This window comes from Haemaphysalis longicornis, unplaced genomic scaffold (genome assembly GCF_048455015.1).
Source record: "Haemaphysalis longicornis isolate Haplotype H1 unplaced genomic scaffold, Haemaphysalis longicornis Haplotype H1 scaffold_7, whole genome shotgun sequence".
Classification (NCBI taxonomy): Eukaryota; Metazoa; Arthropoda; class Arachnida; order Ixodida; family Ixodidae; genus Haemaphysalis; species Haemaphysalis longicornis.
Genome location: NW_027526422.1, coordinates 70434302 through 70505721, shown reverse-complemented (window position 1 = coordinate 70505721; position 71420 = coordinate 70434302). Strand labels below are relative to the sequence as shown.

Here is a 71420-nt window from a genome sequence, read left to right as displayed (position 1 = left end):
GTTTATTTTATTCGAAAGATTTCATGTTTTATAGTGCCCCCAGTGCTTGCACGGAAGCAAGTGATGCTTTGTTCGCTGCAAAATAATCAATTTAAGTTAAAATTTTGATTGTGAGTTTTAAAGACGTCTGCAACGACAACATAGGAGTGGGTCCTCAAGCTAAACTTGGTGTGAAGCGGAGACTTGCTTACTGTTAGTCAACCTAGATAGTGCCAGCATACCGTAGCGGGCCGTTTTCTGCCTTTGCTTTGCTTTTGACCATATTTGTACCTGGCTTGTTTTTGTTAAGGGAGAAAATAATCGTTCCGTGACACATGGTGCTCGCCCGACAAATATGGCCCGTAATACGCCGTTGCTTACACCAATCGGCCAATGTTGTCTGAGACAACCCCGAAGAGACGCAGTGCAGTGCAGCTAAAACAAGCACAGTGCGTGCAGTACACATCGGTACTTATACGTTTACATGTGCTTTCATAACTTCCACCGTTTATCCCACCATTCTTATTGCTATAAAAAGAATGTGCCCAAAATTTAAGCGCAAATAGCTTGTTCCCCAAACTTATAAGCTCTGCCTAATTTGTGTTTGCTTTTGCCGGCCTCAGCCAATCCCAGTGCTGGCGTGTATGACATCATGGGCTCTGCTGCGTGAAATGAGCTTGTGGGCCACACGCCCGTTCCCTTTTCTATAATTATATAGCTTATTTGAGTGACGTTTACGTTAAAAATCGTGTCAGTATGTATATAACGAGGCAACCTTTCGAGTGAACCAAACCTGCGTTTCTGCATAATGCACCCTTTAAGATTCCCGCTGATCCATGTCGCTGCCCGTGCAAGCATTGAGCCGCCGAATGCGCCAGCATGAAGGGCGTTGGCACAGAGAACACCCTGCACTGGACCACACCTCATTCGCGCATTTACCATGTACTACGCCGTCACCGCAATCACAAGCCGAATGTGGCAGTACGTCGAGCTCTACGCCCCGATGCACACAGTCATCTTCACCTCACTGTATTCGCCATATCACAGCACGGCATTAGTTCGTGTGGTGATCTCTGGCACATTGTTGCATGTTATTGCTGATGGCAACGCGACTTGTAGGAGAGGTGGTGGTGGTGGTGGCCCGAAAAATGGCGCATACCCACTTAGGGGGATTGGCCAAGAAGAGTTATGTTTTCATTACAATCAATCAAGGCAAAATAATGGAGCAGAAGAAAGAATTTGGTCTAGGTTAATGAGAGAGAGAAAACACGAGAAAAAAAAACAGAGAGAAGAATAGGAAATTTATAGTAAAAGTCAGCCTAATCGGGATGTTTTTAGCACTGCAGACGAGCTGTCTCCGAAATGAAGGAGTGGATGGCGTTGCACACGTCCCTATGGCATCGACCCAGCCTAGTCCCCCCAAACGACAAGAGCACCGGTACAGTTAAAGGCAGACCAAGACGTAGCAGGGGAATCTCCAGCAGCCTTCTCCGATGGTTAGCAAATCGGCGGCAAAGAAGAAAGAAATGCTCTACGGATTCAATTTCTTGGCAAAAGTGGCACAAAGGGGTGGTTATCAGATTTGCCCTGTATAAATACCAATTAAGGGGTGGCACACCACAACGAAAAGAAGTTATCAATACTTCGCACAAGCGAGTTTGGCATAAACTTCTCTCCCAGCGGTACCTGAGGTGTTCCAGTTCAGGAGAAGTGTTCAGACCATGGTCGGAGGCATCTTGATTAAACAGGTATTGGCGATAGCGTGCCAACAACACGCAAGAAAACGGGGGAAGAACCTCGACGATCGGTAAAGCCAAAGCTGTTTTAGCTAATATGTCAGCGGTTTCATTGAGGGTTAACCCACAGTGGCCGGGCAGCCAAACGAGCCGAATCTCCCACACATGAGTGGGGACGCAGGAATAAAAAGTTTTGGCAATAGGATGTAAGGTTTCTGAGGAGAGAGCCATGCACACGGACAAGGAGTCGGTGAGTAGCATCACGGAAGAATTCGCCGGATCAAGTTTCAGGATTGCAAGGAGTAGAGCAAGAAATTCTGCATGAAAAATGGGGATAAAATCTGGTAATCGCAATGAAAAAGACCAGTTCAACGTCGGAGAGAAAATGCCCACCCCAACCTTTTCGTCTTTTTTCGAAGCGTCAGTTGCAATGACCACGTGGGATGGGTATTCGGACTGGTGAGCCAGGAGAATGTTATTGAGTATGTTAGGCGGGAGAAGCTTAGCGTTTTTAGGGAAAATATAATCAAATGAAATCCTTACTACTGTGGATGGTGTCTGCAAGGCGGGAATTGAAAGGAGGGTGGTGTTTAATGGAGTAAGCAACGAATTGGCAAAAATGACCTGTGGGCGCCGGAGACGAGACCAATATATACCAAAAAAGGACCTTGCATGCTGAAGGAAAACAGCCTGTGGTCTGGCCAGCGGGGATTCAAAGAACTTTGCGAATGCATTAACGGTTAGGTATTTGAACCTGGAGTTCAGCGTTAGGACTCCGGCTTCTAAGTACAGCACTCTAATCGGGACGTAAGCGGGCAGGCCTAAGCAGCAGCGCAATGCTTGACGCTCGAGCTTCACCAAAGGCAGGAGCTTATAGGCAGCAGAGCCAGAGAACAAAACGCACCCAAATTCTAAGACTGGGCGAACATACATGCGGTAGATCATCAAGAGTGTATCTGCTCTCAGACCTGATCGCTTGTGGCTAAGGCCCCTCAAAAGAGCGACAGCGCGGGAGCCTTTCACTGCAATGTGCTCAATGTGGAGACGCCAAGTCAATTTACTGTCATATATAACTCCAAGGTATTTTAGTGAATCGACCTGCCGAATGGATTGGTGCCGATAGGATAACGAAATAGATATTGGGTCCGTAAGGGGGAACACGAGAATGGAAGTGCAGAAAGAGCGATGGCAAACTTCGTCCTCGATTCTTCAGGAGATGGATCGGTGTCGTCGTGGTCGCCGTTTCTCGTCGTCCGACGAGGGCTTGGCACGCCGGCTTCACCCGTGAGCTGGCTCAGGACAGCACGCAGCGTGAAGCCGAGCGTTAGCAGACAGTGTAGCAGACCGACGCTGCACTTGGGTTAAGTAACCGGCCACAACAACGTAACACGCGGATAGCATCCAAGTTGAGAGCGGAAGAATAACTCAAAGAAAAAGAAACTTGGCACACGGCACTGCATTCGGGCTCGAGGCGTGCGGACAATTTTAAAAGTTATCCGCGCGAGGCGTGCGGACAGTTTTGAAAATTATCCGCGCGAGGCGTGCGGACAGTTTTAAAAATTATCCGCGCGAGGCGTGCGGACAGTTTTAAAAATAATCCGCGCGAGGCGTGCGGATAGGGACAGCCCGTCGTCATGCCCGTCGTGAAGCGCGCCCGCCATACTCGAGTGCGCAACACCCCGCCCCTCGCCTCCGCAAGCAGGCCGCTGCCCCTGGAGTTGTCAAACAGTGTCTCCCGGCGAATGTCCTCCTTGTGGGTGCAGTACACCTCCAGAGACGGCTTCGCTGTCGCCAGCCCCTGCCACTCTGCCTTCTCGGACCGCTGCACCTGGGCCCGGACCACCTCCCTCGACGGGTTCACCGTGACGAGTGTCGCCGCTGGCAGTCCGAAGCGGTCCCGAAGTGCTCTGGTCCTCTTCGTCCACCTTGTTGGCTGGCTGGCGTAGAAGGTGTGCAGGAGTGTCTGACGAGCCACGTTTGTGACAGGCAAGCGAAGCAACCTGTTCTCGTAGCTCGCCTTCGCCACTGCTTCCCTCGCTGCGAAAGTGGACCACCCCATGTCCCCCTGCACCGCCTCCGTCGTACACTGCCCATGGGTGCCCAGTGCCAGTCGCCCCACCCATCGCTGGCACCGTTCCAGGAACTCGCGGGTGCCCGAGGACAGACAGAGCACGGCGTTCCCGTATGTGATGCCCGGCACGGCGACCAACTTCCATAGTGCCCTGGTCACCTCGTACCTGTTGAACGACCACAGGGACTGGCGGACCAGCATGCCCTTACTGCGGGATGCCCTTGCCTTGAGCTCGCTCTCATGCTCGGCGAGGTAGTAACTGGTCCCAGTGGTCAGCCTCACGCCCAGGTACTTCGCCGTTTGGACCAAGTGGATCGTGGCTCCCTGCAGGCGCCAGGTGGGGGCTGTCTGCTGTGCCCCCACACCCCAAGCCATCACGACACACTTGGCTGGGTTAAAGACAAGGTGGCGCTCGGTCATGCCCATGGCACAGGTGTCCAGCAGCTGTTGCATTTCCTGCGGGGAGCCAGCAAGGACCGCAAAATCGTCCGCGTACACGAGCGCCGGAATGTTCACCACCACTGTCTGGCCACCCTCCTTATGTTCCAGCCTGAAGCCCTGGCCGGATCCCTCGAGGCGTCCTAGCACCCCCCCAACATACAGCATGAAGAGGAGAGGCGACAGAGGACAGCCCTGTCTCAGCCCCTGCGTAACCTCAACCGGTGCTGCCGTGTGACCCTCCCAGACCACCTGCGCTGTTACATTTGCGTAGATGGCTCGAAGCAGGTCCACGTCCTTCTCCTCCAGGCCGTACCTATCCAGGATGGTCCACAGGAGCTCCTGGTCCACACTGTCATAGGCCTTGCTGATGTCGAGGAGAGCGACATAGAGGGGAAGGTTGGTGCGCTGCGCGATCTCCATGCACTGGGTGAGCACATATAGGCAGTCATCAATGCGCCAGCCTGCCCGGAAACCCATCTGCAGCTCTCCCAGCAGGCCCTTCCTCTCTGCCCACCCCTGCAGTCGCTCCCGCACCACCTGCATCGCCATCCTGTACAGCACGGGGGTCACCGCAATGGGCCTGTAATTCATTGGGTCTGTCTTGTCCCCAGCCCCCTTGTACAGTGGCCTTAACAGACTCCTTGACCATTCCTCAGGGATGGCAGCCTTCTCCAGAGTCTCAGTCAGGAACCTGCCCACTTGACTGCACATTAGGGGGCCCAAAACCTTCACCAAGCCCATTGGGACACCGTCACCGCCAGGTGCCGTTCCAGGGCTCACCTTCTTCACTGCCCGTTCCAGCTCCCTCTCTGTGGGAGGAAGACGGAGTGCCGCTTCACACTGGGACGACTCCTTGCCGCTGCAGTGGATCCACAGATCCGTGCACCCACTCTGCTGCTCCGGGGGGCCCCTGACTGCTTGCAGTGACTGTAGCCAATTGTTCCACACTGGCAAACAGTCCTTCCCCTCTACCGTGTTGCCCTCTGGTGCCCGCAGAGATGTGCCCGTTGCCGTCCGTGTGTCCCTCTTAATTTTCTGCCAGAAACGCTTAGGCGCCTGACGGCCCGCTGCCTTGAGCTCCTCCATGAACTGCTTGTTGGCCCCTCTGATGCTGGTCTGCACCAGCGCTGCTGCTGAGCGTTTGCAGTCCAGGAAAGTCTCCCATGCTCTGCGAGTAGCCTCAGGGTCCCCAGCCTTGTTCAGGTGTCGATGGAGGCGGCTGGCCTCCTTTCTCTGCTGTATTGCAGCAGCCACCTCGGCATTCCACCACGCCTTTGGGCAGTGTGACCGTGCTCTCACACGGTCTTCATTGATGCCATCTTGATACGACTGCCACTGGTACGACTTTGCCAGTTGGCAAAGAGAGGATATGGGAAGTTTTTGGCGCAAAAAACTACCTCACTTAAAACATCTCATGCTTTCTTTTCAGAATGCGCTTCTATAAAACAGGAATATTTTGGCAGGGCCAGGCCCTTGTTCTCCGGCTTTCCCCCGACGTCTGTTTACATTTTCGTTTGTTTACATGGTGGATGAATCCTTCGATGAAGGGATAGCATCCATGATAGTATGACGACCGTATGACCTGTGGTATGACCCTGAGTCGGGACTCGGGCTCGTCCACCGTTCCTGAACGTCAGGTTGTTCGGAGGCGTGTATTAACTCTAGGTTGAGTCTCCTGCCACGCGCGTGGCACGAGCTGCGCCCCCCTGGTAACGGCTGCTGCCACGCAGAAGTGACGTCAAGCTAAAGTAATCACGTGACTTCCTGTGACGTCACAAACCAAACGTCATATTTACGTTATTTGATCATGCCGCTTTTTTTTGTGTTAACGACGACGGCAGCCGGCTTTCACGTCTTGTGTCCCGATGTTCTCCGCCCGTGGTCCGAATGGCAGGCCTGACGCATCGTTACGTCCTTATCTCCCTGTACAGCGGCTGCCTCGGGGCGCCTTTTTCTTGTTGGGAGGTGTGCTTGTAATTATTTAGATTGGGTATTTTTTGTGAACTTGCTGTTGCACGTCTTGGTAAGCCTAACGCATTGTTTTCTGCACGCTGCTTCGCCCTGCTTTTTACATGCTCCTAGAACTGTAGTGTAGTCGATTAATATTTTGTAAGCTTCACGTTGTCTTGCAGTTCGCGTGCTATCGGCTTTAAGCGCCTGCATTCGTTGTCTACTTGTGCCTCGCTTCTTCCATGCCAAGCCTTGTGTTGTAATTCTAGAGTGGTGGCTCAATTATACAACGTGGGGATCAGTATTTTCCATCGCGTCGCGCCGTGTCTAACGAGGTAGCTGTCTTTGATGACATGCCAACGCGAGCGACGTAGTGTCAGCGTGTGCACGAATCGAGTGTCGTCAGGTAGCGCACGGCATCATCGAACGCAATCCGACCTCGCATGTAGCTTCTGCAATTTTTCCCCCGGGGCAGTAGTACTATCGCCGAGAAATGTATCCTGACTATTCCGCAGAAACGATCTGTGCATGCGGCGCTGCAGAATCCGTGCAGGGAGCGCAGCTTCACTTCCGTGGGTGGAGCCCAACTGCCCGTCCAAAGATATATCTACTCAAGATACCGCTGAAACCATTCGCTGACTGGCTGGCTTCTTGTGCAAGGAGGCTCAAGCTCCAACTGTGCAAGCATGGGAGAAGTGCAGCCGATAAGATCGCCGTGTGAGCCAAGTTTGGAACTTCTGCTAATAGTCCTTTAAAAGTCTGGTGTGCATAAGGTTATCAAGTGACAGTTCAGTTATTGTTCATCTATGCTCAGATTTTTTGCTTAGAGTACCATTGTGCTTTCAACTTAGGAAGGCTTAAAATTGCTGCTTGGCTTTTATTTCCCTTTCCTTCGCTCCAGTACCCTTCGCCTCCTCTAACGTGGTTAGGCAACAAAACTGCCTCCTGCATCTGCTTTGAGTATGTATTTTGATAGGCTCGTTCCCTCTTTACTCTTGTGTTTGGCTTGGTTGGAATTGAACATAACCAGCCACAATACTTCCATTCACTCTCAGCAGGATGGGCTAATGATGATGAGAGCTTATCTCGGAGGCTGGCAGTCTATGCACAAATTCCAAGTGGCTGTGACATCTATATGCCCATCCCAAGCACTCTGCGGAGTTCAACTTGACACTAATGCATACTTGTATTCGCAACTGATGAAGCGTGCTTAAGCGTCTACTGTCCAAGCCTTTGGGGTAGTGAACAGGAAGAGTTTCCAATTGTGAGGGGACGTTTCACATTCTATTGCTTTTTAACTCCGCACTGTGTAAACTGTTTTGTAAAATTGCTCAAGTGAATTTACTTAGTGGTAAGGGGCATTATAAAATGTCCCACATTTCGTTCACAATGATGCAAGTCTCGTCAGAAGCCAGCTGCTAGAAAACACATTCACGGGTTGTGTGTTGTGTGTCCATTAGCTGTTTCTTTTTCTTCCACAAAACGGGCACTTAAACAATCCTTTAAGCCAACAGGCTTAAAAGATAGTTTATCAAGTACAACTTCGGGGTAATGGTTGGTGTCGAGCGTGACATTGCCCACTACCGAGAGTACTTCTTAATACCTTGTACAAGAACTGGAGCCAAGGCCACGTGCGTGGATGTGAATGCCTGTCGGTGTTTGTGAAAGTTGCAGTACAGCTGGAAGGTGTATGGATCATGGGTGGCTTTAACAATAAAATGACTGCTGAACGTACTTTGGCTCTGGTATCAATGAGCAGCATGTGAGCATTGATAAGTGTTTCACTGTTGACATTTTTGTGATACAAAAGCAGGCCATGTTAAGGCCCCCTGGCAAATATTCATGAAAAACACTGGACCAAAAAGCTGCCAACACATAGAAACCATGTTGATCACGGCACCTTTCCTAGTACTTCAGTACCGCTTATCAGCGCTGCGTTTTTCCCCCCCAACTAGTAAACTATCCCAGCGTTGCACCTTAAGCCAGAAATCAAACACTTGCTTGTCAATGACAAGTGATCTGCCAAACTTCCGTGTCTATGCAAAAAGTGAGTAGCTCTACTTTCTGTGCACTGTTTGTGCTGTGAAGCTCCATTTCTAAACAAAATGCCAGTGTTCTTCTGGAGGATGCACAGCATTAAAACCTCGACAAAAAAGGAATAAGCAAGCGATACTCTCTTGCACTACACTAGAGTCCTGCGGGAAAGCCAAACCAGCAAGTGATCTTTTTCTACAAAGCGCTGCAGACGAGCCAAGAAAAAGATTCCTTTTTGCGGACACCAAAGCTACGCTGGAAAGCCAAAATGTGTGGTGTCTGTTACTGCAGATTAGCTGCAAGACAAGCATGTTCACGCAAAGATTTATAAACCAGGCTGGCGGGTAACAAAATCATTGAATGAGGTTACAACAAAATGTGTTATGAAAAATGATATAATACTGTTTGCTATAAATAGCAATTAAAGGTATAAAATGGTTTTGACACTAGTTAAGTGGCCTGTTGGAAATCATTGGCAAAGCCTAAAGAGCAACATTTCATACAGCTGCAAAAGTGAAATAGCAAAGCGTGGTTGGGGCCTGAATTCAGCAGGCATGCTCCAGCTGAGAATGTATAATTGCAGAGCAAAATAATTATAAAGGCCTAGGGTAAAGGTGAGCTTAGTTGAGTTACCACCAAGGTATTTGGTAGAGAGAATAGTTACAAAAATAAAGAAGCAACATGGGAAGCTTTATTTTCCCTGATTTAAGTTTATCAGCACTGAGCTTCATGTTCCATTGAAGAATGTTACACCTGCATGCACTCGGCACATCACATTTTACGGTATAACACAGTTTACTTCGAACATAGGTAAATAAGAGAATATTGCATAAGCAGTTCATTTATACGTGAAATAGAAACAGCAGGGTTTTTAAAACGAAGCCCGTAAGTGTGCAGAATAAAAGGGACCAATGATGAGTTTATGTTGTTACTACTAACAAATTTCAACGACCTTGTCTGAAACAAACCCCTTCTATGGAGGGACTGTGTGTAATCATAAGATTTTTTTTATAAAAGGTTGTAAATGCCTTGTAAATGTATGTCAAAAGGTATTTTAACGCCCTAGTCGTGGCCTGTGAATCATCGGTGCTTTTTTATGGTGTTTAGATGATCCAAGGGCTGTTGTACGGGATCCACCTTCTCTTCTCACTTTGGTCACCATCTTTCTTAGTCATTGCATTCATGTGCTTGGTCAGGGAGCTAGCAAGCGAGGACGACAGTCGGCACCAACTATCAGCCGAGTTCCTTCAGGCTGGGACAATTGCTGGAGAGGCTAAACAATGTTTTTAAAATCCCTAACTGAGAGCTTTCACTTCTTGTTTTGTTAAAGAACATTTAGGCAACCCTTCAAGAACTGTCCGAAATAACAAAAATGACTATTGTGCCCGTTAAATAGTTAATCTACGCACAGTGAACGATGGCATAAAATCTATCAATGTGAACCTACCCTTTGAACCTGCTTAATATTTAGCAGAGACACTCCGTTCATTAGCTGTTTTATGGCACTGTGTGGGTGGGCTATGGTTTCCACCTATGGAGCGTGTGGGCCGCGCTAGTTTCCAGTCGTCCTGTCAAATGTTTTTGGAGACTAGCACTACCCTGCAGTGTACGAGCCATGGATTCCTTGGGTTGGCCGTGTGAAATTCTAGTGAATCGTTACAGGCCACCAAAGAAAGTGAGCATTTGTTTATCGACCACTGTTTTGTGGCCACGAAAAGTTTCGTTCATTAAAAAGACTAACAAATGACATCAATTTTATTGCAAACTTCAAACAAATAACTGGTATTACAGAAAATGTGTAAAGCAGCTGGAGCTCCATAGCCACTTTCCAGCTATTTCTCCATGCCATCAGAGAATCTTGTTTGTGCGACTAAGATACCGACCTATTCCACTGCAAAGAAACATAACTGGGCGATTGTAGTGGGGCCTCTAGTTCCGTTTGATCATATCACTTGAGTGTTTACGTACAGTTAACATATTGATGACTGTGTTTATAGTGCATGCACATATAACATCAATGTAGTTTGAAATTGGTATCTTTTTCACCATTTCTTTTTGTTAAATTCGCCCCATGACAGCCTTGACGTTTGCCTATCAATTACATTTGCAGCATGCTCGCTGCTTACACCTGTTTACACAAACAATCCGCAGATGCTTTCACGTTCCAGGCACATCTTAAGATTCTCTTTGACGTTGCTTATTGAGCCTCTGCAGAACCCATAGGATTTCATAAGCTGGAGTGCATGTAGGTGTATTAACATGATGGCCGGCCAAGCGTACACCCTTCCTATTACCGTCTGTACAGCCTCTTCTCTGACCCTATCGTCTGGGTGTCCTGTATTAACTTCCTTTGCATGGGTCACTCAGTCAAGTCTGGCCAACATAGCGTACACCATGGTACAATGAGACGTGAAAGTTATACCAGTGCAGTGGCTATGAGATGAAGCGTCTAGCTAGTCTACCTTTTGAAGGTCGCAGGTCCTAAACTGTCGTAGAATCATGTATTCTACTACGAAATCTTTGGTTTCTACTAGGAAATCTTTTTAAGCGCTGAATATCACGCAATTATGATGCTTGTGGCGCATGCTCACAAGACTTTTCTGCTCATAAAACGTATCGTGGGTGTAAAACAAATTTTAAGCTACAATTTCGCCCACTAGAAAATAAGAACTTCCCGATTTTCGGAAGTTTTCCTTGCTAATATTTAAGAAGAGGAGATCTACTGTAGTGGTACGTACGTGGTACATGTGTGGGGACACCAAATATTACCTTTCCTATTCTTGACGCAATTGTCTGTAATTGTAATGCGCACATGTGCCTAGTAAAAAACAGTTGCCGCCACTACCCTTCGTTCTCGGCACTGTACATTCTGATTATCTTTTGGCGCTGCTAAGTTGTCTTCATTTCGAGAACACACACCGCGATTTCAGGTCGCCCATTTAAGCATTCTGAACTTGCCGTGGTGCAAACTGTTGATAGCAGATGCCGCCGCGCCGACATGCGTCGGAAGGTTCACAGAATTACGCTCGGACGATGTCTTTTCTTGTGTGGAACGTAGCTTGTTCGAACGGGGCCAGTCGGCTGTGCGATGTCGTCTCACGTACGCTGAAACTGTACGCAGGTACCATCGGCGTACACCAAGCATAACCAAGCGGTCACAGGTCAACATTACTCGAGAGCGGCTATTTTGCTGCGGTCTGGAAAGGCTGGCTGGGTCCCCACGCAATACATAATCACAAGCGACTTTCTCACGTTTTCAGATAGTGCTTCCAACAATATGAACTCCGGTTTATCTACGTTGTCGGCCCGAGAAAATCGGAGCTTCGTCCCGCTTTCGGATAGGCGACTCCATGTACGCGATACGGCAGCTGGCAGCAGCAGCAGCATCGCTGGCTGCTCCCGCAAGAACAAAAATTATTTGTTTAGAAAAGTTTTAGCAGTTCAATGGTGCGTTATTTTGTACTGCAAATAAAAAAATGTGTATTTCGGACTACACTACACAAAATAATGACAATTAATAATGTTATGACGTCATTATGACGTCACGCGTGGCAGCAGCCGTTGCCAGGGGGGCGTGGCTGGTGCCACGCGCGTGGCAGAAGACGCTGCCTATGGGAGGCGTACTGAGGCGCCGAGTAGCAGGTTTCGCTTCGGTACCGGTGATGTGGAAACTCGTTCTAAACAGAGAGAATATCGTATTTTTAGTAAGCTAGTATTTGCATTAACGACTGCACAATTTGGCTTGGTTTTCTTTCTTTCATGCCTTTCCACTCGACGGCGACTGGCTAGTTTCGGTTTCGAAATGTGGGGCGACCCTAGCGGCAGGGTGCTGCAGCGTGGCGTACCTTTCTCTTTTACTTACTGTATTTTTTGTTTCTTTCTATGCTTTTGCCATAGAGTTAATACTACTGACTCTAGAGGAAAAGCTGCCCGGCCAGCCCGTGCATTGAAACCGTGCTACACCCGGGCGCTGACATGATGCCACCCTCACAGCGTTGCCCGCTGCCTTTTTGCCTACTAGAGTTGGCGGCAGTAGCCGGTATTCACCTAGTAACCAACGCATTCCATCATGGCAGCCACCGTTGCTGTGAGTGCGCCGTGAAAACTTTGCTGTGCAAAACGTTGTGTGAAGTTTTTCCTGTGGTAGGTAGCGAACTTTTGTGCCATGCTGCCGCGTTAGATGCAGTTTTGCATTCTCCGCAACTGAGAAGGGTAGCGCGTACATTAGCGGGTACTTCGTACGCTCGGAGAGGTAGCTTTTGCGGGTGCGTCAGGAGTTCGGTCGTCGCTTCGGAGTTGAGCGGACGTATTTTTTCGTGCTCTTGTGCTACGGAGGGGCTTCATTTCGGCGGCCCGTTGCAAGCGCGGGCCGTTGGACGTCGCCCGGCTTTCGCTCTGCTGGTGTGGGCGGTCGAGTGCCTGCTCCCGCCCCCCCAGTACCCGTCTCCAAAGCGGTCGGGACCGCCGCAGACTTCGCTCTTCGTCGCACCATGCTCACCTCCGCGATTCACTGTTCCCTTCGAGGTTTCTCGTCTCCCGGACGCAGCATTACGCCAGCCAACAGTGTTCATGGTGTGTTGTGTGCGACGGAATCGACTACAGTGGAACTACTCATCTCTACTCTTTCCTCACCTTTCTAATCTTTACTTTTCTTTCTCCTATCCTATTTCCCCAACTATTCCCGCTTCCGGACTGTGTTAAATGCAGGTGAGCTCCCATGAGAGCTTAATAATATCCCCAGTCTATTTATTTTCCTGCTTCCTTTAAAAAGAAATCACTTCCCCCTGATTGCTTTTTTCCCCTGATTTTTTTCCTGGTGGCTTCCCCTGTATTCGCGCATGCGCTGTTTCTGTATATATCATTTTGTGTGCGCTAAAAGAGTTCGGTTGATATGCAGCGCTAGTCCTGTGTAGTCTTTTCTTTGTTGTCCCGTCTGTACAGGGCTATTTTAACATGTTTCACACGCCCCCCCCCCCCCCCCACACACACACACTGTATGCGTCAGCTGATTGTTTTCGCAATCTATTGAGGTGCTCTTTACAACTACTTGCTGTTCTAGCGAATGGAAGTTCAAACTGGACAACGCTTTCAAGAAATACATGTAAATGGAAATGGTATTTGTGACTGCACTTTATGCTAAACAAACATGCTTTCTGTGCCTGTTCCTGTGCCTGTCTGCGAGGCCCCTGCAGCACGAGTGTCAACTTTTTTCTCCAGTTGAAATGCTTTTAGGTAGTGGCCCTTGCATTAGCTTAGATTCAATAACCATGAAATACCCAAGCCTAATATTACTAAGTTATGTGCATCAAGAAACTCTCTCAAGAGATTTTCCGTTTTTCTAGGTACGCTTAGAAGATTTGTCATTGATTGTATGCTTGGGCACGTCACACAAGGTACATGATTAATGTTGTCAGGTTACATTAGGTCGCAATAATTCTATTTAATAGCAGCTTAAACAAAATCTCGACAAAAGCAAACCAGAGACTAGAAGATATCATGTAGAACGCGCATTTTCATTCTGGGTTTGTGGAACTATAGCTTTCAGTACTTCCAACTACAAAGAAAGTAGTGCAAGTGTTCATTAGTCGCTGCAGGGCTCTTTACCTTTTAAAATTCCATGCCCCCTCTCCCAGAATAAAGAAAGAGGAAAATTGTGTGAGGAACTAACTATTTCCAGCAAAGCTATGGCAGGTTTAAAGCCAATAAACAGACAGGGTGAAAAGTCAAAAAACCTTTTTGAAAAAAAAACAATTTCATGATAAAACACCTAAGCACTGGAAAAGAGGAGAAGAACGAAATAAACAAATACAAGCAGAGGCAGTATAAAAGAGCAAAAAATGAACAAAGCAAATGCGAGGCAGTTAGTCATGAAAGCTTCCACGAAAAAGCAGACACTTCAGGAGAAATTTTAAAAAATTAGAAATTATGTACCCTATTTACATTATGTACACAGAAAATCAGACATATTTCAGTGCTTTTAGACAAGATGGAGCTGAAGTAGCCAAATCAGTTCTTGCCTTGAAGAAGCAGATTGCAATTGAGAGAAAAACAGTCACAGGTGCTGTAGGGGTGTTACCAGCATGCAGCATCCTTCGTTTGCCCATTTTGTCATTTTGCCTGCTTCTTTTATGCCTTCTTTTTTTTCGCCCATGGTGCTGTCTTTGTACTGGCCATTTCCATGCCATGTTTTTTTTTCTCTATTAAAGTTTTTTTTTATCCTTTTTTATCATTTATTTTTTATCCTTTATTATTTTATCCTTTATTTTATGCCAGTCCTTTCCTTTCCTTTCAGGTTTCCTGTTCCCATTTTCACATGTAGCACAGCCAGCTGGACAGTTGTTCTTCTTTCCTTGGTTAACCTCCCTAGCTTTCTTCTACAGTTTCTTCCTTTCTTTGAAGCATGACCAACTTTACATATATTTGGTCGTGCTTTGAAGTCGCACATTAGGTCATCTTAGCCTTGCTCTTACCATCACAAACTTCCCTAGAGCTCTGGTGGTATTACTGGTGGTGAAATAAAATTTGTTGGATAAGAATTGCTTGTACATATGACCCTCTTGCTTTTTCTGTGTTTATTTTTGCTTCTGATACACGGACTGATGGCATTGCGATGGCCCATTATTTTTGATGAAAATAAGAATGTTGATGACCACAATCTGAATGAGCATTAGCCAGAACTTTCATAATCAGCTACAGCATTACTGGAACCCAGCTTCGGTAATGCAACTTCGTCATCATCCTTGTTGCTGTGAACACGCTGGAATGGAAGCGTGTAAATTCTACAAGGTCTGGTGTGGCACCTTTGTGGCCACCGGTTTGATGTTGGCATAAATGAGAAGGCTGTGCTACACATATCGAATTCCTTCGTTCTATCGCGTATCGCATCCGCATATCGCATTCCTTCCTTTTATCTAGTGTATACAGCTGAAGAACGTCTCCAGATGGCCCTGGCTGAACCGATACGGGCAGATGTAAAGGTCGCAAATAATAAAATTGAGAGTTCAATTTATTGTCGGCTTTCTTAATGACTGCCATATGCAATGCACATTAAGTGTCTGAATACTCTATATTAGCGATTGATAGTATCATGCTCTGCAGTCTGATTCACTTGCTATATTTATGTTTGGCAGCTGTTTCAAAATTAACCACTATGATTAAACTAATGAGCGGCAAAAACAATTTACAGGTGCACTCAAATTAATTTACTTTTCAAGGGAGACGTACATCCTTCGTCGACTTCGCCTTGCACAAAATACATGACGGTCCCATTGCGACCCAAGAAAGCGCATATGTGTGTTACCTCAACATGCTTCCTAGGCGGTTTCTGTTGACAGACAGATTTCCCACCGAACCCGCAGGCATTTCAGGCAAAACCGCCTGCAGGTGGGGTGGTCCTGATAATTGGGCGTGAACAGAAGTGGCCGTTTCCGTTCATTGGCGAAGGCACCCAAAGAAGGACAGCATAATTTTTCTTAACGCCCCACCACACGGGTGCCCATCTCAAATGAACGAAGTTTACTCCTCCTCCACCTCCTCTGTGCAGGTATATACATGGGCCATATGAGAGCAGAGGTGCAAGTATACGTAATAAAACAACGTCGCTGATCCGCCGAATTTAACAAATGTGTCATGCAAAGCATCAAATATATTCTCGAAAATTTCAGATTTCATGTTTCAGCGATCTAATTAAGGAGCATGCACCAATCGCACACACCCATACAGGAGATTTCTGCACCTACATTCGGGATTACCTTTCGGCTTGGCATTGTCCTCCTCAAGAAAACCACCTTATCGTGCAAATAAAGTTACCATTATTATTATTACTTGGCGGTTGTTTTAGCTCTGACTCAAGTAAAACACCGCTCAGTGAAAGTATAACAGCACCCGTAAACAAGAGCCTAGTTTACGCTAGGCATGGTAAAATGGTTCGTACATTTGTTTGTTTTTAATTTACGAATCATATACGATTAAAAGGAGCCGATGTGCCCAGACATATTTCGCGTAACATGATATGACCGGTTGACGGCGAGTTCAAATGGGCAGCAGCCACTAGCCACTATGGACATGTAGAGGTGTCCTTGAAGATAGTCGGCGGCGGCTTTATTCCGTATCGTCGGCAGCCTTCGCAAGCTTGTCTTCCCAAGCAACGAAGTGACACAGCAGACACTAAGGCGTGTTAGAGTGAACCTTTGTAAATTAGCCCCACACGACTGACGCTCCTCACAATATACCGAAACTGAATTTGGCGCCTCAGCCCGATGTCTTCTTTTTGCTTATAATTTCATTTATTTTTGTTTATCAAGCATGAATACTTCAAGAAAACTAATAAAAAGCATGCAAACTCCTAAAGAAACTCAGTTATTGCCATAAAAGTTGCCTAATTTTAGCTTAGGGCCCTAAATTTGTGCCTCATTTTCAAGAAACATTGTTAGCCATATCTTCAACTACTGATCTGGCAACTACAGCGTGGCATCATGGCGGCATCCGTGTTTAGACACATTTCTGCGCCAGCTTTACCCGCCTGGCTTTTGCGCCTCCTGACGCATGCGCAACAACGCAACAACTCATCGGCGCCATTTTTTTTTTTTTTTTTTTGTACGAGTGAGCAAGCATACCTAAACGTCTCCGCGGGCTGGCAGTTTCGGTGCTTTATAAAATATATTGCATTATCCTAAAAATGGCGCCGTGCAGGAAGGAGCATCACCAGTCCTGCGCAGCTCTGTGGTGCCGCAACACAGGGCGAAACAGTTCGGCCAAGTTTTTTGCGTTCCCCAAAGATAGCAGGTAAGGAAATTAGGTTTGTACGAGTTGTAATGAATTCAAAGAAGGTCGACCGGAGGCACTTTTCTGTTTTAAAATGTCTTGCGCATGTTACGTGATGTTAACGACACGTGCAAAAAAATCCCAGCTTGCAGGCGCGCGAAGTTTTCCAAAGTTTTATTCCATGAACTGCGAAGTGGATATATTGCCGGCAGCCGGCACTTTGGCCGGTAGTGATATTTTGCCGGCACTGTATTCTGATTGGCTGTTCAAGCTTACTTCATTGCCTCTTCCAGGCGCCTCTTCTGCCTCTTCCAGGCGCGGGATTAGCCGTGGTTACCGTGGCGAAGTGTGAACAAATACTTCGCACAGAGTATATAGTTTGCTCTATGAAGTGCACACGTTGCAGACACCCGATATGGAATGGCTACCTGTACTAGAAGAACTGTGTACGTTTGAAGTTTATTTTACGTTTTTCCGTCAGCCAAAGTTTGGCCGACGGTTTTTAAATCTATCCGTGACGTGTATTGTGTGCGAAAAAAGGTAATAAAGAAAAAAAAAAAGGTTACCGTGGCGAAGTGGTTGCGCCTCTGGTTTCTAATCGCGAACTCCCACGTTCGAACCCATTTCTGCCATATTTCGTTTTTGTTTTTTTAGTTTCTTGTGGTTTTCTCGGACTGATTCGCTGTGTTTATTTATTCGAAAACTCTGTTCTTTTGCGGCGTTCCTTCGTAATATTTATTCAAGACCTGCCTTTATGTGTTGTGTTGGGTTATGTTACGTTGGAGTAGGACCTGCCTTTACTGGTTGGGTTCGGTTGGGTTAGGTTAGGTGAGGCTAGGCTAGGCTTGTTTAGGTAGAATTGGGTAGGTAGATGTTTCCTTAAATTACACATGCGAATAAATCATGTACAAGAAAAATGCGCATGCACTTGAGATAATAAAATGCCGACTGCCGCAAAAAATGCCGGAATGATTATCACATTATCACGACCTGCCATTGGTAGCGCAAGATACCGTGGTTTTTGTCTTTTGAACACAATATACACCACAATATCCGGACAAGGTAAAATGCCGGATGTCGGCAAAATATCCGCGACCGATAAAATGCCGGCTGCCGGCACTATATCCACACCCTTTAAGGAAAGCGAACTCTTTCTCGTTAGGTGAATTTGTGGCTGCATGCTCGTTGTATGATTTTTATGATTGCTTTATTACAGTTTAAACGTCCATTCAGGATTCTTATCAATGTATTTTTGCTGTTTTGTGCCGCAGGTTTGAGGCTTGGATGCGTTACGTGAATCGGCCGGGCTGGGAGGGGCTGCCGAAGGAGAGAATACGGCTGTCACACCGTCTCTGCTCCGACCACTTCGTCGTTCGCGACTTCGCCGACCCTGCAAGAACAAAATTGCTCGGTTCTGCGGTTCCGTCGGCTGGAGTCCGCGACGTTCGAGTGTTGGCCCTTGCCAGTGACGGTAAGCACAGCGCACCTTCAGCACCTTCAGTACAGTCGGGATCAATTTGAAGGTTATCGCGGGAGCACCGACCGACCGCGACGACAGCGCCTTAGCGTGACACTTTTTAGCTTCAGCCACAACGAGATTATGCTAGGTTAGCTTCTCCTATAGCTGTTCCAAGCAGTGCGCGCACTGCCGTCAAAAATGATAAAGGCCACGTCGTTTCTTTTTTTCTTTATCCTTTTTCTCTTGCCATCGACATACTTCACACTGATACGCAACCTTCTCGGGGTAACTATACCGGCATGCCGGGGCATTGTTGGGTAAAAAAATTGTAATTTGCTTCCGCAATGCTGCAATGCCGAGGTATCTTCGGTGTTATCAGGTTGCCGAGGAACAATACGCGGATACGTCACCCAAAAAGGAATGAAGAAAAAAAACTGCGGCAGTCGGCCTTTGCAGAAGGGGGTGAGCGAATTATATGCAACAGCCAAGGGGTGAGGGAGGGCAGCATAATCTCATCTTCGCGAATGAAAAAAACTGCCACGGAACGGCGCTCTGGTCTTGATTGCTCGGTGCTCCCGCGATAACCTTCAAATTGAGCCTGACTGTACACGCACGACGTCGTGCGCTTTGACCGGAAATGGCTCTACGCCCGACTATGATAATTATGATTAAAGACCTCCTCTTTGAATCGGGGTGATGGCATGCGCCATCTAGCCTATTTTAGTAATTTAAATTTAGTTAACCCTCAACTCGTATTTCTTTTTAATTCTGCCCTGCCGCTACCCCTGGCTGGGGAGACACTTTATCGACTTCCCTGCTTTTTCCCACCAATACTCTAGCCGATGCTTAGTAATACCTACTGCTGACAAGTAAATGCTTCCATCAACTGCGAAGCCCAGTGCCTCAGGAAGTAGGACTCCCCCCCCAATTCTAACCGGCTGAATCTTTTGGCACTCTCTCACTATGACACTCTCTCACTGCTGTTAGTTCTGCTCCGTGGGGGTCAATTATACTGACTGCGTGAGCCGGTTTGTGCGGGTACGGGGATGCGTCGCAATATTGGGTGTCAGATTGCGCAGCATACTTAATTTGGAGGGCTCCGACGTGGGCGACGTGTCGTGCTTGGTTGTGGGATGCATATTGCATAGTATTGCAGCGACTCTGATGGTTTTCCAAATGGTAAGAGGGATGCGTTGTTTTTGGTCCTGTGGGGGTGGGACCGTGCATCCCAAGTGGGCAAGGGTAGTTCGCCCAGTTTTGGTGAGTTTGAGGCGTGACAGCTGGGTGACATTGTCAGCTTCTTGTAAATCTTCCCATCTATTGTGAAGTCCGAGTTGCAGTAATTTGCGTGTGGCTGTTTACGGAGGTAGACCCAGTGCAGTTATTTTTATTTTTTTTTATTTTTTTTATTTTCATTTCTTGGCTTTTCTTTTTCAGCATATTTTAGGGCTATAAGTACGGTGCACCATCAGTCATGCGACTAATCAGGATAGCTTGGATTATGCGTGTGGTTTCGACTCCTTTGAGACCGTATCGGCGATGACCAACTGACTCAGTTTGTTGTAGAGGGAGATTAGTGTGAGAACCGTAGCCGTCCTTGGGGTTATTGAGGCCTAGAATCCGGAGGTGGGATACTTTAGGTACTGGTTGGCCATTTATGTTTCGATCAGCGTCTGGGATTGCCTGTTCCTGTTTTTTGTGAGTTCGTTTTCACAGCGTGACGAGTGCGGATTTTTCAGGGGCGTATTCCAAACCACGAGGTTGCAGGTATTGTTGAGCCATCTGTATTGCTTATTGAAGAGCGTCTTGTTGGGTGCCTGTGGACCCCATTTGGGTCTACATAGTCTGGTCATCTGCATGTATTGCAGATGTTGCAGTGTTGTGCCTTGTTAGTGATGGTAAGCGCAGTCTACCTATTCAATTAAACGTGATCTCTAAGCATGACGTAAATATTCCCACTTTAACATCTACTTATTGCGCGCCCCAGAGTTTTCACAAGTGTCTATTATCCTGGCAACCGTGAGAATTACCACCAGAAATTTCTCACGGCAGTCGCTTCTCATTGGCTAAACATGCTACCCGGAGTTTCTGTGGGATAAATATTCCTTAAAATGCCATGTTTGCAGCTGCCCTTGTAGCGCTGTGGTAGAGTACTTGGTTTTAAATGAGAAGGCGCAGGTTCGAGTCTGTCATTGCGATGTCCTTTTTTTTAGCTTTCAGAATTTTTCTGTCATCGTGATTTTGTTATAACTTTTTTACTCTGGTTTTTTCTATATCAAGAGATCGACGCACAGGACTTCTACAATGGATTGAATTACATTTGATATAATTACATAAGAATTACATAAGAAGCCATCGAACAAATCATCTGTTTGTGAACTGTCTACCCCTCACGTAACACCACTTGACTGGGGCCCTTGAGGTATTATAAATAAATAAATAAATATAGGTTGTGTTCTATGTTGTTGGGCTGGGTTAGATTAGGTTTGTTGCAGTTGGGCTGGATTTTGGTAGGTTATGACGTGTGCGGTAAGGTTAGGCTAGCTTCAGTGAGGTTATAATATGTGAGGTTATGTTGGGATGTAATATTATTCAGAAAATTTTAGGCCGGCAAGCTTTTATTGACACTGCCGTGAAACGCAACCTTTTCACAAACGCCTTGAGGGAAGACAGAAGTGATGGTCGCTACACAACAACACGTTATCTTTTTTTCTTTTCAAGTTGCACAGGCAGCAACTACTGGGGCCCCGAGACGAGGACGCATTGCGACTGAATTGGACGTTTCCTCCGGTGACTCTCCTCAACCTTTCCAAAGTCATCACGCCGGGCCTGCTCACAAAGAAGGCAAGCTCAACTGCACGTGCTGCTTGCCGTTCACTACATATCTACTACCGCGGCGATTGGTGGGGTGGAAGTGCTGCACAATAACCCATTTTTCCTGCACCGTCCTGCTCCAAAACGTAAGTTGCAGAGAAACTGCTGCCAAGTGATGCTTCGGTGCGCTGAAAAATTTGACGTAATAATGCAGTGTTCAATGCCAGTCGATTTGCACACGGAGCAGTGGAAGACCACCCTGAAATGCATGCGTTGTCTGAAGCCGCCTTTGTAATCATTTCGCTTATTTAACAAAAATGAAATAGCATTGCTGGCTTTGCTGCTCAGTCTAACCCGCGCGCCTTTGCCTTGTCATCTTATCGTGAGTGCACTTACGGTTACATAGTAAGTTTGAACCATTGTACAAGTGGGACTGGATGAGATAAGAGGCGCTGCCCAGACATGACCTAGAGGGTAGCTCGTGACAACCTAGCAGATACCTGCAAGTAAGGAGCTCGGTAGATGTGGCTTACATTACAGGAACGCTTTTTTTCTTTTGCTGCGCATCTTATCCCACCCCTCCACCCTCCTCCGATAAGCGCACTGTTCATGCGCCATTCAAAAAACTTTTCATAAATACTGCTGTTTTAAGGACAGTCGCAGGTGTACGCCATAAGCAAGAGGCAGACCCAGGAGCTCCACGTCACCAGTTTATTCCAAGAGCGAACTGTTCTATAAATTTCTTGCGCTGCCAGTTCATGCGCATTGCCCGCGATGTTGCTGCGGATGCCACACGACCCTGGAGTTTGACCATACAACATCTCCCTCGGAAATAAACGAGCGAGGGAAGTTCAGGCGGCGTACTTCTTTGGCCAAATGACACAGTGTCCATAGCGGCTATTGCTATGTGACGTATATCTTGGTACACCTTCCTCCCTAGTGGTTCCATCTTGCAGTGAAGCTCCTTGTGCTTCATGAGTTGACCCCCCATGATCATCTTGAGGGAGAAGAACAAGGTGTGTTCGATTCTTATGAGCAGCGCCATTTTTCATGTCGACGATGTACGTCGACACGAAACGTATGCTGTGCACAACAGCAAGACGCACGCAGACCATCTTCTAACTCGAATCCAGGGAGACCCCCCGACTAACACGTCTCATGTTCCTAGGACTTGTTGTTTGTGTTGTAGAGGTTCGCACTTGCGATCTACCTGCCCCGCAAAGGATGCGAAATGCAACTCGTGTCACAAAAAAGGACACTTTTCGTCCATATGCCTCACCAAAAGGGTGGACATTGTTCAAGGCACTGATAAGGAAGCTGAGTGTGCGTTTCTTGACACTGTGACTTTACCTGGAATCCACAGCTGGGAAACTACCATGATGGCACAAGGACAACCTTTGAAATTTAAAGTCAACACGGGCGCAGGTGAAACTGCTCTCACTCCAGAAACCTTGGAACGACTTCAACATCGTCTGCCCGCTTTGGCCAAGTCTCAACAGAAGCTTTACGGGCCATATGGACAGTCGTCTGTGCGGGAAGTAGTGGGACTGCAACTAGCGTTCCGAGATGAACAGAGCACCAAAGATGTCTACGTTCTCGATGAAGTGTGCTACCCTCTAGTCAGGAAGCCAGCAACTGAAAAGCTCTGTGGATGATCACCTGTTTTAACTCTATCAGCAACACGGTCAATCCTAAAAAGGAGTTCCCGTCACTTTTCACTGGCCTAGGCACTCTGCGAAGGATTACATCATTCGCCTTCAATATGGAGCCTGTGAGAAACCCGGAGTCCCGTTGCATTCCCCATTCCTCACAGTCTGCCGCCGAGGCGGGAGGGGAAGGTTCCCTCTCCCTTTTCAGTGGCCGCGGGTCTGTTGTTGTGGCACAGGCGGGTCGCGGCGGACCCCCCCTCACATGACCGGTTTGTTGGGGGGCCCCAGGAATCCTGCCCGGGCACGTGGGACGAGGGAAGGCAGCTTTTAGTTCGAGACGTATACCACAGACGTGAGTACCAATGCTCTGGCTTTGACTTCTTTTGTCTGCCCCCATCGCTCCTTTCTCCTGATCTTACCCAGTCGGCTGGGTCAGGACAAGCGAAGAGCCACACTGCGTTATTGGAGGACCCAAAAAAAGTGGGTTTGACAATTCCGTTGTGTCTTGTATATTCCTTGCTGTTCGCTGCCGCTACGCCAGTTGGCAGTCCGTGGTGGAGCTCAGTGGAGCTAGCCTTGCGGCTGTCTCTAGTGTGAGATAGGTCACCGCAAGAACCCTGGTCCCCACAAGCGACACAGTTTGCACTCTGCTCACCCAGACACATTGCAAGTCTCGTTTACGAGAAGACCAAAAAGGAACCAAATGGACGGAACAAACAGGAGTCATTTCTCAAATGGACGAGCCAATACATTGGTGCACTCCAGTGGTGCCGGTGGTGAAGCCCCCAGGAGCCATACGTGTGTGTGTGTGTGTGGTCTTCCCAGAGCTCAACCGGTTTGAGCCAAGGGAATGACACTGATTTCTTCTGTTCAGCACACTTAAGGACATCTCTCTAGAGCAAGGATTTTTTCAAGGCTGGGTGCCAATTCAGTTGTCTGGCAGATTAAGCTCGCTGAATCAAGCAAGAAGCTAAAATAGATCACACCATTTGGAAGGTTTCACTTCAGTTGTCTCCCATTTGGCATTGCCTCAGCCCCTGAAATATTTCAGACAGATGAACACCATCTTGGAATATTGTGGGTCTTTTGTCACATGGATGACATTTCACGTTTGGGGAGCTGCCACAGAGGAGCACAACGAGACTGTTTGTACCGTTCTACGACGCCTCGCCCAAGTGGGAGTCGCGCTCAACGAGGCCAACTGCGGGTTCAACGTCCGAGAGCTTATCTACTCTGGGGGAAAATCGGCCAGTAAGACGTCCGACCGGATGAAGCCAAAATCAAGGTGATCACAAAGATGAAAGCCCCAACAAACAGGACAGAGTTGCAAAGAGTACTAGGTATGGCAACATACCTAGCTCGCTTTGTTCCCAACCTTGCGGAGGTGTTACAGCCTCTCACTGTGCTCCTGACCAAGAAACAAGAGTTTGTCTGGGATTGATATGAACCGCTTTTGACAGGTGGAAGCAGCTTCTCCCAACAAGCCCAGTCCTTGCTGTCTATGACCCTGCCAAGGAAACAGTCGTAACAGCCGATGCTTCTTTATTTGGACTTGGAGCCGCTCTCCGTCAACGACAGGCTAAATGGAACTATGCAGTCATTGCCTACGTTTCTCGCCGGTTGACAGACACAGAAAGATGCTATGCACAGATCAAGGAAGAAGCTTTAGCACTCGTCTGGGCTTGCGTGAAGTTCTCAGATTACCTCGCCGGGAAGCGGTTTCATTTGGAAAGCGATCGCAAGCCAATATTCCAATATTCACCTTCAAAGCATTGAATGGTCTCACACCAAGGCTGCAGCGTCTGCAGATGTGCTACTCCTACGACATAACCTACGTGCCAGGGAAAGAATTTCTGGCTGCAGATGCACTGTCACGTGCACCGCTCACGGGTACAGATCCCTGGGATCTCTCGAAGAAGTTTAGACCTTCGTACGTTTCGTGACATCAAGCGTGCCCTTAAAAGTGCCATGCCTGCAATGGCTGAAGGACAGTCAACAGGAAGACAGTTTGTGCGTACAACTAAGGAGGTTTTGCAGCAAACAGTGGCCACCTAGAAGAGACCTGTATCTGGATGCCAAACAGTTTTTCAAGTTCTGTCGCGAGCTGTTTCATGAATATGATATTCGTTGGTATGGGATCAGAGTAGTAGTTCACTGAGGCCGACCAGCTATCCTGCAGCTACTGCATGAGGGACATTTCGGAATCATGGAGACGCTGGCAAAAGCAAAAGAGACAGCCTGGTGGCCCGGAATTTCACAGGAAAGGTGAAGACGTGGTCAAGCATTGTCATAAATGCACCGAAACCACCTTCAACAGGAAAATGCCGCTCAAACCAACACCATTTCCAGAAAGCCCTAGCAGCGGATAGCAATGGACCTTTACTTCCAACATAGCAAGTGGTGGCTGATCATCACGGATTATTACTCCAGATATTTGGAGATTGCACGTTTTGATCAGCTATCGGCAACGACAGTGATAAACCAGTGCAAGTCAATCTTCGCTCGCCACGGGATACTCGAATTTGTCACAGACAATGGACCTCAGTTCTCCGGGGTTTCTACGTCAGAATTCACCACCCTTACTTGTGAATACGGGTTTGAGCACGCCACTTCAAGGCCTCGCTACCCTCAGACTAATGGAATGGCGTAACCAGCTGTGAAGATCATAAAGGCATCAACTTCGAAGACAAGAGACATCTACGCCACACTTTGGCTTACAGGACGACACCGCTTAGAAATGGCTACAGCCCGGCCCAGCTACTGATGGGACGTCGCTTGCGTACTAAGCTGCCCATGGCATCCAAGCTGCTGGTTCCCGAGCTGCTTGACGTCCAATTTGTCCAAAGGTTTGAACAAAAGGACAAGGATTGCCAGCGTAAAGCGTAGACTCGACGCCATGGCATATGACACCTGCCCAACCTTTTCGACGGAGATGTCTGGATCGCAGACCTTAAAAAAAAGGGGAAGCGGTACAGACTGCAACCACCGAGTCCCGATCGTTCATCGTCGACACGAAAGATGGCACTGTGCGTAGGAATCAAACACCTTGTTTCTCTCCCTCAAGATGGCCATGGGTCTGCTCATGAAGCACACGGAGCTTCACTGCAAGATGGAACCGTTAGGGAGGAAGGTGTAACTAGATGCCAGGATACATCACATAGCCATAGCCGCTGTGCACGACAGGTAGAGGCCACCTTCTTTACGGCTGCCAGGTTGGGCTGAAGCTCTGCCTGATTGCCTGACTGTATCGAGCTGGCTTGCTGATTCCAGTACTTTCTTGAAGCGTAGTCTGGCAGGCTACTACTTGTCACGAATGCTCACGACTGATCGGTCACAAACCAGTTGCTCCTGAAGGCTGCCGTACTCGCAATGCTGGGGCAGTGCGTGAAACGCCGTCGCAAAGTATTCAGCAGACTACCTTTGTTCTCGCACTGCATGTTAAAGCGTGCTCGCACGTAGATCACATTGTGGCGATGGACGAAATATTTTTTGAAGCAGTCCATCACGACGCTAAATTTATTTGCTTCGTCAGGGGCGAGCTCAAATGTGCTGAAGATGTCCTCAGCCTTGTCCCTTATGATGTAGAGCAAGGCATCCACTTGCTTGATGTTCTTCCAGCTTCGCGCTTAGGCCCGACGTCGTGTAGAAGCATTCAAACCGCCTTCACCATTTGGGCCACTCGGGTGAAGAAAAGGAAATGGGATCGGGGGGCTGAATAATGGACGCAAGTGAAGGTGTTTCAGTTGGTCGGTGTGGCCTTGGTTCTGAAGTTTCTCCCTTTGATGAAGGTGAAATCCAGCAAGGCCTAACTCAGTGCGGTGCTGCAGCGGTCCGTCGTGGCTTGCTGGGCGTTGTCCAGGTTACCATTGTCCTTGCAGGCTGGGTTTATTGCAATGCTCTCACTCAGCTTCTGATGCCATGTTTTATTAAGGACGATCGCAGGTGTACGCGATAAGCAACAGGCAGACCCGGGAACTCCGCGTCACCAGTTTATTCCAAGAGTGACCTGTTCTATAAATCTCTCACGCTGCCAGATCAGGCGCATTGCCCGCGATGTCTTATGCCTTATGACCTTGCCTTATGACCTTGGAGGGTGACCATGCAACTGCTGTGCTAGATTTGGGCTCTGCGAAAATACGACGGGATGGGCATTATTTATGTACGTAGATAGAAGCCAGCAATACGTGGTAAATAGAGCGGGTATTGCTTTATACTTTTTTCCCTGCGTTTTGTTGGTGTCAACATGTCATTTCTTGGAAGTGTAAGGAGGGTAATGGTTGACTCCAAGGCTTTCTTACAGTTTCCATGAACTGGCCCAAAGGCACTTTTGCATACCTTTGCATGCTTTGTTTAAAATTTTACATTATAAGGAGGCTTCCTCTCACGCACAAGACTTCAATGGCAAAGCTGGTTGTAGGTGATCATTGACAGACACAAAGTTGAGTTTTAGTGTTGTTGTGGTTGACACTGGCGGCACATTGTTTCAATAACCATATGTTGAGCAAGGCAAGTGTGAGCTCGTCGTTTTAGTCGACTTTTTGGTAGACCGCTCTGAAAAAGGGGACATGCTCCTGGAAACATTTTTTTTATTAATGAAGTTAGGAGGCTGAAATTTTTGCAGCTTGTAACAATTGAGCTCCTCTTGTCATATATGCAATCAGATTTCAAATATCTGCTCCAGTTGAAATTTTGGCGGCATGACGTGCAGAAAAATGGCTTTTTTGTGCACACTATTGTCTATAGTAAAAATTTTTACTGGAAGTTTTAAAATAGCCTAGGTGGTTCCTTATGAACTGTAGAGTGCCTAAATCTACCTGAAAAAGCCGTACATTCATTTTCCTCACCACGTAAAAAAGATGACTGGTAGTGTGCCTTTTCTTGTTCTGCATATTTTTGTTTTATGACTGTCAGAAATATCAAAGGAGACAAATGGCATAATTAACAAGATTTCGGCACTCTATGTGTTATAATGAACATGTGTGCACAATTTCATCATGATTCGACAACTTTAAGTGGGAAAATAAGTGTGCACAAACTCAGAAAACGAGCAAAAACAACAAACTGAAAAAAATGCAATTGAAAGTTTATTTCTTTGGCAGATTCAGAAATTCTTGCTCAAACAACATGAAACTTGGTGGGGATATAGTCTGAAATGCCCACATTGAGGTACTAAAACTAGAACGCTCCTGCTGCATAAGTTGCACCCTCACGGTTCTTGCGGCTGTAGTCCTCGGTACGGGACCGTTTCATCAGGCTGCAGCGATGGGACCTAGACTCAGCAGTCAGCTTGGCAGACATCTGCCTGATCCTCCGCTGGTCACTTGCACTGCTTAGTCTGACCAGTTCTTCTGAAGGAAAGATTCCCAGTTCTTTGTGAACTTGCTCAAAGCTAGTGTGGCCCTTGTTGAACCACAACACTACGAGAGAAGTGGCCGTTCCACTACAGTGAACTGCAGGTTGTACGGTACCGTCCTGTGCGAAATGCGCAGTGCTGCTTCTGTTTCCATGGCATGGGATGAGCAGTCGACATTTTTTTTCACACACAGGGGCATGAAAGGCTTGCCACACTTCTTCCTCTTGCTCATCAAGCTTTTGGTGGCGGCTGCAACCTCCTTGACAGTAGTTAGACAGCACCTCAAAATCTAGGTAAAGACCAGTGTCTAGAGAAATGGCAGTACCAACACTGTTGTGGCCCTTGTGTCTTTGCTTCTGCCACGTATCGTCAAAAATCACACTGACCAGTCTGGCCAGTTTGCAACGCAGTTATTTGCCTTGTTTCAGCAAGGTTGTCAGAGATGACCTTGTGGCCGCAACATGAACTTTCTTGGCAGTGTTGTGGAATGTCTTTTGGTGCAGTGGTTTCGGTAGACCAAGAATGGCACAAAACCTGGACAGACGATCGTGTCCGATGCCAACCGCACATGCAGCTAGCACCGCTTTCACAATGAAGGCGAAACTATCACGGGGACTTCTAGTGCAGAGTTGAAGGTTGTGGCCTCCACGGCCGATGGCGGCAGCGCGATGCGACGAGTTGACAGAATAAATCAGTGGCCACTCCTGCAGGGCACTCCATGTTTTTGCAATTGAGTTCCAGTACCGATGCGAGGCCCTTCCGCTTGTTCGCGACCTCAACTACGTTGAGCTCGCACTTCCCGCACACGGTTCTGCTCACAAGGTCACTCAGACCGTCGACTTCGCAGATAACTGCGCTTGAACCGCTCCCGTTGCCGGCTGTCTCCCTGCCTTGGAAGGCTGCAACTTCTTCGATGCGCGTACAGAGCTGATAGCGTCGCTGATAAAGCCAGCCTTGCCTGGTTGAGCTGCGCTCGCAACGCATGAAGGTGCGTCGCCGTTAGACCTCGCTGTGCCGGCGTTGGCTGTAATCGTCGCAATGCTGCGCCGCTTGCACTTTCCCTTGTACGGGCGTGAAGTCCGGGACTTGCGGCGATTAAAGTCATGCTTCTCCTCACCGTTCATGATTAACAACACACGATAACGAAATAGAAAAGATAGCGCGAAGTAGTGAACGGAACGACGGAGGCGATGGCGGCTGACAAGTGGCGAGAGCCAATGGCGGTCCTGATTTCGCGTCACGTGATTTAAATGCCCAGTTGGAGCTCTCAAAACAAGCGGGAAGAAATATTTTTTTTTAATTTTTTACGCCGAGATACGAAGCTGGCGAGCGGTCTGTTTGAGAGAAAAAGGCTTTGACTACCTTTCTCAAGTGACTGAAAAGGCCGCCAGCCACGCTTCCGTGCAGCAAAAACTCTGAAAGATGGCCGAAATTCAGCTTGATTACGTGATTTCTAGGCTCACCGCGAGTCATTCAGATGCGATTTTCACCAAGTTGTCATTCGTATTTCACTTTCATATTTTTTTTCATGAAAGAAGGATAGTCAAAGATGATAATGCAAGTGAAAACAAAAAAAAACAACATATGTCGAAAAAATGGCAATTTTTCGACCTGCGTGTCCTCTTATGGTCTCTTGTGGATGCTTTGCACGCCGAGCCTCTGGAAGCAAAGCGTCCTCTTCCTTTCGGCCGTGCGAACTATCCGTGGCCGGGCCATGTGGAGTCAGAGATCACCTACAGCAGCTTCGACATTCAAGTCGCGGCTCTTCTACGGTACAGAGCGCATGCGCATGACGACACGAGGACAAACTAACGAGAGGCATACGCTATGATGTGTCTTTCACGTTCCAATTAAGTGTTGCCACCATACGGCGAACGGTGGAGTTTTTTTGTGAGCCATGTTGGCTCGTCTGCCTAAGTGGGTATGCTTGGCTTGATGAACGTGCACTCTTCCTTTTCTTTGTTTTTTCTCTCTCTCAACAACTTCAAAACGAAAAAAAAGGGCGCAGAGTGGTGGCAACTGGAGCCGGGTCTTTTATGCGCAAACACGTCTCGTACACTTGGCTGGCGCACTGCATCTGGGAGAAGAATCATGAAGTGATGAGGCAAACTTGATGCAGAGGGAAGCCATTCGCAGTGTGCTCTACCGCTTAAGTTTGATGAACAGGTGACTGTGCTGTGTAGTCGGCGGATGGGCAGTCTGAAGATGACCGCACAAAAGCATGTCCGCACAGCTCGGTGGCGACAACTAAACTCAGAATAGTGGCTTCCCTGCTGTCGCGCATAACTACGTGGCTACTGCTGCATAGTCTATAACTGTGCGAATTCTCCCTAATCAGGGACAATGAATCGTTAAGAGTTTGTCATTTCGGAGGTTGAGGAGGCTATGGATTGTGGGACTGCGAAACACTCGCTCAGTGCTTGTGCTCACTTGAAGGTGTTCACTTGTCAAACACACCTCACATTGTTGTTTAAGAAGTGCTTGAGAAGACGAAGATAAGGCTCACTGTAGTGCTAAAGCAGGAGCCAGGAGGGACCGGCCTTAATGTTGAGAGTCTAGAACAGTGCGAAATGTGCCTGGAAGCTGTGTCATGGGCTTAAGCGGACACACCAGAACAGGGAGCAGCAGTGAGCCTCAGCGATATCTCGGAGTAGCTAAGGAGACTTGAAGAAAAGCAAGACGCTGGAACAGCATGAGGCTAGACTTGAGCAATAGCAGGTTTCAAGGAATAGGTTCTGCATTGGAACTGCACTCAGAGAGCTTTACTCGTAATGGTTGGTTACTTGGCCAAATATTACCAAAGAATAACTCTAAAAATGAGGATATCCGAGATTAGTATAATAGAGGGCCCCGTCGGTCGTAGCCATAACATCTCGCTCTAGCAGTCAAGCGAGGAGCTGGAATTTTTTTTTTTTTTTGACTTGTGGTGTGAGTGGGTGTTCTTGCATTTCGCCTCAATTGGCCACTTAGATTGGCAATCAAGCCCTGCTATTGCATGGTAGCTGACACACTTTCAGCTGTTGCATGGCTCAGCATCAAAGCTGATGCGAGACTTTTACGGCTGTTGCTCCCCCCTCCTGTGCCTGGCAGCAAGCAAATTGTGGTAGGATTTTCTTTAGTCTAGTGTTTCTAACACGCCACATGACAAGGTTCATTCTGTCAAGGAAAAAGTATTACTATCTCAAGCATTCTTTTTCTTGGCAAAAGCTGATGAAGCTACGAAATGTCTTAGAGATCCCCGGGTTTGTCAGTTAAAACAAAAATGTATCTAGCCTTTCACAAGGTTCATGCGGGTCCTTGAAAACCCATGAATTTGGAAGGCTTGTATTCAAGGCCACTGAAAGTCCTAGACTTTTTATGGACCCTTAGAAATCCTTGAGTTTATGAATTCTTTTCTATTAGTGGTAAGCATGAAATCAATATGGAGCCTTAAATTTGTAAGGACTGAATGAGTGTTAGTTGGTGGGTCGATATGTTTCAGCAAAAAAAGATTGCATTTTGTCACACGTGAAAGTGCTGATTCATGTAACTACAACAAACAATTATGGGAAACTGTTAAAGGAAGAAATGTCACTGGAGGTATTATTTCGACAAAGTGACTTATCTGAAGACCAGTCCTGTTGCTGAATGGTTGGGTCCTGCAACTCTCCCAGTTTTACTGATTTTTCATAATTTCAAGCGTCCATCTAACCTTTTGAGCATTTGTCTTATTTACATTTCTAGCCAACAATGTGGTCCTTGATAATCCCCCCCACAGAGCCTTGAAAGTCCTCGAGAACCCTGTAATTGTTGCTGTACAAGCCACGCAAGTCATGCTTGGTGTCTCTTTACTGGGCTGAACCTTAAATAATCTGCTGAAGTTCTCACGGTCCCTCTGAGTTTGGACTTGACGACATATTGTTGCATTTCTTGTCCCAGGCTCTCGGGCGTGTGCAACCAGTGTAACTTGGCCATCACTGTCGCCTGGGAAGAGCAATGCGCTGACACAGTCCGTCGTGCCAATGAGGTTCCAGGCTTCACAGGCAAACATAAAAGTCAAATCAAAGAACATCGGTGTGCAGACGCGGCGTAGTACGAGAAGAAAACATACAGGTACTTTGGGCTGAACCTTTTGGTCATCAGAACGAGGGATATTTCCTCCCACCCTGCTTTTGTTATCTCAGCAATGTGTTGGAAACATGGCTGTGTCTTAGGTGGAAATTTTGTTATATTTGAGCTGTTGAGGTGAAAACTTGGTGTGACATACATGCATGTCTGAAAATACTAACTTTAAGTGTCTAACTTCTTTTAAAGACGATAGTCTTTCTTGGGCTACTTAAACCCAGAAATTTTGGTCTGTGTGTATGTATGTCTGTCTGTATGTCTGTCCGTCTGTCTGTGACTCGATTCAGCCACTCGGCCAAAGTAAAATTGATATAGCGCAATAGTCTTATATACTCACAGCCAGATGTGAACGTCTAAGCCCGGTTTGTATGTTCATACTTGTCAACTTTGTTGAACAAGAACAAGAAATTACGCCAATATGGGACAGGAAATTAGTACACAAGGGATATTACAGTGGTCCTTTATTAAAAAATTCATGGATGCTTGGTTTTTCGATAGCAAATGATATTCTACATCTACTGCAGAAAACTGCCGCCTCCTGGCGGCATATGAAAAATCACGCGGCAACAGCAACAAAAGATTCCACTAGCTAGGTTCCACGTTCTGCTTGGAATGCACGTGGAGCACGGGTACATGGCTCCATAAACATTCTAGTCGGCCGCCTCCATTCACGCGCGTCTCTGCCGTACTGCAGTGCTGGCATCGAGGAACCCGGCCTGTAGCAGTGGAACGTGGTAAATTCAAATCGCCTTGCGCAAACGTTTCTGTGTTTACCTTGGAATGAACGCGACGGTACAGGAATAGCATGAGCGGCGAGCGGGAAAGCAAAGGGGGGAATTTCCTTGGCAAATGTCTACAAAGACTGTCGTCTTTTGATGACATTTGCAACGAAAGGAGCAGATACGCGGCCATTTTTTTCTATGTGAAAAAGTTGTGAACTTGTTCCCTTTAAAAAAGAAATCTGTTCTTCGGATGCTTGTCACTGTTACATTTCATGTCATTCTAGAGCTAGATTGCAATTGTAAATAAACAAAATCCCCTTTTGAAAGGTGCTGCTTGTATTTTTTACCTTATTTTGATTGAGCTTCTCAATTTTTATGCTTCCCACACAATGTCAATAAGGGCTTATGTAAGGGGTGTAAATGGAGACAACCTTCCTGCGTGATTCTCACTAGTAAAAGAAATTATTTTCTTTAGGAAGATTTTTTAAACCTTATGCTGTTTCATTGCTAATGGCAGAGGTATTTTTGATGACCTCCAGTTATATTTTTAGGTAATTTTATTAGGGGAACCATTCCATATGCTACATGTTTGTGTTATCTAGGTGTTGATTGGAGGATTTTTTTTTGATTATTTTTAGATTCGGAGGGTTGCTTTCAGTTTTACAGTAAATGGCTAGCTGTGTGCATGCAACTCTGTTGGGTCCATCTTCTTGTTCTCGATATTAAACGTAGCATATTAAACGTAGAATTAACTCTTTCGTTACCATGCCTATTCAAATCGATCACCGGTGATCGATGATTTATATTGCCTATTTCGACATGTTGTAGTCGTTTCTTGTACACCTAATGCGGCCAGTGGTTAGTCTAGGCACTGCCCTTTTAGAATCAGTTGAAATTTTTCCGCTCCGGCAACATTGAGATTTTTGGCGGCGTTTTTTGCGAGCTGAGGTGCGTGTGTTTTCGAGGAAAAGGGCGTGGCTGCTGCACTTGAGAAAAAAGGATGCAGGTGGTGGTTAGGCTGCACTACCATATTTTTTTCAAAAGGCTCCTGGCAAGTCAAATACCAATTAATGGGGTCAGCCTTGTAATCCGACAGCGTTGAGAGGTGATAATTACTTGAAAATGGCCCCAGCTATTCACTAATGATCTTTGGTTCGGACAAAGGGCAGCTTTATTCTCCCAAAGCTTATTTCTGATGGTCCCCCGCATGTCTAGCAAGTGTGCCTAACATTTTCAACCAGTTTGCAGCAGTTTCGTTTTCGTTTTCGCATTGTGAAATTCATATTTGGCGCTACTACGCTGTTACCCAACTTCAAGCTCATTTGCCATGGCACCTCCGTTGCCCGCTACTGCTCCTCAAAACAAGCATGCCGCTCGCGCTTCCACTTTCTACGCCTTGCTTCTGCGATAAGAGCTTCCGCTGAAAGTCAAACGATAGCACCAAGTCGTCGGGTATCAGTTCAGACGAGGAAAACGCTTCCAATTGGCCTTGAACACCGCCAGCTGTTCACCAGCCAGTTTCGGTTTCATACGAGGGTATTTCCGGAGGTATAGTGTCGCTTCTTAGTAGTACTGTTTATTCTGACAAAGTCTCCAACAGCCTTATATTTGTTTCTTTTCGAAATTGTTAGGTGGCGCTGCGATGTAGTAGGCTCGTAGTGCTGAACTCGCTTCACAGCCCGACGGCGGCTTGGTGTAAGCTTGCTGGGCATGATTCTAGCGCATCGTACCTTATTCCTGCAAGCAGGGCTACCATAGTGAGTCGGAACAAGATAATAAACCGCAAATGAAAGTTCTGACTGATATGTGATCATCAGAACATCAACAAGCTAGCATACACCAAAGAGTTTGGTTCTCGACTCCAAACGGATTTTTTCACATCGCTTGCTTGCCTTCAATATTGTGCCGGTCATAATCATTGACAAGGTGTTTTAGCATCACGTGGAGGCTAATTTGGGCATTTAATAATGTCAAACCACCAGATTTCTTCTAGAGAACTATCCAAAATACCAAAACCTAAAATAGAGGTTGGGCTTCACCAAATGGCACGGGCACTACGTGGGCTAACATTTTCTTTTATATCTGACAAATTGTACCGCGCAACTCAATTTCTTTTTCTAGGATGGGTTTTTGAAATGTCTACCTACAAAATGTATATTCTAATTTTTTTCTACTCTGGGTGGTTTATAATACACAACTTACTTTTTTCTTATTTTCTTCGACTCGTGGACAAAACTTTCGAATTCGATAATTTTTTTCGGAATCATTATTTAGGAAAACATTATTAAAACTGGTGTCGTTGGAAAGCGCGTGGAATAATCTGCATTTTATGCCACTGCAATGTGTGCCTAACCAATATGTATAGCACAAAAAAATGTTTTGTTAGACCCTTCAAAATTGGTCAATTTCCCGCGGTAACGAAAGAGTTAAAGAGGCCATGCAGACAAAATCGAAGTTTGTCTTATTCGAAAGATTTTGTGTTTTTCAGTACACCCTGTGCTCGTCTGGAAGCAAACACTTTATTTACTGAGAAATAGTCAAGTAATAACTTCTATTCTTCCGCCAAATCGCGTGTTTTCGAGACGTAATTTTTCCTTGACGTCTGCAATGACGTCACAAGATCAGGTCTTCAAGTGAGACCTAGCGTACCGTTAGGCTCGGCAGCCGTCTGCGGAGCTGGTTTACCGTCAGCCCTCCCTGATGCTACCATACTGTGCCGGGCCATTTTCTACCTTTGCTTTGTTTCTGACTGCACCTGTACCTGGCTTGTTTTTGTTAACGTAGAAAATAATCGTTTCCTGAAACGTGGTGTTTGCTCGGCAAATATGGTCACGTTAGACACCATCGCTTACACCTCAGCCAGGGTTGTCTGAGACAACCCGAAGCCACTGCACTGCTGTGTAGGTAAAACAAGCACAGTGTGTGCAGTGGTAGTAGCAATACACATCGGTATTTTCTATTTTTACGTGTACTTTCGCAACTTCCACTGTTTACACCACCATTCTTACTGCTATAAAAAAAATGCGCCCTAAATGCAGGCGCAAATAGCTCATTCGGCAAGCTTATAACCCTTGCCTATTTTGCTTTCACGTTTGCCAGCCTCAACCAATCGCAGAGCTGGGCTAATGACATCATAGGTTTTGTTACGGGAAATGAGCTAGTGGGTCGCATGGCCATCACCTTTTTTCCTAATTATGTAGCTTATTTGAGTGAAGTTTACCTAACAAGTGCTGCCAGTGTGATTCTAATGAGGCAGTATTTTGAATGAACCAAACTTGTGTTTTGTCTGAATGGCCCCTTTAAGCGTAGAAATGTAGAAACAATGTAGAAGATGTAAAAACTTGGTTGAACAAACTTCTTGCCCTTCCTTTTTCCTAAATGGGCACAATCTGGCCGGGTTGCAGGGAGCTGACGCGTTGATGCTTGCAATATGCCTCACTGTGCAGTGGGAGATTTTGTGGAAATAGAGCAAGACGTGCATTCCCTGACATCCCCCTTGAGTTTTGAGCTTTTGATGTTTTTCAAAATGGCTTCAGATACATTCGTAATTACGTTCATGCAGCATATGGGTGTGTGACTTGATGGTCGCGAAATTCAACTAGGGAAGTTTTCGAGTGTGTCGTGGCTATTCTCCTTTGTGTTAGTTTGGAATGAGCAGCGGCAAGTGGAAGGAGGGGGATTTTTTTAGCTTTGGGGTGATACATTTAGCGCACACAATTATTTGAAAATTAAGTCGCTGGTGTAGCCATTGCATGCGCAGGACAGCTTGGAAAGAAGACCTAATGTGGACCACGATCCGGCCTCCAGTTACCCACAGCTGCTTGCCATTGTTCGGGAAGTCGGCAGCTATGTTGTGGAGCAAGGCTTGGGAGAGGGTGTCAGCAGCACCGTGGACCACCCGCTACAAACTGTGAGTGTTTTAATAAGTCGTCTTTGAAAAATGTTCTGGCATTATCACAAGACCTCTTTCACACGAACGTTGCCTCTCTGCAAAGGACCATTCGGGTAGACACCACATGGCTGACTACGGCAAGAGTTGTGGGTGGACACGGGATGTAGGTAAAGCAGCTTCCCTGGACAAGCAAAAGCTGAAATGGAGAAGGAGGGGTCATAGAGGCTTACTACATCACAAAAGCCAGAAAAAAAGGTGACATCAGTGTCCCCTTTTTTTTAGTCTTTTACAACAAGGCATGGTCACCTGTAACCACCCCTGCAGCATGCTCATGTACTAATAGGTCCCTTTACTGTGCTGCTTTAGCTGTATTTCAAACAATTTGTGATCTCGTTTGCATGTTACATTGATGCCTGTCACCTATTGAAGTCTGTGGTTTTGTGCTTGAAAAGAGTTAGAGTCAGTAGTCCTAGCCTGTGTGTGTTTGTACGTATTCATGTCTCCTCTTGGTCCCATCTTGTTTGTGCTGCAATTTTCAGTACGAACTGACTGTCTTGGGGCAAAGTAATATTGCAGTGTGGGATTCGTACCTGATATTAGTTTCTCAGGCTATGATGCTTTTGCAGTTAAAGTGCTCCGGTGTCATATGGAACTGGGTTCCTCTATGTCTGCCGCTGCTGTTGGACGTGCACCAGTGGAATAAAACGCCACTGGAATCTTTACTCCTCTTTTCACCCTGGTCCTCACCAGTGGAATGTAATCAGGGCAACGTCGTGTGCATTGTACCCGTTACACTGAGGGGGCATTCAGTGCAGATAAAAAAAATGGTCCCAGTGTTTTCAGATTCTCTCTCTCAACAAGCGGTGTTATCCTCCCATTTCTGAAAGCCTCTGTGATGCTTCCAGCATTGCGTAGCCACCTTTTCTCCGGCAAATGAAATGACTTGCCAACTTTTTGCTTCGGCAAGTTATGGAACTGTTGCAGGGCTATCTTTTTTCTTTGTGACCCTGCGAAAAAAAGAGTGACATAAGGGAAGCATGTACTGCAGTCAGATGTGAGAATTGTTACAGGCAGAATTCAATCTTGGAAGTGGTGTGGCATTGTGTCGTTGCAAGGTGAGATCAGTGCATTAGTTTTTCAGCCATGGAGGAAGCGGAGCACCATTCCTGTGTTGCGAGTTCTGGTACATTTTTTCTTTTCCCAACTTTACAACAAAAGCTTAAATGGAGGTTTGTGTAGTGTTATGTTGAGCAGCGAAGAATAAGCAAAAAAGCTAGAGAGCCCACCTGATAGGTCACCCGGCGACCCCAAATGCCAGCAAGTTCGTTTCGGGTTTGATGCAATACCTGGTGCAATACTCAGCTGGAAAATTGTGGGACCTCTGTACAGTACCGTGGTCTTAGCCACTTTTATTTTCACCCTGTGCGTGCTTTTTGCTGTTCTTAAAAAAAATAAACGTTTATTCTGGCTAAATTCAGTATTTTCAAGTGTACGCGACGTCTGGCGTGCACAATGCCTTCCCTGGCTGCCACTGGGTGGCACTACTCGTCCACACTTGTGGCCGTATCTGTATGCAAGAAGGCCTGCAGGGGCTGTGCACGAGCGTTTGGTTTGATAGAAACATTCACGTGACCTTGAAAGAGCAATTTGCTCTTCTCCAACAAAGCGTCGATACTGATGGCGGGTATTGTGAAGAACCACCTGGCATCTGGTATTCTAGTCTTGCATAAGTGTTGTTTCCACAGTGTGCAGTTGGGTCAGATTTAATAAGGCCTGCATGCATGCATCTCTGTGTGCTCTCACGCAGGCTCTGCAATGTTCCTGATGCAAGCATTCAGCGCTACTCCTCGAGTTAAGTGACCAAGAGCGCACCAGCCAGCTGCCAACTTTCCAAGCACCTATGAGGCTACTGTTCTAGAGAATTGCCCAGTGATCCATCCATGCTGGGCCTACAACAGCTCCTCCAGTAGAACCTGTGATCCCCACTGCAGGGGCACCTTGTGTAATCAAGCTGACAGTAGTGGCGACACCGCAGACCCTGAGCCCATGTGGGTCGGACCCACCCATGCCCTGGCTGTGTGTGGCTGAGCTGTTCCTAGGGAAAGGGGAATCCGTCTGGCTGAGCCAAAGCCGGAATTGTTTTGGACCTTCAGGCCCCCCGGTAGCGGCAACACGCCACTTCAGCCCCTGCTTCTCGCAGACGGTGCCACTGGTCTGGCCCGCCAGTGGGGAATTAACCAGTTGCCTTTTCCTGCCTCTCTCTCAGCTCTTTCACCTTCCTATCTTCTTTGATATGCCTGTCCTGTCATCTCTTCTTTTAAATGCAGAGCATTTCAGTAACTCATGATGTCACCCGCGTTGTCCTGTCGTAGTCCGCACCGTCGTTGTCCGCACCCCTCCCCCTACACTATATAAAAGAAAATACTGTCCGGCGGCAGGTTTCGATCCCTCGACCCTGCGGGCGGAACGCAATGTACATGGTGCTCTACCCACTGCGCCACAAGCCGACACAGAATGGGACGCTACGAAGGCGCCTTATATCGTTGACTCATTCAAATTACTGCTGACGAGCGCTCTCTCGTCAGCAGTTGCCAGAAGTGCAACAACATTAACGTAACGCAAACTACTTAACGTCGTGCGCCCCCGGAAATACTCTGCATTTGATCGTGCCCCTCGCGAGGTTGATGTTTCACTGCGTCTTCTCTCGGTCGCGGGACCCGTGGCGCCATCTGGCGGAGGCGCGGCACAACTCATAGCACTTTCTTTGAAAAAGCGCCTCGAAAGCGCGGCAAATATGAAATAGGGATGACGCGCTTTCGGCTCGTGCCCAAGCCCGCCCTTGTCCCCTTGGTTTTTCCTCATTTCCACTGATTTCTAGGCTTTGAGGGTTAACGCTTGGTAAAGAATCAACCTTGAGTACATAAGGGGGCACACGGGTCTTTGGGGCCGAAAAATTGCCCAAAGCATTTTTTAGATATCATTTTTGAAATCTACAGGTATTTTTCTATTAGTTTGCTCAGTTTTTCCTCCGAAAAGTTGGTATTTGAACAGTAACAGCTACTTATAAAAGCCGTACGGGCCCGATTTGACGAGATTCTGACGCCAAAATAACAATTTTCAATATTTCCTTGCAGCTGCGCCACGGGCAGTATCGCAGTGATCTCGGTCTCATTTGAAAGCGCGGGCTTCGGTCTTCAATTTCCCGCCACTGCGGTTCCTGTCCGCTCATTGGTAGAGTAGAAAACGCGCCAAAAAAAGCAAAAATATGCGTTCCTATTCGCCGGCAAGCGCACGTGACTAAACAGCGTGATGCGATTGGCCGCAAGCGGCGTGTGTCGTCTGCTTCGCGCCGTCGGCGGCGCAGTCAGGCGCCATATTGCTCGGACTGAGAACGACAGATTAGCCAAGGATTAGCGTGCGCGATGTGGAAAGCTGGAAGGAAATTCCACACAAGGAGTCAGTACGGCAAAAAAAGAAAGAAGTCGCTCCTCGAGAGCTTCAAAGGCCGTTCCGCGTCAGCGAGGAGCGCCGAACGAGCGAGCGATCCACCTTCCGTGGCCAGCGGCGAGGCCCCTGATAACGTAGGCCTAGCACCTCCGCCGCCGCCTGCTCAAGATAACGCATCCGGCAGCGGCCGCGTTCGTCTTGACACAGCAATGCTGCCCACGTTAGAAGTGGCAGAGGTGCGTCGCAATGCTGAAAACAAGCTGCATGAGCTGGCTTCAACTGGAGCAACACAATGCAAGTGCGGCCTGTTAGCCAATATCGACAATGCCGCAGCCACGCTGCTGGATGAAACACGGTTTTTGGTCGTGAGTTTGGACCAGGTGAACGAACTGATGCGTGCGGTGAAATGCAAATTGTGCTCCGGTGATATAAACATCGGCAAAGAGGACAGGGAGTACGGCCTTGCTGTAAAGCTAGTGCTCACGTGCGCGACCTGCGGCGATGTGTCGGTGGCATGGAGCTCACCGCGCGTTGACGGCGAGAGCAAGGCAAAGCCATTTGCCATCAATGTTTTGGGCGCGCACGCTATGCAGTCTACTGGCAATCAGCAAACGGCATTCAACAATGTTTTTTCATCGATGAACATTTCTTCGCGCGGCCTGCACACCAAAACGTGGCAGAGCTACGTGAAGACAAAACTGACGCCCGCAGCTGTTCGTGCATCGCAAAAGCTGACTGCGGAGTGCGCGCGATCGGTTCGGCAACCGTACGCGGAACTGGACTTCGGCAACCCGGGCAACATCGCTGTGTCGTACGACGGTTCCTGGATGACGAGGGGACACTCGTCGCACATCGGAGTCTGCAGAGTGATCGAGTTGTTTACGGGGCTTGTGCTCGATTATGTCGTGCTCTGCAATTTTTGTGCCGGCTGCGAGCGGGCGCTTGAAAAGAGTGACCCGTCCTACGAAGAGTGGAAAGCGAACCACCTCTGCCAGAAAAACAGCACCAAAAAGCTGGAGAGATGGAAGTGGAAGCTGCCCTCATTCTGTTTCAGAGGTCGTGGGGGCGTCATAAGCTGAGATACACCACAGTTCTTTCTGATGGCGACTGCCGCACCTACCCTGCTTTGAAGGAAGCAGATGTGTATGGTTTTATAAAGGCAACCAAAGAGGAATGTGTGAACCACGTCCAGAAGAGAATGGGCACGCAACTGCGCAATCTCCCAAAGCAGAGGCCAGCTTGCTTTGAGATCCTCAGTGGTAGGGGGCGGCTGACCGGTGACCTGGTCAACAAATTGACCTCCTACTATAGCTGGGCCACCAAATCTCACAAAGGGGACGTGCCAGCCATGCACAATGCTGTGATGGCCACATACCACCACGTGACGTCCAACGATGCCGTGTCCAACCATAGCCTGTGCCCTACAGGTCCTGACTCGGGGTGCCGCCAGAACGCTGCCAAGGCCAGGGGTGAGCCGGCCCCCAAACACCGCTACAACCTGCCGCCGCATGTCTGTGAGGCCTTGCTTCCAGTGTACGAACGCTTGGCGGACAAGAAGCTGCTGGAGCGGTGCCAGCGAGGCAAGACTCAGAACAGTAATGAAAGTCTCCACTCTGTGATTTGGTCGCTGGCCACGAAGGAGCGCCATGCAATACTGCGCAGTGTAGAAGCTGCGGTCGCCGAGGCAGTGATGAGGTTTAATGCCGGAAGCCAAGTAACATCATCCAAGATCCTCCAGGAGCTGCGCTTGAACCCCGGCCTACTTGGTAGCAAACGCATGGCTGAAAAGGACTGCCGCCGAACCAGGGACTCTATCCTGAGGCGTGCGTCTGCAGAAAATGTGCAGCAGACCCTCAAGAAGCGGCACCTGGGTGCCAGCAGTCAAGAGAACTATGCTGCTGGAGCCTACTAGTCATTTCGCTCCAAAAATGTAAAGAATTTTTTACCGTTTACATTAAACATGGCACCGTTGTGTTTTTTACCATTTTCTCAAAATGCATATTTTTGACGTTTAGGAAATTCTTGAGAGGTACATCTCAGCATGCGGTGCAGCCAGAAAGATAATTTCTTTTGCATCGTCAAGCTGAATTTTTAAACCTTGAAGTAAGGGAAACAGATTTTGCATTTCACGTTTGAATAATTGTTTAATTAGCATTGTTTATAATTGGTTAACAGGCATACTTTAAACCGAGAAGTTAGAATTGATGTGAACTTGCATGTGATTGCCAGACAAAAAAACTGTTTCTGTCATTTCATTCTCCACAACTACTAGTATGTATTCATGCCATGCTGGTAATTTTTTGTTGACTAGTTTTTTTTCTATTCTCAAGAACAATCAAGAAAGATGTTTAATTATCTCGGGAACTAATTAGCTTACATCAAAACTAATTGGATATTTGAAATCGGCTAAAAAAAACTGAACAAGCACCAAAAAGTTTCTAAGACCAGTGTGCCCTCTTAAACAGGGTTATAGCAGCTGTGTATGGCTAACGTACATTTATTGCGTGCCCGGGTTGGTTCGTTGGTGGGCGGCCAGCACAGCTGCTGGACTGATTTCACTTGTTACGGCAACAAGATTTTCTACATCCCATGACCGTCCTCCAAAGCGGGGCACAACGAAGCAGTGCAGCAGTTTTTCTCTCCAAAATAGCCAAATTTTTCTCAAGTTCCACATCATGCACTGTGAAAAAGAAGGCATGTCAATGAGGCGTCTGTCACCACTTTTGGTAGCCAAAGTTCTGACGAATGATCTGGAAAGTTGCTATAAAGTAAGCAAGTTACGAAGTGGTTACCTGCTTTTAGAAGTCAAAGGCCCAGATCACTGTGCCAAGTTGACGAAACTAACCACTGTTGGTGACAACCCTGCGAGCATCACTCCCCACTGATCTATGAACACTACCAGAGGTGTTATCTCTGATGAAGACTTTGTGAACTTGTCTGAACAGGAACTCCTGGAAGGGTTCGAGGGCCAGAATGTTGTGAATGTTCAACAAATCAAAATATGTAGAGATGGGAAGGAAATTTCGACCAAGCATGTAATCCTCACATTCTCGACCAGTGTACTGCCTGAGTCTGTCAAGGCAGGCTATGTTACTTGTGAAGCTCCACTTCACCGTGTAAACTGCAAGGGAGGGCACGCCACATACTCGCGATTGTGCCGTCAATGGAAGCAAGAAAAAAAATAATTGCTCTTTAGTATAAGGAAAACATTACTTTTAGGGATGCAGGACAGAGACTGTTCCTAATACACACTAGCTTTGCTGATGTAGTGCGACAGGGGGCCGTGCTACACTGGGTTAGAGTTCTAGGACCCCTCCCTGTGAGGCCCCAAGGGACACCCCAAGCCCCCTTAGTGCCGGTGGCTGAGGCAGGGGTGCTACAGCTGCGCCAATTACGCCATTTTGATACAATTTCATATTTTTGAGCCACGCTGTGCCAAAACCCAGACATTTGTCGAAATTGCGCCACGCTGTGCCAAAATGCCCTACTAGCCGCAAAATTTCTTCATTGCGCCAATTTTACTGGGAAATAAGTGCTGTTTTGGCAACCTGTGCAGTCGTCATCCAATCCAGTCGCGCAGACAATGTGCGGGCGGGTTTGGTGTTGGACGCCCGAGAGTTCCTTTTTGCTGCTTTTTCTCCCCTGGCTGCAACGCTACTTGCTGCACACCCGCCCAGTTTTTTACCACTATCACGGGAGCCTCGACCATTCGGTCGATTAGCGCCACGGGATGGAATGATATGGGAAACTCGGCGAGAGTAGCCCCTTGCGCACTAAGTGAAGGCCGCTGCTGCGGTCACGTGTTCCAAGAGCAGGGGGCTACTGGGGCTACTCCTAATTTTTGTTATTCGCTTATCACACTGCCTTCCATACTTGAAATTTTTCATCAAGACCAGGCACATTGTGCCAACTGAAAACAGTTATCTGCGTTGCCGAATGCAAGGTTCGTTCGGCAATGCTGATTACTGTTTTGTGTTGGTGCCAGGAAACTGGTCTTGAATAAAAGATTTCGAGTATGGCTAGGAAGTGTGATAAGCAAATTACTTATGCTATACAAGTAATTTTTTTTGTTAAGCTGCTCCAACTTAAAAATTTAGTGCTCCAAAATGAAGGTATTTTTTTTTGCATAACTTGCTCCAAATTTGTGTTTTTGTACTCCAAAAGCCAGATTTTCCTGCTCCAAAAATTGCGCCAATTTCTATTTTGGCTGTTGCACCCCTGCTAAGGCCACCGCACATGCCGCAAAAGAAGCGTCAAGGGCTACTCCAGCACCCCTTGATGCCATCGCTAGGCTCTTGCTGGCACCGCAGTGCCGGTCCCGGCTGAGAGGCAGGATTCCTCACTCAGCCAGCCTAGCTCTGCTGTCGAGGCTTCGCAAGAAGCCATGGACACAACTCCGAAGTTCTCCTGTGCGCCGTACGCCGAGAGGGCGCGGCACGTCTCGTGACTCACTAAGCAATAGCCACCTAGTGTCACAGCTTCTGGCAAGGTGTCTTGAGCCTGGGAGGGTGCCAGCATGGCACTTCCTTAATCTTTGTTCAGCATAAGGTGATGGTAGCTAACAATTAGTCCAATGGAACGGCAGAGGCCTCTTGAAAAACTTGGATGATATCTATGAATTGCTGTCACAACACCAAATAAGTATCGTGTCTCCAGGAAACACATGGGGGCAAACCAAACAAACCATTAAAAAAACTATTCTGTATTTAGTAAAGACAGGGATGGTTGCATGCACCCTTCCTGAGGAGCTGCGATTATCGTGCAAAAGACGGTGCCTTGCCAGTTCCTACTGCTACAGACCAGTTTAAAGGCTGTAGCCGTACGAACCATTACCTTTAATAAACTGGTTTATAAGAATGCTGGTTGTACATACCTCCAGACCAGTGTGGAGCTTGAAACAATAGTTGATCAGCTGCAACAGCAGTATCTACTAGTTTGGGGCTGTAATGCTCACCACCCACTGGGGGTCTGCATGCACTGGTGTTCGAGAACACCTCTTTGAAAAGTTTTTGCTGTCATCAGGGTCCTGCATTTTGAACAAGACCCAACATACTATAACACGACACATGCCATGTACTGCATAGATCTCGCCATATTTTCTCCGGTTCTGTCTCCAGCACTCCAGTGGAGGGTCATTAATAATGTGCACAGAAGTGATCACTTTCCAATAAGCCTCAAACTTTTGGACAATAATAAGGACAGCACTCCGCACCCACAAAAGTTCAAGGAGGAGGCCGCAGACTGGAAAAAATGCAGAGCTCTCTGAGCTTCACTATACACTTATAGACCACCTTGGTATTGGTGAAGCTGCAGACTGACCAACCACATAATCGAAGCAGCAGTTAACTCCATTCCACAGACTTCTAGTAGGGTGACTAAGCCAAAACCTTGGTGGAATGATGATTGCAGGAAGGCCCATAAGAAACAGAATAAGGCATGGGGTATATTGCGTAGGTGCTCGGCGACTGAAAACCTGTTGCTTTTCAAGCGGGCAAAGGCCAATGGTACATGGATTCGTCGTATTGCAAAAAGAGAAAGCTGGAATAAGTTTGTCATCAATCACATCATATACTTATATGCGGAAACTATGGAGAAAAATTAAACCGCTCAAAGGAAGCAACGCAGGTACGCGCCCCCTGGTCAGTACAGGTGGAGACACTTATAAGACCAAGCGAATGCTCTAGGCGAGCATTTTGAGTATGTATCGAGCTCAGCTCACTATTCAAGTAATTTCTTGAGACAAAAAGTCGGAAGAACAAATGATCGTACGTGACAAAAGGCAGTCTGATGCAAGGTATAATTGCCCCTTTACCATGCAGGAGCTGAAAGCTACCCTTGCAACTTACGGGAAATTAGCACCAGGTGCAGACTGAATAACATATACTATGATTAAGTATCTTCAAGATGCCACACTTGAAGCACTTTTGCTGTTTTACAAGATATGGCACGAAGGACAATTTCCAAAAGCGTGAAAAAAAGCTATTGTGGTGCCGATTCTAAAAGAGGGAAGAGACCCAACACTTGCAACAAGTTTTAGGCCAGTCGCTTTGGCCAGTTGCTGATGCAAAATCTTGGAAAAAATGATTAACTGCCGCCTCGTATTTTCTTCAGTACAATGGTATTATCGACCATCGCCAGGTGGGGTTTCGCTCTGGGATATCCACAACGCACCATCTGGTAATTCTTGAATCTTACATTAGAGATGCGTTTGTACACAAGCAGCATTGTTTATCCATTTTCTTTGACCTGCAGAAAGCTGTTGTGGCGTTATGGTATTCTTCGAGACCTGCAGCATATTGGTGTTTGCGGGAACGTGCTGACCTGCTTAAGAGACTACCTCTTAGAGCGCACCTTTCAGGTTAGAGTTGGAAATGTCCTATCCAAGAAGTTTATTCAAGGAAACGGAGTGCCACAGGGTGGGGTGCTGAGGTGCACTCTGTTGTGAAGATGAACTCTTTAGGCACTACACTTCTACTCTGTCTCAACTCTCTGTATTTTGATGATGTTCACGTCGCCTTTAAGTCATGCAATATGTCCATCTGTGAGAGGCAGATACAACTAGCTACAAACAAACTGATGAAATGGCCAGATGAAAATGGTTTCTGTTTCAATCTGGGCAAAAGCACGTGTGGTTTTCTCTAGACAGCATGGGATTTGCCCAGACCCTGTCATTACACTTAATGAGACACCCATAACTGCAAAAAAGAGCACAAGTTTCTAGGTGTTGCACTTGATGAGAAACTCGTTTCTCTGACTTCTCTAAAGCGACGCTTGTCGTTATGAAGCGACGGGGTGTTAACGTGCAAATGCTCGTATTCTTAGATTGGGGTGGCTCGCCGTGTTTCCCGCCGCTCCAAGCGATGCCCCAACCCAACACCGCGTCGATCTAAAACGGCGCACATCAGTTTGGAGAGGTGAGCCCCAAGTTCCTGTTTTTTTTTTTCGCACCCCAGTCTTCAGATTTATTCAATGACCCAGGTGTGACGTTCGCTGGCCGGACACCGATGGAATGAAGAGTCACAGGCTTGGGCAGCCTAGCACTGATGCGGCGTGCAGTTTAAAGGGATTGCGGCGTGTCAGTGCTGGCCGCCGCCGCAATGTTTGTTTCATTCCAGGTTTCACTGAATTACTGCGAATGAGAAGACAACAAACCTAGCGGAACGTGGCATAATCGAGTTTTTGACGCGTACCAGTTGATTCCGCTGCCGGCAGTGTGTGTACCGACAGTCCAAAGTGCAGCCATAACGCTCTCATGCGTGCAGTTTTTCCTGAAGGCGTCGGTAACCTCGCATGTTCCGTGTCTCTCATTCTGAGTGTTGGTGATTGCACTGGGAAAAAGGGGCCCTACAGGCACTCATAATTGTTCAAATCGCCGTGCCTCACTTGTGCCGTCTTCATTGCTGGCATTTTCCGCAAGGTAAGCTTCTACACGGTTTATTTGAATGCCTTGGTTTCGAAATACGCACTTCTCAACCCTTCAGGGCAAACGAAACTGCCATCAGTGAGGTGCTGGTAAGAGAGAAACAAATCTTGTGACCTGTCTGGCGCATCCTTTTACTGGCGATCTCTCCAGTGTCATATCTGAACGAGCAACAGGAAAAGGCTGTTGTGCTCTCTGGAACACTGCTCTCTCACCAGGCATCGCAATTCGTTTGGCATTCAGGCTCCAAGAGACTAAAGCACACAACGCAAATTTTGTATTGAGCTGCTTGCAGGAATTGTGAATTGTCGAGCCGTTGCTAAAGCACCCCTGGGCCGCACGGCGGCTTCTAGAATGAGCATTGCTTCGCAAAACTGAACAAACTTGGTGTGTCTGCTTCATATTTGCAGGCATCAGTCCCTCCAGCGAGCCAGCCCCAGGCTGCGGGGACAAAAATCATGCTGAAAAAGCCCACCGTCTGCATTCTGACATGGCTGTGATCTTCAAATTAATTATGCACAATCTTGCAGTCAAATCGTCCCCTACCTACTGTCTGCTCTAGCCCTACCATGTGCCTGAGCTTAGCTCTACCATCAGCTAAGCAGGAACGTGCAAGCTGTTCAACCCAAAAAGAGGGTCGTGCTTGGAACTTTGTCGTTGGATTATGAGTGACGGCCCTAGCAGCATTTTGTTTGCACCAATAAATGCTGCATATGTCATTGCTGCTACATTCCTCTGGGCTTGAGCTGGTTGGTTTTGTTAGGAACTGCTTTTTTGTTTCCTGTTGATGGTTATTATTGTTCAGTGTCCTCCGGTTGTCATCCACGGATGGTTGTTGTTTATGTGCTCAGCCGTTACTAAGCGGACATTTAAATGTAGCACTTAAGTGGTGTAGGAAGAAAAGAAAAATTTTTACTTGATCTGATAATTCACCGTCAAGAGTGCCAGCAACTGCACCCGTACCTGCCATTGCATAGCTACATACAATCCGCCTGCTTGTCTCTAATTTCTTAGACTAAAGGGACACTTACGTCAGTTGTTAACACTGTATAAGTTTTTAAGCTTTTGTAGGGGATTTACAAGCATTCCTAATGGGGAAAGTGTGGTCAAAAGTGCTGCTTCTTGCACCATCCTACGTGCTAAATTGCTGATGTCTGCTACGATGGCACACTGGCACGCCCTCAGGGGTAAATTTATTAAGATTGCTAGCGTGTTTAACATGCACTAAACAAACGCAAAATTACGAGTATGACTTATGATGCAGTGAATGCGAATGCATTAATGTGCCATGGCCGAACATGTCCGCTCATTATCATTTCCCCCTTGTGTCTCTCTTTTCCCATATATGCAGTGCTTGCCACCATCTCATGGGACAGTGCCATATAAATTCAGGATTCAGTAGATGCCACATAGTAGAACTGGTGTCGAACACCCAGTAATGAGGGCATTTTGCAGAAATGTGCATTGTTGCTTCATGGTTCCGCAATTAGCATTCCTGAGCTACAAATGTGGGCTTTGGTACATGTCTCTAATGTGTGTTCTCAAGTCAAAAGCCACAACACATTCAGTGGGTGCACCTTGAGTTAGCTGAAGCCATTGAGTCACTGTGGTGTTGGGGATGCCTACTTGTTTCACGTTTCAGAGGCTTAGGGGTTCATTCTCACCCACATCTATATTTAGTCGCGTTTCTTTTCAACTGAATTGCATTACTCTGTTTGCTGGAGCTTTACTGAGAACTATACCATCAATGTGAGCATTCATTCAACTTTTGGTATTCTCTGAGCTATCGGCTTTTCTTTTGTGTGCGTGTGAACCATCCATCAGCCAAGTTCTGTGCTTTGTCTTTTCCTTTCGGTATCACCTGGTATACTGAGCTGACTGATGCTTTCGTATTTAAACAATTCATTCTGACAAACCAGAAAAAGCGAAAGCTTTGAAGGCTGAAACAGCATGAAAACAGTCTGCAAACTAGTATAATATCATTTCGGTAGTTGATAGTGTCAACATATTTAATTTATGGGGTTTTCTGTGCCGCCACCTGCTGCAAATTAATCGAAACTGTAGATTTGTCTAAATCAAGAAGACATTTCATAATAGACTAATAGGGCGTGGACTAATTTGCTTTGCTGTCTCTAAGTTTATTTTCTGGACAAGAGCTTTGTTTTTGCAAATTCTTGACATGACCGCCGTGGATGAAAGTAATCTGGTTCGTTTGTGAATGAGACACTATCATTTCTGGTAAACTCCGAAAGTCTCCCAAAATTACTCGTATTCGCTGGGTTCACTGCATATGACGAATTATTTTTGTCATCAGCCGCCTCCGCCCCATAACTCCTTTTCCGCTCCAATCCATCATACTATTCCCTCCTTTCTTGCTCCTCTTGTCATGAGTCGAATAGAGGTTTGTTCAATGCAATTCACATTTTCTCGCATTTGCACTCCTCATGCCCACATGTCGGGACGGTGGGCGTTGGCAGTCTTCTCTGTCCTTTGTTTCTTGCTCTGCCTACAACAGCACGAACGCAAGCTGTTTTGTTGTGCTTGCTTTTATCTGGCAAATGGTGAAGTGTTTCTGTGCTATTTTAGTGTGTTTTTCTTTTTATGTCGTAAAAACCAGCCCAAGGTCTTTTCCTAATGCAAAGAGCACGGGTCCCTCCGTTGTTTACATGGTGACTGAAGAATGCCTGTGGTTTCCTGTGCGATAAATGAGGTCATATATGAATTATGCCTGCAGGATTTGTTGCTTGTAATCGGTCTTCCAAAATATACCTTATTTTAATAAACGATATCAACTTTTGGCTGGAAGGCCATATCGAGGGACAGATAGACAGGCTTAAATATTCGCTTTTAGGCAGCTCCAAAAGAGACCGTCATCATTAGACACCAACTGCACTCAAGATGTCGACATCTTAAATACCTCATTTCCAAATAAACTGCCTAAAAAGACTGCTAGATACAGAATATGAAAGCTGAAATGCATGTGCACCGCACAAATGAGAATAAAAATAGCTGATTTTGAGACCAAAATCAAGAAGAGTGCGGACTCTGCAACCTGGCTGAAGTGGGCTTGCAGCCGGCCGGCCGGAGCAAACCTGCGTACGATGCATCGCACTCCCTGCATCCCCAGGAGAAGCTCACCCAGTGGAGCTCGACTGGTTCTCCTGGCTGGCCGGAGGAACAGGCAAGCGGCCGGCTGCAGTGTCACTTCCGCTTCATGGCTGTGTGCACGATCCGCCGACAGGCGCAGCATTGTCTGCGACTAGCTAGTTTAGACGTTTCTAGTTATTACCAATGCATTTTGCAATGTTTCCAGTCGTGTGCCACTTGTTTTGGAGGTACGTACCGTTTGTTAAAAGTAAATTTGGCCGAGGTGAAAGAGTCCAGTTGGCGTTTAAAGCTTCGCTGTTGGTGCACTGCCACCGTGTTTCCCACTAAGGACTCAGTGTTTCGCCTCCTTCCCTGATGCAGGCTCCTCCTCTTCTCCCTCCTTGGGAGATGGCCACAGGCAGCAGCAGGGCCCTCCCCCGGGTCGTCAGCTGCTGTGCTGCCAGCAGTGCAGCTATGTAACATCGTACCAAAGCCAGCTGAAGAGGCACCAGTGCATCCACACTGGCGAACGCCCCCACCAGTGCAGCCACTGCAGCAAGGCCTTCGTGCAGAAAAGCAACCTGGACATCCACCTCCGCGTCCACACAGGTGACCGTCCCTACCAGTGCCACCTGTGCCCCATGGGTTTCGCCCACAAGACCAACCTTGTTAGACATGGGCTCACCCACACGGGCGAAAGGCGCTTCCGCTGCCGCTTCTGCGCCAAGCTCTTCCAATACCGCCGCCAGCTGAAGATGCACGAGCAGAAGATGCACAGTGACTCCAAGCTAGTGTGATTCTGGGTTTTCCTGTGACAGACAGTAGCATCTTCTGTTGGTCTCAAGCAACCGTCTCCAGTGCCCATTTAAAGATGCACCACAGCTTCGCAAACTGACATAAGGAAAAGACACGCCCCCATTGAAATGGGCAGTTACAATGTGTCGCCATTGATACGCATACGATTGATACACACTGTGCGTTTGTCTCGTGTAATTTGTCTGTGACCCAGCCTTCTATCGGAAACAAGTTTTGATGTCCAGGGTGTGAACCTTGTACAGGTAATATTAACGTGCATCGACGAACACTCAGTGTGACAAAACATGAGAGGCGTAAATTGATGCCTAATTCGTGTTAGGTTCCATCATTTTCCCAATCTATTGAAGGAACAAGCACAAACATGAATGAGAAAAGAAGGAAATGTCAATATTGTCCATCTTTAAATGTGACACTGGTATTATCTGTTGGGATAGTCATGCACCCCCTCTCCCCACACCTAATTAGGTATTGCCTGGTTCCATTTCTTTCGTATACTCACTTAATGGTAAAGAAAACCTTAGCAGGCAGTTGGATCAGCGTTCATCTATTTCTTCCCTTCCTGAATGTTTTTTTTTAACCATAAATATATTTGTGCAATGAATTATTCAAGATCCTCAGTTCCCATTCGTTTCACTCTTCGCCTACAAAAGACACAGGGATCCTTCAAATGGGGGATTGGGAGGAAACAACTGTTATCAGCAATGATGAAAATGTATTTTGGAGACAGTTCCTGCTATTTCATAGCTGAAAAAATGTAGAGGCAAAATGGCTCCTGGTACCTTTCTTATAAAAACAGTGCCATTGTCCTGCTTTTATCCTCCCCTATTTCAAAGATCCCTTGTCTTCCATTTCCACCTTCATAGCTTCATGCTATGCAACCATTTGCATCACAAATGCAATGGCGTAACTGTATACACTTACTGTATATACTGTATACAATAAGTTGGTTCTGTATACAGTATACACTTCTCTGAAAATATTGTACAGTGTATTTCTTGCCCACACAAGGGTACGAAATACCATCTGAATATGCCAGGTTGTGTGTGGTGACTTCATGTGGATGTACCCTTCGGTTGTGACTGTGGCTCGAATATCTTCGGTCATGACAGCAGGGTGACTTTTCTACTGCTTTTGGTGTTTCTGGGAAAAAAAGGAGGATGCACGAAAGGTAGCAAAGCTGTACGCAATTACGACGGTTTAAGTACATAATTGGAGCAGATTTGCTTCTTTGCTGCCGCAAGACCTTTTTTGCTATAAGTGTGAGCTTTCTTCAGTTTTTTGGAAGTGATAATCATTAGACATTACCTTGGAGGGGCATACACTGTGACGTGTCTTCCTCGTTCCGAGCAGGTGTTGGCCATGATTACGGTGAATGCTGGAGTTTCCTTTTTCTTTTTTTTTGCCAGTCACCCTAAGTGGGTGTGCTTGGCTTTAGAAACATGAGCCAGGGACGCTGCACAGTGGCTGCGAGGCACACACACACGAACGCTCCAAATTTTTATGGTTTTAACAGTGAAGATGTTGAGCAAATTGTTTACGTATGGTGTCCGCTGTTAAAAATACAAAGAAAGGGCGAGTGCATTTTTGTCAAGCCATGCAATACCCACTTAGGGAGATTAGCCAACACTGGCCACAAAAAAACTCTAGTGTTCGCCTTATCGAGGCAACACTTGCTTGGAACAAGACGCGTCATATCATATGCCCCTTGCTCGTGTCCTTGTGTCATTGTGCGCATGCATCGTGTACCGTAGAAGAGCCGCGACTTGAATGTTGAAGCTGCTGTAGGTGATCATTGACTCCACATGGTCCGGCCGTCGATGGTTTCCACGGCCGAGGAAGAGGCTGCGCTTCGAGAGGCTCGGCAATCAAAGCATCTGCTGCGATAAGTCACGCTTGCAGAGTGGTGTACGAAAACGTCAACCAAAACAAGCTCACTGTCACCCTGCTCAACATAAGGTCATTGGAATGTCACATGGCCGATGTCAACCACGACACCACAACGATACTAAAACACAACTTTGTGTCCATCAATGAACACCTGTGACTGCCCTGCGACCACTACAATTTTGGTATATCTCTTAAGTGGGTATCCTTGGATTGATCAATGTGTGCTGGGCACGATGGGTGGTCGTCACAAAACATGCACACACGAGTGCTCGGCATTTTCTTTATTTTTAACTGCCGAGCGGTCGCAGTGATACGTGCCCACATGCACACTCTGCATTTTCTTGGTATTTTTAACTGCGGACAGAAAAAATTACAATGGCTAAACAGCTTAGCTCTTAAAGAACGGTTGATCTGTTTCTTTTAATGTCTAAGATACTCTGGCTAAGGTTGTAAACTTCTGCCTCTATAATCAAGCCACAATTACCATCACAGTCAAAGAATATTGGTTTACTTGATTTTTGCCCGTATGTTTTCCTTTGTGTCTGTTTTTGCATTTATTACTTGTTCTAACAGGCAGCTTTGAGTGGTAGCAGACAAGAGAACCACATCCGTGATAACTTAAAGCAACCATATGCTTTCAGTTGAGCCGTGCACAGGATGGTGAAAGCTTTTTTCTTTTCTGCATCATCTGAGGCTGTCGGATAACCTGAAAACTGTGCATGTTTTCTACTCCGAAATTGGTGAACACTGCTGAGGTGCTGAGCTTAGTGCTAGTGGTAGGGGAGAGAGCTTTATCTCAGTCAAACCACACACTTGCTTTTTAATTTTTTAACTCGTGTTTCTTTTGTGTGGTGTATTTTGAGGGGCTGTTCATATAAGAAAGCTGGTCATAGAGGCTGAGGCAGGTACAGCCACAATTAGGTCACAAGCGCTTGCTTTGAAGGGGCCGTTTAACACGGTATTTGAATTGAGTGTCTGCATTTTAGGACGCCATTGGTGTGGCCATAAAGCCTGCCGAATTTTTAGAATTTTTGGGTAGGCACGAACTTTGCACCTTTCAGCACATGTAAGGACATTTTCAAAGTGAAGGTTCATGTGGCCTAGGCAAAATGTACGCAGAAAACCCCTCCGGCAAAGCTCTACAAACATGCGGAAAGAAACAAGTTGGAAAGGCAATAGTAGCGTGCCGTGGGGCGAGCAGCATCAGAGTGGTAATAATAAAGACTGGCTACACATTACTTCAAAATGGGAAGGTCAAGTTTCATATGTACTTGTAAGGAGCAATCAGTCATTTGTGCAGGGATGGGAATGAAATAAAATACCACAACCATGCAACGTATCATGAAAAAACAATGTTATTGAACCATAAGCATAGGCGTGCGCAGAGTTCTTGATTAGGGGGGGCAAAGTCTGAGCGCTGCCCCCCCCCACATCAACTCCCGACCTCTTCCCACCGAAGGCCTAGCGGTCCGAACGCAGTGCAAAGAGGGATGTTCGTAAAATTATTTCAATGCGATGGAATTGCAACACACAAAATATTTCTCTGCAGAAATTTTTACTTTCATGTGTTACATCGGCAAGGTATGGGGCAAATTTGGCGCCCCCCTTCAGATGATTAGGGGGGGGGGCGGCCGCCCTCCCTGCCCCCCTTGTATGCGCGCCTATGACCATAAGGAGTAACATTTGAGTAAATACTGGCCGCACGTCTAGACTTTGCTGGTTCACAATCTGTAGATACTGCATGCAGGCTTTGTACAGGTACAGTATAGCCCACTTATAGCGAACCCGGTTTTAACGAAATAGCGGCTATAACGAACAAATCTTCGTTTCCCGTTACCATTGGTATACATTGATTTTCTGTCCAGATATAGCGAAAAGCGGATATAACGAAGTGATTTCGGTTTCCCGTTGTGTTCGTTATAAGCGGGCTCGCCTGTAATTGAAAACCTTGGAAACTTGAATTTAGAAGTGTCATTTCCAAGGCCTTCGAATTCATTTCTTTCATCTGCAGAATGGGAGTTTGAGAAATGTGACGGTTGCATCGTCCTCATTGATGAGTCCGCTAGTGATTACTTACATTGAAGCAAACAGATACAGTCGAACACGGATATATCGAACACGGGTATATCGAATTATTGTCTATATCGAACTCATAAATTATCCCCTTGAAAATTCTGTGCAAAAGTATAGGAATTCGTACGCTTATATCTAACCGTATTTTTCCCGACATTGGGTATATCGAACGCCGCGCGAGCTGGAAGGTGCTCTTCGGCGGTCGCTGCACCCCCGATTGAGGTTGAGGAGGATGTGGAGGAATGCGCGGGCATGGCGAAGACTGGCTCGTGGAACTAATCCCCCCTACCGGAACGAATTTGCGCTTGCCCAGTCCGGCCCCGCTACCGGCTGCCGTAGGGTTAGCGGACGGAGCCCGGTATGCTAAATCACTCTAAGCACACAAGCCCGAACGCTCGGAAAATGTGACAGTGCGAGGTAGGGATGCCTCGACTGCGCACGTCCCCTTTTTTTTCGGCTGCGTACGTTCCCCGGCTTGCCGAAAAAGGGTTTTCCTCTCTCTCTGGGTCTGTCTTCCCCCTATGTCGTCTCGGGAAAGGGAAGAGGGAACGAAGGCGCTGGCGGCCTCCTCCTCCTTTTGCATTTTGCTGCTGTTGCTGCTGTTTGGCGAGTTGTCCCGCACCTTTCGGAGATCACTGTTTCTCTCGGAGATGATCATCGCGAGCGCTTTGTTGGAGTACGTTCAGAGAGCCTTGGAATTGTTACCTTCAAAGTTCTTGTGGTACGTGCGCGCTGTTCTTTTGCGTGCGTGTTGTGCATGGTGTGCGAAGGAGCGGCGTACTGCTGGAATTCTCTAGTTGTGCATCCTCGAGAAGATCGAGACCAGCGTCTTTAATTTCATTTCGAGGACGAAGAAGCAGGCCAAGATCAGCGATTTTTTTTTCGCGGAAATAAAGCGTCCTGTTGCGTCGTGAGTGCGGAATTAGTTGTCATTCTTGAATGCGACGATCGGTAAGTGATTGTCCGCCATAGGTGAGGTCTCAGAGCCCATATTTTTTTATATCGAATTTTTCATATATCGAACTATTTCGCGATCCCCTTGGAGTTCGATATATCCGTGTTCGACTGTATTCAAAAATGTGTAATCTCAGAAAAAGGGCAGTTTGCAGGAGCAAGGCAATAGAAAAGACATTGTTGAGAAGGAGATTGGCAACATGAGAAAAAAAAAATCATGCACCCATTCACCTAGTGATGGCAATGGTTGAGCGCGAAGCTTTCTCGTGATGGATTCTTTGTTTGGCAAATCCCACACTGCGAGTATGCACTATTCTGGAGCTATGCAGTACTTTTCTGAAATACCCTCAGTAACTCGTGTGTGCACTCCGTAGGCCTAACATTTGTGTTTATGGTGCATGGCCCGAATCGGTAATTGGTGCGTGGCATTCAGTTCGCAATTTTTTGAGTGGTTGCTTGTTTGAGGTGTTAAAGCCGAAGATGTGAAATTAGGCCTTATGTCCTAAACCTCCTAATGGGAAGTTAGGCCTAACGTCTTGTGGTTAACAGCTTTACGGCACGCAGCGAAATTCCAGTCTCATGACGGATTCTTTGGTTTTCAGTCTTGAGTTTTCTGAACCGCTTCAGCCATGTTGAAATCGAGCAATCGGTATACCTCGGCTTCACAACGCAAGGGATCCAGATTTGATTTCGGCCACGGGAAGCGTCTTTTTCTTTCTCTTCACCCACGATCATTCATCATCACCATCGACGAAAGTTGTCTTTTTGCAGGGCATACTGGAGTAGAATGGGATGAGTGCGGATAATAAAGCTTCAATTTAAAACGAAGGCAAAGCCTGCAGTAACAGTCGCTGATTTACGATCTTCAGCTGATACCCTTGCTGACGAAGCAGGAGTAGGGGCGACATTACATGTTTTTCAAATTATACAGCCTGGAAAAGTGAGAAAAAGTAAAGGAAAGGCAGGAATGTTAACCAGGCTACGGCCTAGTATGCTATCCTGCACGGGGGAAAGGGGAACAATGAGGAAAAAGCGGAAAATAGAAAAAGAAGGGGAAAGGTACGGACAGCGTGGAGTGGTGTGCCCAGCGGTACGACGCTATAGACAAAAAAGTTCAGACAGTTTGTAGAGAGTAGTCTTGCGCTACAGTTTTTTGTGCAATTCCGTCATTTTGAGGAAACACAGGAGTGCTTTTGTCGCCTTGTCCGCAGACGACGGAGAAGGCCAGTGGCCCAGGATTGTCTCCTCAGAGAACGGGTGCCGAGAGTCTAACTTTCGTAGAGTCGCAGAGAGCTGGCTGCGTTCAGATGAAAACCGTGGACAATCGCAGAGGACATGTCATATGGTCTCTGGTGTGTCACATACTTCGCACACCTCACTGGCTGCCATTCCAATCAAATAGGAGTAAGCATTTGTGAATGCGACTCCAAGCCAGAGGCGACAAAGAATGGTTGCATCAGATCGCAGGAGGCCTAATGGGAGGGAGCGCACACTTAAGCGCACTTTTTTGTGTGAGAACACTAGACGTGCCGTTCTTGAACAAACCACGATTTCGAAAGCCTCCGGAGCAAAATATTCCTGAGTCGGAAAAGGGGATGTTGCGCTGCGGAACAATGCCCAGGCATGTTAGGCAGGACGGCTCGCTTGGCACTTGCAGAGTTTGCTCTTTCCCTTTGGGGCTGGTTCTTTCCTCTTCCACCCCATTGATATTGCACTACAGCTCCATATGCCACTGGAAGGTCTGTGTTTTCCCCACCCTCCCTGTCTCAGGCCTCCCTTCCTCCGTTTCGGGCAGTTCGCCACCAGGTTGTCGGCAGCGGTGTTGCCAGCAGTGTAGCTACACGACACCATCTCCAAGCAAGCTGAAGTGCCACCGGCGCATACATACAGCCGAGCACCCCTTCCAGTGAAGCCACTGCAGCAGAGCCTTCGTGCAGAAGGGCCACCTGGTCGAGCACCTGTGCATCCACACAGGAGTGAGGCCCTACCAGTGCCACCTGTGCCCCATGGATTTCGCCCACAAGACCAACCTGGTTAGACGTGCGCACCCACACAGGCGAGAAGCTCTTCCGCTGCCACATTTACCCCGTTTTTTTCACACACCACACTCGGCAGAAGAGACACGAGAAGAAGGTGCACAGCCACTGCCAGTAGTGCAGCAGGGTGGGAAGGGCCCAGTCGGGTGTGCGCAGACAATAGGGAACGAGCTCCTTGTTGCGGAACATTATAGAGAACGGTTTTGGTTTTGCAGTGTGCCAAGAGGTGCAGGACTCTTGGAGAGAGCCCATTTTGCCATACGACAATTGATTGCTTGAACAACTTTTATTGAGCTTCAAATTAAGAATGGTGCCCGCAGGCACCATATGACGAGACCTGGCTCTGAGCAAAGATTTTGTCATGACATTGTGGCTTCACCAGCGGGGTTGCCATTGTTCCACTCTAGTGTGCGAAGTGTCATTGTGGGTGGCACTTGTGGCAAACAGTCGCGCCCTGTGGTGTGTCCACAACCGCTTTGCACTGAAGGTCGGCCCACCATCATGAAGTGGTTATTTGAACAGGCACTGCAGCTTTGCAGACTGATGCAAGCAAAAAGACTGACCCCTTGTGAAATGGGGAGTCACAATGCGTCGCTGTGGATAGGTGTGCAAACATGCACACTGTGTCAGTTTCTCATGTAACTGATGGTGCCCTCTGTCGGAAACAGCAGTTGACACCCAGGGCTTGCCCCGAGTGATGCATCTACAGGCATTTTTAAGGGGAAGTTTGTTTCCACTGTCAGGAAAACGCATTGAACAAATGACGAAACCATATTTAAAAAGAAAGCACCATGTCATGACTTCTTGATAACGGATACGAAACACTCGTATATAGTACTGAACACGCTTTTTCAGCATGCTGTGTTTTTATATCTTTGATATATTAAATGTCCGAAGTAAACTAGTCGTCAAGTGGCATCACTGTATGTTGATGTTTGTTCAATTTCGTGACGTTTGTAGTTTTTTTTATTCGCATTTTTGCCATGCGGCATATAAAGAAAAGATAACACAGAGAGAGAGAGAGAAAGACTTTATTCAATGCCAGCAGAGGGGAGGTCCGGGCTACGCAGAGCCGCTCCCTCCCCCCGACGCGTTTACGTCGCCCTCGGGACTAGGCCCCGCCGGCGTCGGCAAGAGCGGCGCGCGAAAGGTACTCGGGAACTCGTCCCTTTCCCCCCCGTCGGTGCCTCTCTCCGCCTCTGCCTGGCGAGAGCAGCCTCGAGCTGCTGGATGGCGAAGGTTTGTGATGTCAGGTCCGGTGAGTTCGCGGCACTGACGATGGTGTCCGGCAACCGGCCGTAGAGGTCGGCTGCTTCTACAGGATGCACTGCACAGTCCCACAGGATGTGGGCCAAAGTTGCGCGTTCACGCTCACATACACTGCACACATCACTGACATAGACGTCCGGGCACACGTGGCGTGCGAGTGCCGGCGTGATTACCGATAGTGTCTGTAACTGGCGTAACAGCACTGCCTGCGAACGCGTGAGTCCCGGGTGGGGCGGTGGCGCGGTGCGGCGGCCGAGCCGGTACCACTCCAGCGCGCTGCTCTTCAACCTCGTGATGATCGGGGTGGCGCGCAGACTCTCGGGGATCCCACAGGTCCACCACACCATCTACGCGGACGACATCACGCTGTGGGTCACCGGGGGTAGCAACGGCCACATCGAAGACGCGCTGCAGACGGCGGTGGACGCCATCGAAGACCACCTCGACGGTAAGGGCCTGCGGTGCTCGCCGCAAAAGTCGGAGCTGCTGATCGTCCCGCCGCCGGGCAAGTACCGCAAGAGGGAGGCCGAGGACTCGGCGAACATCAGAATCAGAACGAGGGACGGCGCCGTCATCCCCAGGGTAGACACGCTCCGGGTCCTCGGCATGTACCTCGAGGCCAGCAGAAGTAACAAGACCACGGTCGACCGCCTCGTCACCAAGATCGGCGCGGCGGCCAGACTCGTCCGACGTGTGGCGACACGGCACAGCGGAATGAAGGAGGCCAGCCTCCTCCGACTGCTCCAATCTTTTGCGATGAGCCACGTCGCCTACGTCGGCGCGTTCCACTACTGGCTACGGCAGGAGCGGGACCGCATCAACGCAGCCATCCGCAAGGCTTACAAGACGGCCCTGGGCTTGATATGCAGCACCAGCACGGCCAGGCTACTCGAGCTGGGGGTGCACAACACCCTCGAGGAAGATAACACATTAGGTAGAATAAAGAGAAGGGGTACAAAAGCACAGGTAGTCAGGAAATTGATGACCCTGTACAAGCCTAAAGGTAGGAATGGAGTCCGGTCTCGTGTAAAAAGTTCAGCAGCGGCCTGCAGTAGCGGTCTTTGTGCACCCACCAGGTGAAGTCCCCCGGTTTATCCCACCAAAGACCAACCACTCTTAGCGCACTGTCCCGAGCTGTTCTGGTTCCTGTACACGTCCACAAGAGATGATTGACATCCGCTTCCGCCGCCACAAGAGATGATTGACATCCGCTTCCGCCGCCGGAGCCGGACACTTGGGGCATGTTCCTGGGTCTTCTGGTGCGGGTCTCCAAGTCCACGTGACTGAAGGTGTGAGAGCCACCGCAGCCCGAAGCCTCCTGAGAGAATCTCTCCACCCGGGAAAGATTAGGGGGGAGGGAGGAGACACACAGGGCAATTAGGCACGTGTGTCCCTTCTCAGAAGAGATTTCACCCAACCAGCCAAACCGCTTCCGCTCACTGACTAGCCAGCGTCACTATCAATAATGAACAGTGACGCTGGACAGTCAGTGAGCGGAAGCGGTTTGGCCGGTTGGGTAAAAATCAAGACAGACTTCTCCCATCCAGTACAGCAATCCTCGCTGGTGTCGTTTCGCAACTGCGACTGATCAGTCTGTCTTGATTTTACCCAGCCGGGTAGGGGGGTGATTTGGCAATGCCTCCGAGGACCTTGCCATATTCTTTCTCTGTGCTTGTTTCACGCGACCAGCGCAATGGTGAGTCGTCGTTGCCACTACGATGCAGCCTTCAAGAGGAAAGTCGTAGCAGAGGCGGAAGTCACTGGAAACTGCGCGGCGGGTCGAAAGTTTGACGGTCCCGAAAACAATGTGCGTCGTTGGCGCAAACAGAAGACGTCGCTCTTAGCATGCGCTGCGACGAGGAAGGCTTTCCGTGGCTCACGAAAGGGAGCGTTTCCCGAAGTGGAAGAAGTGCTGATGGACTTTGTCAAAGGGAGAAGAGGCCGCGGTTTGGCTGTTCCTACCGACATCGTGCAGATGAAGGCGCGCGAAATTGTGAGAGAGCATGGCATTCCCGTTCTCAAGTTCAAAGCCAGCCGGGGCTGGGTGCAGAAGTACATGAAGAGGGCCGGGTTTTCGTTGTGAAGGCGGACCTCGGTGATGCAGAAGTTGCCAGGAGACTATGAAGAAAAACTAATTTCCTTCCAAAGATATGTTATCGGCCTGCGACGCGACCACGACTTCCTACTTTGGCAGATTGGCAATGCTGACGAAACTCAGATTTTTTTTGACATGCGGTCGGCCCAGACCATTCACCAAAAATGTGATCGCCAAGTGAGCCTGCGCACTACAAGCAACGAGAAGGCTCGGATAACCGTGATGTTAGCCTGCACCGCGGATGGGCGGAAGTTGCTCCCCTTCATCATCCTGAACAGAAAGACTATGCCGAAGAACGAGGTGTTGCCGCAGAACGTCCACATTCGTTGCCAGGAGAAAGGGTGGATGACGGAAGAGCTTTTTCTTGACTGGATAAAGTCGGTGTGGTGCCGGAGACCAGGGGCACTGCTCGCCCGGAGGTCAATGCTGGTGCTCGACGCCTTCCGCGGGCACTTCACGGAAGGTGTGAAGAAGCAGCTCATGGACAACCAGACGGAGCTGGTCGTCATTCCCGGGGGCATGACGAGTCAACTACAGCCGCTTGATGTTTGCCTTAACAAGCCCTTTAAGGCACACATCAGACGGCTGTACAGGCGTCTGACACTGGCCCTGATGCCGTCGGGATGTCTGAAGCGGCGTCCCCGTCTATGCTCGCCCAGTGGGTGGTCGATGCTTGGGCAGCGATCCCCGAAGCCATAGTTACGGCATTGTTCCGCAAGTGCTGCATTTCAAATGGTCTTGACGGCGCCGAGGACGATGACCTCTTTGAGTGCGCAAGTGACAAGGAAGATTCGGATACCACCACCTCTGAAGACAGTTTCGAAGTTGGACTTCCGTCTCGCTCCGAATAAATATGTGCAGATAGTTCATGAATACTTGGTGTGTGCATTGCTGAAAGGTAAGGAATTTATTTGCCTTTTTTTTCTTTCCTTATTTCGCCTTACATTAGTGTGCAAACTTTTTTTGGTTTTCTTGGGTACTTCACCTCCCCCCTCGCCTTATAATCGTGTCCGCCTTATATTCGAATAAATACAGTGTATTTCTTTTTATGTGCAGATCACTTTATGGGATTGCGTTGTCGTCTTAGCTCGCTAACCGTCAATGCGACTGCCGAAATCAGCAGCGCAGCGCAGCGAGATAACGGACCCAATTAGGGCCTTCTGTACCGGAGTCACGGAGGAGGCTTCGAAAACCACGCGCTTGTCATACATCTCCCCGTTATTTAGAGGAAAGAAAACTGCATGCACTTTTCAAGCAAAATATGTGTATATAACTTGCAGCCCCCGCGTTCATTTAGTTAAGAAAGCTTATTGGGTTGGCTTTTACGATAGTAAGCTAAAAAAGCGGCCGCGCAAGAAAAAAAATGGCGGGTTCGAAATGACGCAGAAAGGCTCCAGCTGCGCAAGAATCACGCCTTAGAAATGACGCAAAACAGCTCCAGCATACGAAATTAAAGCAAGCGCAAAAAGAACAGTACTCCCGCTGGCGCAGTTTCAGGCAGGGCTAGCACAGGATAGCTCTCAGCTAGCACAGGCTAGCGCTCATACCGGTGCTGCCACCACGTTAATGCCTTCATGGAGAAGGGCTGCCTTGTGAACCCCCTGCATATCCACACACGCGAGAGGCCCTTCTGAACCCTCCGCGGTGGCTCAGTGGCTAAGGCGTTGCGCTGCTGAGCACGAGGTCGCGGGTTTGATTCCTGGCCGCGGCGGCCGCTTTTCTGATGGAGGCGAAAAGCAAAAACACCCGCGTGTACAAGATTTCGGCACACGTAAAGATCCCCAGGCGGTCGAAATTAATCCAGAGCCCTCCACTGTGGCGCTTCTCATCGCCTGCGTTGTGTCAGCGCGTTAAACCCTACAATCAATCATGGAGAGGCCCTTCTGCTGCCGCTTCTTCCCCATGGCCCTCGCACACCACCACAAGCAGAAGGCACACAACCACTGTGTGTGTGCTAAGACACTTGCTCCAATGAGATCTCGAAGAAGCAAGGCTCTTTTTGGAGATGGTCACGAAGCTGTGTTGTGCAGCACGCCATGAGGTGGGGGCTCAGAGAGAGAGCCCGTTTCATCCAGCATAGAGATCTGGCTTCAAGCGAAAATTTTGTGGTCACACTGGGGCCTCACCAGTGGGTGACAATTGTTCCACGTAGTGCAAGAAGTTTAATTGTGGGTGGGACCTGTGGCAGACAGTGTCAACTTGTGTTTGTCACAGACAGCTTGTAGTTTGAGCTGGTCCACCATCATAGAGTGCCCATTTGGAGTTTTGCAGACTGCAAAAAGATGAGCCACTCTTGAAAAGGGATAGTCAAGGAACTCACTGTGTATATTTCACTTGTGTAATTTCCCACTGTTGTGGCTTTTTCGTTCGTTCAGCAACAGTTCCTGCCGAGTGCTTGTCCCATGTGTTTCTTGTAAAGGTAATTTTAAGGGTCAGCATAAAACATCAGGAAAGTAAACGCAGAGATATGAACTGACAGCTAACTACCCACTAATAGTTGCTTCTACCATTTGGCACACGCATTGCAACAGTGAGCGCTAACCATAATGGAAAAAGAAGAGATAGAGGGGCATGATGCTGATATTAAGCAGTAGTGGTAGTTGTAAGTGATCATTGCTGGGCACTCTTAGGCTTGCATAGAACTGCCAATAATCGCTCGATCTAAGCAGCACCATGTATGAATGACAAAGCAAGTTTCAACTCGTCACTTATGTTTTTTGCTCCCTCAATATTTCTAGTTGCACCTTAAAATTTTTGTTTAACAAAGTACCAACCTCAAAAATAGTTTTGCTTATTTCGGGCACAAATTGTCGACAGAGAGTAAAGGAGACACAGCTTTGTGGGTGCTACCACAGTCCTTCAAAAGAATTGAAGGACTCTTGTGCTACCCACTTGATACAAAGTCATCGTTGCGGTAAACAGTTGTCCTCCCTTATTTGAGAAACCCCCTCACGTCTTCCATTTCCACCTCCATATCTTCATGTTATCCAGCCTTTGCTTTACAAACGCAATGACGTCAGAGCATTGAACTTCAGCTGGCTTGCTTCTCCAAAAGACATCTGCGCTTGAGATGTGCAGGCCTGAGGCAAGCACCATTGATGATGTAAATCTGTGGGTTGATACAACTTCTGAGAGGAATAAAACTATTAGTTCCATTTTTTGCAGTAATCCTGAGGCCGCATGCTATTCTGGTTAATGGAAGGGGGAACTGTCAGGCTTGTATCCTGCCAAATCTCCCTGTCTGACATGCATGGACGTGCATAATCGAAAAACATCCACATTGGAGTTTACTGTGGATTGGGCTGGTTTAAAAATGACATTTGCACCTGAATTTTCTTCGAGGTTTTCAAGTGGATTACCGTGTTGTTCGTACGGCAACTTTATAGACTTACTTGGCTAGAAAGATTGCGTGCTGTGTAAACTTGTCTTTTTTTTGTCGGGAAATGATCTTCTCCTACAAACTGAGTCACCTGAAAAATGTACTTCCTCATTGATTCAAATATGCACTGTCCAAGGTAAGCCCTTCCTCATTGTTAGTTGATTCAAATATGCACTGTCCAAGGTAAGCCCTTCCTCATTGTTAGAAGCCACACAAGGACAAGAAATACCATCTGAATATGCAAGTTTGTGTGCAGTGACGTTTTCATGTGGACGTATTCTTTGGTTGTAACTATAGGTCAGCTTTGTTTGGTCATGGTTGCGGGCTGAGTTCTCTGGCACTAGGTGGTATCTTTGAAAAAGAGCAGTGAACCTGTGCCGAAAAAAATACAACATTCCTTTTGAGATTCCAATCTTCTGGGTCAGTACTCGAGCCACAATAGTCATCATGGTGCAAAAATGTTTCATTGCTTTTTTTCTGCCATTCTTTTTCCGTCATTTTGTTAAAGCAATTAATGCCGTTTGTAGGAGGTTATTCCGAGTGGTAGCAGACTGTTTTAACCGCAACTGTTTTAACTTGATCCTATTGCATGCATTGCAGTTGAGAGGTGCACAAAAAGGCAACAGCTTATTTTGCTTTTCTGCTACTCACCGTCGTCCCAGGCTGTCAGTTAATCTGAAAGCTGGGCGTGTCATGTACGCCGAACATAGTGAACATTATCAGGTGCTTAGTGTAGTGTTAGAAGTAGAGCGGCCACGTGCTCGGTAACATTGCACACTTGTTTTTTTGCCCTTCAAACTGTTTTTGTTTGCTTTGATGGGGCACTTCTGGTTAAACCAATTACCAGTGTGGTGGGTAACGTTTTTTGGGACACTAGCAGTGCGTTCAGAAAAAACCCAGAATTTGACAACTCTTGTGGAGAAAGGCTTGACAGCTTTCAGGAGTAAGCAGTATATCAGAGAAGATTGTTTTCTTACAAGAGCACTAAATGTGGCATTCCTAAGCAAGCTGTGATTCCAAATTTTCTGAAGCCTTGTAAGGGGCAAGAGCTGAGCCAGTAAGAAAGAAGGGCTCATGTGCTTTGTTCGACAGAGCGAGTTGCATCGGGTGCATAGCGCAACTCTCCTCACACCAGTGGAAAACCATCCTCCTCCATATTGTTTTTTATCCTTTCCCCTTCTGCCTGTCTACTGGTGCACTGCCACCATGTGTGCTGCAAGAAGAGCTCTGTTTTTCCCTCCCCCAGTTGCAGGCCGTTCCGCCTTTTCTCCCTCTGTGGGTGCATGCAGGCTCCAGCAGCAGTGCGGCCCTCACCTAGGTTGTTAGAGCAGCTACACCGCGCCATCCCTAAGCAAGCTGGAGATCCACGAGCGCACGCATACAGGTGATCTTCCCTACGAATGCAATCACTGCAGCAAGGCCTTCATGAAGGAGGACCACCTGGTTGGCCACCTGTGCATCCTCACCGGTGAGCGTCCCTTCTGGTGCCACCTGTGCCTCGGGGTCTTTGCACAAAAGAGTTTCCTGGACAGCCACGTGTGCACCCACACAGGTGACAGACCCATTTGTTGCTGGTTCTGCCCCCGCGGCCTTCGCATGCCACCTCCAGGGGAAAGCACACGAGGAGGAGCACAGCCACCCTGTGTGTCGTGTGTGAACACTCAACCAATGTGACTGGAGGAGAGCGAGGTCTGTGTGGCAATTGTTACGACGCAAGAGCATGTCAAGAGTTTGGGGGCTCCTAGAGAGTGGCCATTTTATTGCAGAATGAAACCTGGCTTCAAGCAAGAAACAGCTTTCTGTTCACTTATTTCTGGCATGACTGCCATAGACGGAATCGAGGACACAATTTTTTCGTGTCGGCTCCAAAAAATTGGCCACATATCTGCTTGCTTCACTGCATATGATGTCGAAAGGTGATAGTCGTCTGCCACACCTGCCTTGTAACTCTCTTCGTTCTCTGTTCCCACCCCTTACTATTCTCTCTCCTCTTGTGATGAGTTGAATGGGTGTTAGTTCAATGCAGTTGGATTTTCCGGCCTTCACAGTGCTTGTGCCCATCTTTTCTGACGGCGCGCATCCTCTTTATTTTTTGTTTTTTGCTCTGCCTAGAACAGAACAAGTGCAAGCTCCGTTCTTTTTGTGCTCGCATTTTGTAGTCTCTTTTTGCCTTTTTATGGGCTGTTTTTTTTCTGTTGTTATCATAAAACCGACCCATTGTGTATTCTTAAGACCTACTGATTAAGCATTTCCCTTCTGCCTCTAATGAGCCTGAAGTTTCCTTTGGGAGAAATGTTGAGGACATGCATCATTTAGGCCAGTAGATTCAGTTATTTAGAACAGTTCTGCCACAGTATACTTCTTTTTGACAAAGGGTTTCAATTTTTGGCCAGAAGACTCAAATGAGGAACAGACAGAGAGACAGACCAAAATTTTCGCGTTTAAGTAGCCCGAGAAAGGCTATCGTTTTTAAAACCTTGCTGTTTTTTTAGTGGAAGGGTTCACAGTTTGCTCTCCCCTGTCTCCCTGTTGCAGGCCTTTCCCCCTCCCTGAATGGCTACAGGCAGAAGCATCGGCGGCTGCTGTGCGGCCAGCAGTGTAGCTTCATGACACTGCACCCAAGCCAGCTCAAGAGGCACCAGTGCATACACACCAGCAAGCGTCCCCACCAGTGCAGCCACTGTGGCAAGGCCTTTGTGCGGAAGGGCCGCCGGGTTGACCACCTGCGCATCCACATGGGAGAGCGCCCCTTACGCTGCCACCTGTGCCCCATGGCATTCGCCCGGAAGAGCACGCTGGACTACCACGTGTGCAGCCACACAGGCGGATGTTCCATCTGCTGACTCTTCTGCTCCATAGTCTGGGCATGCCATTTTCTACAGAGGATGCACAAGGTGGGAGCACACTGCCACCACCAGCACTGCAGCAGGGGAAGGGCCCAGCTGTATGCATGCGCGCAAACATAACATTGTTGAAGAGAAGCGTTATGCAGCTTGAAATAGGGGGGCTGGGCTCACAGAAAGAGAGGGAGAGGGACCTTTTTACCCTGCAAGACCACGCTGCAACCAAAAATATGGCCGTCACGATGTGGGCTCACCAGCTTCGTGACAATTGCTCTACGCTAGTACGGGAAGTGTAATTGTGGGTGGGACCTGTGGCAGACAGTGCTATCTTGTGTCGGTCTCAGGCGATCACTGCCGAGTACCCATTTGAACACGCACTGCAGCTTTGCGGACTGACGAATGCAAAAAGGTGCAATCACTAGGCAATCACTAGGCGTCACAATCGATACGTGTGCAAGTGCACACACTACACATGTCCCTTTTGCAATCTTCCACTGTGATGGTGCCTTCTCGTAGTAAACAACTGTTCTCAGTTGATGCACCCCCTTCATTTCAGGTGGCCATGAAGACGAACTACAAGATTGTTTTATTCGAAAGATTTTATGGTGCCAACAGTCCTTGTCTGGCAGCCAGTGATGCTTTATTCATGCAGGAACTACCTCATTTAACCCGAAATTTTAATTCTTCCGCTGTGTGCTTGTGCTTCCGCTGTGTATCGTGTGCTTCATGATATCGGCAATGACATATGTAGGGCAGGTATCTAAAATGGAAGTTAGAATGTTGACTAAGACTAGCACTAATAGCACAGAACGTTTTTTTTTAAATTGCTTACCTCCTGCATGCGTTGATAGTGTGGCGACACTGCAGTGGACTGCTGTCTGCACCTGGCATTTTTTAAGAAAAGCTTTTTTCATCTCACTGATGACCTGTAATCAAAATGTATTACAGGAAAGCCAACTTTAGACAATCGGAGGTTACATAATGATGATGATGAAAAAAATCTTGCCGTGGTCAGAATTGAGCCTAGGTAACTCGTGTTGGGAAGCTGACATTGTTCCGATTGTGCCACTCCAACAAGGTTCAAGCTGTTTGGATTTTGTAAGCATCTACTTATACCATTACCATTAAAAACTTCTAAATAAATTCAATTCAAAGAAATCAATCACAAATGCCCACCTACTTTTGTACAGTGCAAGCTTCTCGTTTTAACCATTTCCTCATTAGATGAAAGGACCTGTGATTTTTTGTGGTAACATTGCACGTACTTGTGTAAATGGTCGGCCTAGATCGGTGTCAGAAAATAATAAAACTAGGACGAGGCATTTTCTGACGACTTGTACCTGGCTTATTGTTACAGTTGATAGTAATAGTTTCATGAAACACTGGGTGTAAATCGACAAACAGGGTCACATAAGTTTTTGTGTCGCTTATGCCAGTTGGCCAGTATCATGGCAGACAAGCCCAATGCACCCAATGGCTCTGCAGTGTCAGCTGGGCAATTCCTCGCCATACATACTGTACTTCTATGTTTACGTGTTTGTTGGTAACTTCCTTTTTTTACTCCACCATTCTTAAGCTATAAAAATAATTTGCCCTTGAACTGAGGGCAAATAGCTTGTTCTGCAAGCTTATAATCCCTCTTTAATTTGCATTACATTTTTTCGGCCTCAGCCAATCCTAATGAGATTCCCATAGTGCGTTGTAAGTTCAGTGAGTAACTGGTGAGCCACATGGCTATTCTCTGGTTTCCTCAATATGGCGACTAATTTAGTTTCGTTAGCATTAAAAGTGGCGATAGTTATTCTAACGAGGCAAGCATTTGAATGGACCTACTTCCATTTTGCCTTCATGACCGCTTTAAAAATTCCTCAAATATTCAAATAATTAAGAGGCCACAGGAGAGCAAAAAATACCACCTGCATTACTGATTGTCATTTTTATGTCGCATGTGATTATCTTATGTGATTGTCATTGTCATATGTGTTGTCATTTTTGTGAGGAAATTACGTCTGCATCCTACTGTTCCGCCATGTATGAAAGAAGGCACTGTGCGTTTTAAGAATGTACGCCTGTATTTATTCAAATATACCTCGTCCCCAAGTATGCCTTTACTCATTGTTAGGAGTTGTGCAAAAGTAAAAGAGGGACATGTGAATATGGCAGGTTGTGTGGGACTTCAAGCAGTGCGCTCAGTTGCAACTATGGGTGACTTTCTTTGGTCATGACAGCAGGCTAACTTCCTTAGTGTCTGTGTATTTTTGTAAAAAGCAGTTAACCTGTAGTGGATTGAATACTGCATTCATTTTTCAGGTTTTAAACTTTCGTGTCATCAATGGTGCAAAAATGACCGTTGTAGCTTCATCATACCACAGGCTTTGCAATATTGAAAATCAGTGCACAGGGAGGTGACGGCTGTTCTTTCTTTCTTGCTACTTGCTGTTATCTCAGGTCGTTGGATAACGTAATGGCTGGGCATGTTATCTATGCCGAACTTGGTGAACACTGCTGATATTCTCAGTATAGCGGAACTGGTAGACAGCTGTGCTGGCCTCAGTTATGTCACATGCTTTTCTTTCTAAGTCTTCTGAACTGTTATTTTTTGTTTGATTGGGTGCCTATACATGGAGTAGAGCAAGGAGGCTAAGGTAGGGAGAGCTTAATAAGGTGACATAAACTTGTTTAGAAAGGGCCTGTTGAAATAAGCGTCCACTTGGTGACGGTTGCGTTTTGGGACACCCGTGGTGTGGCAAGAAAATGTGCAGAGTTTTTAGAATTTTTGGGTAGGCATGAACTTTGCAACTTTCAGCACAAAGCGCAATATTGGAAGAATATTAGCGCGAGCACTATTTTAAATGCCTTCTGAGTGGGAGACTTCTGAGCCAGTGAGAAAGACGAGGGCTCATTGGCATTGCTAGGCAATGCCCATGCATGTTAAGCCTGAGCAAAGCGGCTGGCCTGGCACCAACGCAGACGCTCCCTTCTCTTTTGTGCTAGTTCTTCCTCCTCCAACCTGCTGGTGCACTGCTACCACGTTTGCCAAACGAAAGGATGTCAGTGTTTCCCACTCCTACCCTTTTGCAGGCTCCTCCTTTTTCTCCTCTGGTGGCCACAAGGTAAAACATCACCCCCAGTCGGGCAAATGGCTAC

General features: G+C 47.5%; 3 protein-coding genes across 4 annotated transcripts in view; all 3 read left to right on the top strand.

Annotated features, from left to right (window-relative positions):
• Positions 1-16816: 16816 nt before the first annotated feature.
• On the top strand, positions 16817-46834 carry LOC144145875 (uncharacterized). 2 transcript variants are annotated; one of them, XR_013317611.1, is made up of 6 exons: positions 16817-16995; positions 18246-18445; positions 21163-21393; positions 32168-32341; positions 36836-36985; positions 38775-46834. XR_013317611.1 is itself a non-coding variant. In XM_077677695.1 (6 exons), exon 6 carries the CDS (start codon positions 41436-41438, stop codon positions 42324-42326), a length of 891 nt encoding a protein of 296 aa, XP_077533821.1. In that variant the 5' UTR covers positions 16817-16995; positions 18246-18445; positions 21155-21393; positions 32168-32341; positions 36836-36985; positions 38775-41435; the 3' UTR covers positions 42327-46834. The 2 variants fall into 2 exon arrangements, 1 of the variants encoding a protein (XP_077533821.1); XM_077677695.1 differs by having other exon boundaries at positions 21155-21393.
• A 3452-nt stretch (positions 46835-50286) lies between these two features.
• LOC144146336 (uncharacterized) lies at positions 50287-52325 on the top strand. The gene is made up of 2 exons (XM_077678292.1): positions 50287-50297; positions 51271-52325. The coding sequence occupies exons 1-2, from the start codon at positions 50287-50289 to the stop codon at positions 51716-51718; spliced, it is 459 nt and encodes a 152-aa protein (XP_077534418.1). The 3' UTR covers positions 51719-52325.
• Positions 52326-70890: 18565 nt separating this feature from the next.
• LOC144145891 (uncharacterized) overlaps positions 70891-71420 on the top strand; it is a 3617-nt gene continuing 3087 nt past the window's right edge. Inside the window, exon 1 of the mRNA XM_077677728.1 lies at positions 70891-71420. This exon is cut by the window's right edge and continues 3087 nt beyond it. The gene's annotated coding sequence lies outside the window, so the exon portion shown is untranslated.

Bases quoted from the DNA above. Each gene is read 5' to 3' on its own strand.
- LOC144145875 (XM_077677695.1), top strand. From the start codon at position 41,436: ATGGAAGTGGAAGCTGCCCTCATTCTGTTTCAGAGGTCGTGGGGGCGT.